Source organism: Vicia villosa, linkage group LG1, assembly GCF_029867415.1.
Source record: "Vicia villosa cultivar HV-30 ecotype Madison, WI linkage group LG1, Vvil1.0, whole genome shotgun sequence".
Classification (NCBI taxonomy): domain Eukaryota; kingdom Viridiplantae; phylum Streptophyta; class Magnoliopsida; order Fabales; family Fabaceae; genus Vicia; species Vicia villosa.
In genome coordinates this window covers 51,486,280-51,558,368 of record NC_081180.1, presented here as the reverse complement: position 1 = coordinate 51,558,368, position 72,089 = coordinate 51,486,280, and the positions used below count along the sequence as shown (strand labels likewise).

The window sequence follows — 72,089 nt, the reverse complement described above, 5'->3', positions numbered from 1 at the left end:
ATGGACTTAATTAAGTGATGGTGGTAGTAAAAGGTGGGGTGTGAATGTTAGGCCCAATAGATTTAATGAAATTAGGTTAAGATAAGGATTAGGCTAATTAGAAGAGAAAAAGTCTTGGGGAATTTGTTATGGGAAGTTGTAGAGAAGAGAGAAAATAGGAGAGAAATTCATTCCCGTTTTTCTTGCAGCAGTCTCACTAAATAGAAGATCCCCGATTCGTTAACCGTTGGATCGTCACCAAATTTTGTGGGTAGGTTCGCAACACCTATATCTAACTTTTGACCGTTGGGATCTTCAAAATAAGGTCTGAGTTGTGAGATATCATCATCGCACTGTAGCTGCATATTTGGGAAAATTTTCAGCTTTTGATTCTGATTAAAAGAGGCAATGGTTGGGAGCTAAGGCTAGATGGCTTCGATCGGTAGAATTGTAGAACGGACTCCGAATACAAGGTAAGGGGTGGGGTTCTAACTCTATAACCGGACTCATGATGAATGATATGTAGGGGTTAAATTCGTAGGAAATTATTCCTGATTATTTGTTGTGATTCTGTCGTGTTGATTCGATGAAATTAGTTGTTGTTGTGGTGATAATTGTTGTTGTTTTATGCGAAGTTGAAGGATGTTTCAGTGACGATGTATACCTCTATTTATTAGTATAGCGACGATATAGGCTTATGCCTTGTGACGATGATGTTGTTTGTTGTGTGTGTTTGTTGCATTCATATACATATGCATTTTTGGCGACGGCCTGGATTGGCAAATTAGTGACGAAGGCTTATGCCTTGATGCCTCTGTTTAACTGGCAATTGGCGATGGGGGCTGAAGCCCTGGGTACCACATGCATGTGCAGTTGTAGAGTCTCATTGTATGTGGCATGAGTGTGATTTAATTGTGATGTGATGTGGCTTGAGTTGTTGTTAAATTGTGATAATATGGAGTTGTAATTATAAATTGTTATACTAATGACGTGTTGTGACAGGTATTGTCTGGAAGATGAGAAATAGTTGTTATAACTATTAATATGTTGTTGTTATTTATTTTTGTTAATTATAACTGTTCAGATTAATTGTTATTATAAATGTAGTCTGAAAGCTGTAACGTGATAATTTCGTATGATTAAATTCTAATATATTGTTTATCATGCGTTTGTTTATATTGGTAGATATCTCACCCTTTCTGAATGATGTTTCCCTACCATGGGAAATTGACAGGTACTCAAGATAGCGGTGGAAGTTTGAAGTGATTTTATGGAGTCTTTAGTTGCTGTTAGTCGAGTTGGTGTATTGCTCTGATACGTAGCACTCGGGGGGATAAAACTATTGTTTTAGTAATTATTATGTTTGATGAATTTTTAGTGATGTTTTATTTTGGTTGTGACTCAAACTTGTTTTGTGAAGATGCTATGATTAAAATAAATCATTGTGAAGTTTTGTGAATTCCGCTGCGAGATAAAATAATTATTTTGATACAGTGATTTTGAGAATTAATTTTAATTGTCCGTTTATGTGCTATGTATCTATATGAAGGCGTGAATTACGTAAATGTTTTTGAGATGACGAATATGTGATACCTCAAATGAACTTGTTTGAAATTTATACTCTGATTTTCTGTATAATTTATCGGGTAGATTTGGGGTGTTACAATTAGTGGTATCAGAGCAGGTCGGTCCGTCTGGCCAAGTTGTCTAATGTTGTTTATTCCTCTGTACGCGACAAGTGCGTGAAACACTGTCGGTACTTGTTGCTTTCTGGTTGTTGCAGGAATTAGTTTGAGCGAAATGGGGGAGAAGCTTTGCTTCTCGGATGTGGTTCAGTTGCACGTTTGCAAAGAGGATTGTTGTCTTGGTGTTTCGAAAACTGAATTTCGACGAAAGAATGTGTCTCTCGAGTTATAAAAAGTTTGGGAGTGAGGAGATATGTTAAGAGTTGTTTGGAATATGTTTAAGTTGAAGAAAAATGAGTTTTTGAGTGGAAATTCCATAAGCAAAACGCAAGAAATTGCTGAATTTTTTGTGAAACTTCAAAAATTCATAACTTGAGTTCTGGACATCGATTTGAGTCCCGTTTGAAGCGTTGGAAAGCTAACGAAATGAAATTTATTTTTAAAAATGGTTTCAGAAGCTGTAATAGACTTATTTATAACAGGATGATGTTGGAAAGAGATGGAATTTGCGGTTACGCTTGTCCTTGGAACTGGACTTGTTTGTTGGTGCCGCACAGGACGTCACCGTCAAAGTTGAGTGAATTTAAGGAGTAATTAATAGGTTTGTTGAAAATAAATTTTAAGAATTAGTGTACCATTTGAGAAGTTTTGGAGATACCGTAAAGAGTGTCGCCGCATGGCGTCGATGTTCGCACTTTCGAATAGCGTTGGAATAGTTTACAAGTTAGTAACGGTTATGTTGAAGAAGTACCGGAATGGTCGACATATGTGTAATCGATTTGAGATGTGTTAATGGGTTGTTATGTTGGATGGTTGTACGTGGAGGTGAAGTTGATGATGGTTGTATCGGATAAATTTTCGAGGACGAAAATATTCTAAGTGGGGGAGAGTTATAACACCCGTATTTAGTTAATTATTTAATTATATACATTCAAATTACTTAGAATTTAATTATTGAATTTGTGGAGTGTTGAGAATTGTTGACATGGGTTTTTATGATTAATTAGTCGATTAATTAATTGATTAAGTTGTAGAAATAGTATTGAAGAAATACTAGATTTATTATATGGACTTAATTAAGTGATGGTGGTAGTAAAAGGTGGGGTGTGAATGTTAGGCCCAATAGATTTAATGAAATTAGGTTAAGATAAGGATTAGGCTAATTAGAAGAGAAAAAGTCTTGGGGAATTTGTTATGGGAAGTTGTAGAGAAGAGAGAAAATAGGAGAGAAATTCATTCCCGTTTTTCTTGCAGCAGTCTCACTAAATCGAAGATCCCCGATTCGTTAACCGTTGGATCGTCACCAAATTCTGTGGGTAGGTTCGCAACACCTATATCTAACTTTTGACCGTTGGGATCTTCAAAATAAGGTCTGAGTTGTGAGATATCATCATCGCACTGTAGCTGCATATTTGGGAAAATTTTCAGCTTTTGATTCTGATTAAAAGAGGCAATGGTTGGGAGCTAAGGCTAGATGGCTTCGATCGGTAGAATTGTAGAACGGACTCCGAATACAAGGTAAGGGGTGGGGTTCTAACTCTATAACCGGACTCATGATGAATGATATGTAGGGGTTAAATTCGTAGGAAATTATTCCTGATTATTTGTTGTGATTCTGTCGTGTTGATTCGATGAAATTAGTTGTTGTTGTGGTGATAATTGTTGTTGTTTTATGCGAAGTTGAAGGATGTTTCAGTGACGATGTATACCTCTATTTATTAGTATAGCGACGATATAGGCTTATGCCTTGTGACGATGATGTTGTTTGTTGTGTGTGTTTGTTGCATTCATATACATATGCATTTTTGGCGACGGCCTGGATTGGCAAATTAGTGACGAAGGCTTATGCCTTGATGCCTCTGTTTAACTGGCAATTGGCGATGGGGGCTGAAGCCCTGGGTACCACATGCATGTGCAGTTGTAGAGTCTCATTGTATGTGGCATGAGTGTGATTTAATTGTGATGTGATGTGGCTTGAGTTGTTGTTAAATTGTGATAATATGGAGTTGTAATTATAAATTGTTATACTAATGACGTGTTGTGACAGGTATTGTCTGGAAGATGAGAAATAGTTGTTATAACTATTAATATGTTGTTGTTATTTATTTTTGTTAATTATAACTGTTCAGATTAATTGTTATTATAAATGTAGTCTGAAAGCTGTAACGTGATAATTTCGTATGATTAAATTCTAATATATTGTTTATCATGCGTTTGTTTATATTGGTAGATATCTCACCCTTTCTGAATGATGTTTCCCTACCATGGGAAATTGACAGGTACTCAAGATAGCGGTGGAAGTTTGAAGTGATTTTATGGAGTCTTTAGTTGCTGTTAGTCGAGTTGGTGTATTGCTCTGATACGTAGCACTCGGGGGGATAAAACTATTGTTTTAGTAATTATTATGTTTGATGAATTTTTAGTGATGTTTTATTTTGGTTGTGACTCAAACTTGTTTTGTGAAGATGCTATGATTAAAATAAATCATTGTGAAGTTTTGTGAATTCCGCTGCGAGATAAAATAATTATTTTGATACAGTGATTTTGAGAATTAATTTTAATTGTCCGTTTATGTGCTATGTATCTATATGAAGGCGTGAATTACGTAAATGTTTTTGAGATGACGAATATGTGATACCTCAAATGAACTTGTTTGAAATTTATACTCTGATTTTCTGTATAATTTATCGGGTAGATTTGGGGTGTTACAATTAGTGGTATCAGAGCAGGTCGGTCCGTCTGGCCAAGTTGTCTAATGTTGTTTATTCCTCTGTACGCGACAAGTGCGTGAAACACTGTCGGTACTTGTTGCTTTCTGGTTGTTGCAGGAATTAGTTTGAGCGAAATGGGGGAGAAGCTTTGCTTCTCGGATGTGGTTCAGTTGCACGTTTGCAAAGAGGATTGTTGTCTTGGTGTTTCGAAAACTGAATTTCGACGAAAGAATGTGTCTCTCGAGTTATAAAAAGTTTGGGAGTGAGGAGATATGTTAAGAGTTGTTTGGAATATGTTTAAGTTGAAGAAAAATGAGTTTTTGAGTGGAAATTCCATAAGCAAAACGCAAGAAATTGCTGAATTTTTTGTGAAACTTCAAAAATTCATAACTTGAGTTCTGGACATCGATTTGAGTCCCGTTTGAAGCGTTGGAAAGCTAACGAAATGAAATTTATTTTTAAAAATGGTTTCAGAAGCTGTAATAGACTTATTTATAACAGGATGATGTTGGAAAGAGATGGAATTTGCGGTTACGCTTGTCCTTGGAACTGGACTTGTTTGTTGGTGCCGCACAGGACGTCACCGTCAAAGTTGAGTGAATTTAAGGAGTAATTAATAGGTTTGTTGAAAATAAATTTTAAGAATTAGTGTACCATTTGAGAAGTTTTGGAGATACCGTAAAGAGTGTCGCCGCATGGCGTCGATGTTCGCACTTTCGAATAGCGTTGGAATAGTTTACAAGTTAGTAACGGTTATGTTGAAGAAGTACCGGAATGGTCGACATATGTGTAATCGATTTGAGATGTGTTAATGGGTTGTTATGTTGGATGGTTGTACGTGGAGGTGAAGTTGATGATGGTTGTATCGGATAAATTTTCGAGGACGAAAATATTCTAAGTGGGGGAGAGTTATAACACCCGTATTTAGTTAATTATTTAATTATATACATTCAAATTACTTAGAATTTAATTATTGAATTTGTGGAGTGTTGAGAATTGTTGACATGGGTTTTTATGATTAATTAGTCGATTAATTAATTGATTAAGTTGTAGAAATAGTATTGAAGAAATACTAGATTTATTATATGGACTTAATTAAGTGATGGTGGTAGTAAAAGGTGGGGTGTGAATGTTAGGCCCAATAGATTTAATGAAATTAGGTTAAGATAAGGATTAGGCTAATTAGAAGAGAAAAAGTCTTGGGGAATTTGTTATGGGAAGTTGTAGAGAAGAGAGAAAATAGGAGAGAAATTCATTCCCGTTTTTCTTGCAGCAGTCTCACTAAATCGAAGATCCCCGATTCGTTAACCGTTGGATCGTCACCAAATTCTGTGGGTAGGTTCGCAACACCTATATCTAACTTTTGACCGTTGGGATCTTCAAAATAAGGTCTGAGTTGTGAGATATCATCATCGCACTGTAGCTGCATATTTGGGAAAATTTTCAGCTTTTGATTCTGATTAAAAGAGGCAATGGTTGGGAGCTAAGGCTAGATGGCTTCGATCGGTAGAATTGTAGAACGGACTCCGAATACAAGGTAAGGGGTGGGGTTCTAACTCTATAACCGGACTCATGATGAATGATATGTAGGGGTTAAATTCGTAGGAAATTATTCCTGATTATTTGTTGTGATTCTGTCGTGTTGATTCGATGAAATTAGTTGTTGTTGTGGTGATAATTGTTGTTGTTTTATGCGAAGTTGAAGGATGTTTCAGTGACGATGTATACCTCTATTTATTAGTATAGCGACGATATAGGCTTATGCCTTGTGACGATGATGTTGTTTGTTGTGTGTGTTTGTTGCATTCATATACATATGCATTTTTGGCGACGGCCTGGATTGGCAAATTAGTGACGAAGGCTTATGCCTTGATGCCTCTGTTTAACTGGCAATTGGCGATGGGGGCTGAAGCCCTGGGTACCACATGCATGTGCAGTTGTAGAGTCTCATTGTATGTGGCATGAGTGTGATTTAATTGTGATGTGATGTGGCTTGAGTTGTTGTTAAATTGTGATAATATGGAGTTGTAATTATAAATTGTTATACTAATGACGTGTTGTGACAGGTATTGTCTGGAAGATGAGAAATAGTTGTTATAACTATTAATATGTTGTTGTTATTTATTTTTGTTAATTATAACTGTTCAGATTAATTGTTATTATAAATGTAGTCTGAAAGCTGTAACGTGATAATTTCGTATGATTAAATTCTAATATATTGTTTATCATGCGTTTGTTTATATTGGTAGATATCTCACCCTTTCTGAATGATGTTTCCCTACCATGGGAAATTGACAGGTACTCAAGATAGCGGTGGAAGTTTGAAGTGATTTTATGGAGTCTTTAGTTGCTGTTAGTCGAGTTGGTGTATTGCTCTGATACGTAGCACTCGGGGGGATAAAACTATTGTTTTAGTAATTATTATGTTTGATGAATTTTTAGTGATGTTTTATTTTGGTTGTGACTCAAACTTGTTTTGTGAAGATGCTATGATTAAAATAAATCATTGTGAAGTTTTGTGAATTCCGCTGCGAGATAAAATAATTATTTTGATACAGTGATTTTGAGAATTAATTTTAATTGTCCGTTTATGTGCTATGTATCTATATGAAGGCGTGAATTACGTAAATGTTTTTGAGATGACGAATATGTGATACCTCAAATGAACTTGTTTGAAATTTATACTCTGATTTTCTGTATAATTTATCGGGTAGATTTGGGGTGTTACAATTAGTGGTATCAGAGCAGGTCGGTCCGTCTGGCCAAGTTGTCTAATGTTGTTTATTCCTCTGTACGCGACAAGTGCGTGAAACACTGTCGGTACTTGTTGCTTTCTGGTTGTTGCAGGAATTAGTTTGAGCGAAATGGGGGAGAAGCTTTGCTTCTCGGATGTGGTTCAGTTGCACGTTTGCAAAGAGGATTGTTGTCTTGGTGTTTCGAAAACTGAATTTCGACGAAAGAATGTGTCTCTCGAGTTATAAAAAGTTTGGGAGTGAGGAGATATGTTAAGAGTTGTTTGGAATATGTTTAAGTTGAAGAAAAATGAGTTTTTGAGTGGAAATTCCATAAGCAAAACGCAAGAAATTGCTGAATTTTTTGTGAAACTTCAAAAATTCATAACTTGAGTTCTGGACATCGATTTGAGTCCCGTTTGAAGCGTTGGAAAGCTAACGAAATGAAATTTATTTTTAAAAATGGTTTCAGAAGCTGTAATAGACTTATTTATAACAGGATGATGTTGGAAAGAGATGGAATTTGCGGTTACGCTTGTCCTTGGAACTGGACTTGTTTGTTGGTGCCGCACAGGACGTCACCGTCAAAGTTGAGTGAATTTAAGGAGTAATTAATAGGTTTGTTGAAAATAAATTTTAAGAATTAGTGTACCATTTGAGAAGTTTTGGAGATACCGTAAAGAGTGTCGCCGCATGGCGTCGATGTTCGCACTTTCGAATAGCGTTGGAATAGTTTACAAGTTAGTAACGGTTATGTTGAAGAAGTACCGGAATGGTCGACATATGTGTAATCGATTTGAGATGTGTTAATGGGTTGTTATGTTGGATGGTTGTACGTGGAGGTGAAGTTGATGATGGTTGTATCGGATAAATTTTCGAGGACGAAAATATTCTAAGTGGGGGAGAGTTATAACACCCGTATTTAGTTAATTATTTAATTATATACATTCAAATTACTTAGAATTTAATTATTGAATTTGTGGAGTGTTGAGAATTGTTGACATGGGTTTTTATGATTAATTAGTCGATTAATTAATTGATTAAGTTGTAGAAATAGTATTGAAGAAATACTAGATTTATTATATGGACTTAATTAAGTGATGGTGGTAGTAAAAGGTGGGGTGTGAATGTTAGGCCCAATAGATTTAATGAAATTAGGTTAAGATAAGGATTAGGCTAATTAGAAGAGAAAAAGTCTTGGGGAATTTGTTATGGGAAGTTGTAGAGAAGAGAGAAAATAGGAGAGAAATTCATTCCCGTTTTTCTTGCAGCAGTCTCACTAAATAGAAGATCCCCGATTCGTTAACCGTTGGATCGTCACCAAATTTTGTGGGTAGGTTCGCAACACCTATATCTAACTTTTGACCGTTGGGATCTTCAAAATAAGGTCTGAGTTGTGAGATATCATCATCGCACTGTAGCTGCATATTTGGGAAAATTTTCAGCTTTTGATTCTGATTAAAAGAGGCAATGGTTGGGAGCTAAGGCTAGATGGCTTCGATCGGTAGAATTGTAGAACGGACTCCGAATACAAGGTAAGGGGTGGGGTTCTAACTCTATAACCGGACTCATGATGAATGATATGTAGGGGTTAAATTCGTAGGAAATTATTCCTGATTATTTGTTGTGATTCTGTCGTGTTGATTCGATGAAATTAGTTGTTGTTGTGGTGATAATTGTTGTTGTTTTATGCGAAGTTGAAGGATGTTTCAGTGACGATGTATACCTCTATTTATTAGTATAGCGACGATATAGGCTTATGCCTTGTGACGATGATGTTGTTTGTTGTGTGTGTTTGTTGCATTCATATACATATGCATTTTTGGCGACGGCCTGGATTGGCAAATTAGTGACGAAGGCTTATGCCTTGATGCCTCTGTTTAACTGGCAATTGGCGATGGGGGCTGAAGCCCTGGGTACCACATGCATGTGCAGTTGTAGAGTCTCATTGTATGTGGCATGAGTGTGATTTAATTGTGATGTGATGTGGCTTGAGTTGTTGTTAAATTGTGATAATATGGAGTTGTAATTATAAATTGTTATACTAATGACGTGTTGTGACAGGTATTGTCTGGAAGATGAGAAATAGTTGTTATAACTATTAATATGTTGTTGTTATTTATTTTTGTTAATTATAACTGTTCAGATTAATTGTTATTATAAATGTAGTCTGAAAGCTGTAACGTGATAATTTCGTATGATTAAATTCTAATATATTGTTTATCATGCGTTTGTTTATATTGGTAGATATCTCACCCTTTCTGAATGATGTTTCCCTACCATGGGAAATTGACAGGTACTCAAGATAGCGGTGGAAGTTTGAAGTGATTTTATGGAGTCTTTAGTTGCTGTTAGTCGAGTTGGTGTATTGCTCTGATACGTAGCACTCGGGGGGATAAAACGATTGTTTTATTTATTAATTCTTTTGCTGAATTTTTATATGGTTTTGGTTTAAATTGTAACTTAAAGTTACCGTGCAATGATGCTACGACTTGATTTGAATAGTTATGAAGTTTGTTGATTCCGCTGCGAGTTAATTATTGAATTTAAACAAAGTGATTTTTAGTAATGATTTGATTATCGTTTTAAATTCTTGTGCTATGTATCTATATGAAGGCAAATAAGTCGTAATTGTTTTTGAAATGACGAATATGTGATACCTCAAATGAGCTTGTTTGAAATTTATACTCTGATTTTATTATATTTTTCGGGTAGAATTTGGGGTGTTACAGGTGTGATCTTCGGTGATGGTTGAGAAAAAAAAAGGTTGTAAGATGGATTATCAAGACTGACTTTTAAATATACGCCCTTGAATTATTAAGACTGACTTTTAAATCTAAAAAATAGTAAAAAAAATTGAAAGATTAAAGATATACTCCAACTAAGATAGATTAACTTTTGCAAATAATAACACATCATCAACATAAGCTAGTTACCATCATAAACCGTTTAATTAACCATGTTCCCTATCCTTTCTATACAAAGTACAAAAATATAAGGTCGGCTTTGGCTCATCAGCTTGATTACTTCCGGAGGTGGCTTTGACGTGTCGTACTGTTTTTTAGGTTAACATTTTGTAGGCTTTCTTCAATTCTAAAAAGTCTCTCTACTAGAGCTTGTGAATTTTGTTGCTGCACCATGTTGTAAACACTATTTAACACATTGTGTACTCAATGTATGCCAAGATTAACATGTAACAACTGAAAGCCGGGAAGTGTTTCCTGTCCAAATATCACAGATAGTGGTGTAGTCCAAAGTGAACGTTCGCCCTAGTGAAATTGTTGCGTATATTTGGGAAATAGAATAGCTTGAAACGCTTCTTAGTCTGTTCAAATTTGAAAGAGATCTTGCCGTGAAGGAATTGACTGAGAAGTTACTTAGATTAGATCATCTTCTTCTTGAGACGAAGGTGGTGGATATTCAATATCTTCAACAGCAACGACAATAACAATAGTAGTTTGCCGTTGAATGTCAAAAAGAGTAGCTTTGGATGCCACCATAGTCGATGTATCTAACATAGGGTCTGATAGAAGAAAGTCAGAATTTGATGAAGGTGATATGGAACAAGGATATATGCTTCGAATAGAGGAAATCTGAATTTTGTGAGGAGGAGATATTAATTAATCAAGAGAGATTTGATCAAATTAGGAGAGATATGATTATGAAAATCCGTAGGAATCAAAAGTCAATTCTCATAGGCGGCGCTAATGTTTTGTTGTGCAACCAGAATTGATCGATACACGAGGAGACGAAGCTTGTTGCGATAGTCCTATGCTTTCGATACGGTGGATGAGAAATTGACCTTTAAGGTTAAAATTTAACATTTAAGTCAATAAGAGACTGAAAAATGTTGTGTGAATGTATTTGAATACTTAGGAAATATTGTGCTTTTCCTCTTAAATAAAATAAGTGGTTGGTAACTGAAAATGTGGAGTGAGTCGTGAAATCTGGATGCCTAACAGATCCTTATACTCAAAATTGACTGCTTAGAGAGAGAAATAGCCTAATTTTAGCTTAACTTTTTGTTTGCTTTATTAGGCATTCATTTTTGGGCCTCATCCTTATTTGTATTTAGCTTTTCAATGCATTAATTTATGAAATAGTTAGAGTTTTAAGTACTCTTGTTTGGTCCAACTTTTTATCTACTTTTCTTCTCAGTATAAGAAGATGGAGGGCCAAACACATTTTTTTTATAAAGCTCTTATGAAAAAAAGTAGTTTTTTTAAGACAAAAAATTGAATAAAAGAAGCTTGTAAAAAAGTCGTTGAAACCAACTTTTTGGGAGCTTAAAACATGTGGTCGCGGTTCGAATCCCAACTAAAGCACTTTTCTTTAAAGAAAATGGCGCTAGTGTGGTAGACGACAATATTTCAATTTTTTCTACAGTTCATAACATCTAGAGTTATATTTTATTTATTCTTTTTTTCTTCTTCTATTTACATCATCATTTTTGTAAATACTAGTATTGTCCAATTTGTTATTCATTTTGTATATTATATCTTGTTTTATTGTATAATGATTTTCAATAATAATAATATAATTAATTTCTTATACTATATACTAAATTATTGATGTTAATACAACATTAATCAATACACATTATATATATATATATATATATATATATATATATATATATATATATATATATATATATATATATATATATATATATATATATATATATATATATATATATATATATATATATATATATATATATATTATAACTTTTATGAAAAAACTAAAATTAAAAAATAACTTTAAAGTTTAAAAAATAATTATAAAACTTTAACTTTGTTTTAAAAATTTTTATTTTTAACTTTTATTTTAAAATAATTTTTAAGACGTACAAAATTTGGGCCAAACGAGTTCAGTTTAAGTTGAGATGATGTAACATCTATTTACATCAATTGACATTCAACTTTATGTGATTTTTAATTTTTTAAAATAATTAAAATATTTAGTTCAAATCAATTTAAATTTAAAAACACCTCTAAATATTTAATCAAATTGAAAAACGAACTTACCTTAATTAAATCTAGCTAATTAGAGAGATCGTAGCAAAAAAAATTAGTTAGACCATAAATTATAAAATTCTAATCACACTCAGAGCAATGTTTTAAAGATCCAATTAAGGAGATATTAAGTTTAAAATAAAACTGAAAGATCCAATTGAAGGAGATATGGAGTTAAAAATAAAACTGAAGGTGAAATTTAACGGGAAGAGTTGAGAATTGGCATTGCATACAGTTTGGTTGTTCAAAGTTTTAAAGGGCCGTTTTTCATTCTCATTCAAACGGTTTAAAGTAAGTTTTTATTTAAAAAATTATTAGATATCCAATTATTTATCATTAGGCTTAAATAAATATTACAATATTGAAAATATTATTAATAAATTTTTATTCTAATCTTTGTATTTGATAAATAATTTTAGTCCTAAAAATATTTATAAAATATATTTAATTTAAACATTAAAATAAAAGATAAAAAATTTAAAAAAATATAAGTAAGAAGTTATTGATAATTATCTTCTTATTCTCATAAAAATATAAGACTCTCATCTAAATAAAAAATAAATAAATAAAAAATTTCAAGACATAATTTATAAATATTTCTCTTTCTCAAAAATAATTTTAAAATTAAAGTCTTAAAAACATACAATTACAAATTAATTCGAACTCAGGACCTTGAGAAGAATACACTCTCAAGACCCAAGCCTCTACTACTAGACTAATCCTTGAGGGTTATAAAACTACAATTAAAACGAAAATATCTAATTAAAATGAACTTAATTATCATCTCTTTCAAATATTTTTTATGTATGCAAAATAATCTTCTTAATTTATAAATTTAAATTTTTTACAACATTAATATAACATAATTATTTATAGGCACAATATTATAAATAATTATGCTAAAATTAAAATATTTTTAGAGATTAATAAATATATATATATTGAAAGTGTAAAATAATTTTACACTGTCATCAAATAAAAAATCTATAATCTATCGTATCATGAAAATAAATTTTAAAATAAAAAATTTGGTGTGACAGATTATATGATGGTTATTAGTTTACATTATCGATCCATCACTTGTTTTTTTTTTTCTTCGTATTTTTATCTTACTTATTTTTTTTCTTTATATTTTTATCACTTTTATCAAATATAATAAATGGTTGACTACCTTTTGGGAGGAAAAGGGAAAAAGTGTGGATAATGCAGACTGCCATAGGTGATATACATTACTGCTGGCAGATGAGAAATGCTGTTTGTTTTGAGAAACATACAAATAGTAAGAACATTGTTATTGTAAATAATTGACGTTGTTATCTATAATATAAGAAAGGAATATGTGCTGGTTAAGACATATTAACCCTGAGTTAATTATGTGACAAATCTCACTTATGGGGGCAATTTGGGTCCAAAGTAATCATTTGTCAGAACATTACATGCTTTTAGTTACATAATATCTATGCCTTACCATATTCACTCTCTGCAATCCATTCTTTATTATTATTCTTTTCATTATCAGTTGCATTTGAACTAAAGACTGCACAAAGGTGTCCACGGGCAGAACAGTTCTTCATCGATGGTCTTCCCAATGACCATACTGTTTGCAGGTTGTACACTTTCTGTCCTATTCTCTTTCTCCAATTTTCATATCTATCCTTTTCTCTCCAAAGACAAACCTACCACCAAGAACAATTGTCTTTTCACTATCTCTTCCTTTTACTTTCTTCATATCTAGCTTTTTTCTGGTTTTGTAGATCTTAATGGCTAGACCCTTTGAACTAAAGACCCTTTGTTTTCTCTCTCCCAAAGCTTCTCATGATGCTTCTTCTTACTTTTTTCCTTCTTCCTCTTTTACTTTGTATTTTGTTCAGCTTCTTTCTTCTTCCTCTTCACTTTTTTTCTCTTTCTGCTTTTGGGCAAGTGATGTAGATCTCAAAGCAAAGAATCATCATATGACATAAATCTATAATCCTGTTTACAAAATGTTGTTTCGATTTCAAGCAAAAATTATGGCGATTTGCTTTTGGGCTGTCGATTCGATTTCAAGCGAAGAAGATGGAGATCTGTTTGTGGGTTATGGTTTAGTTTCAAGCGAAGATTTGATGGCGATGGATCTGACTTTTTGGCGATTTCACGGTGGTGTGCGATTTGGCTGGTATATCTGTTTGTGTAAGTTATTTGATTTTACTACTAACTATTCTTCTTTATTTACTTGAATGTTTCATGTCTAACATGTTTGCAACTTTGTGACAGAATGATGGTGATGTAAAAATAGTTGGGAATAATTTTAATGAGATTGTCTTGGATGAATCAAAAGATGTTCTCCTTGAGGTACAACTTTGACCCTCTATGTGAAATTGTCTTTGCATCATCAATGGAAACTCATTTAGCCTTGATTGTTAGCATACTAACAAAGTCTTATTTGTTTCAGGTTCATTTGTGAAGAAACTAAGTGGTACGGGAAAGACGATTCTGATTTGCACCAGCCTGAATCTCAATAATTTTGGAGTCGGGTTGTGTTGAATGGGTAGTTGAATTTGAGCCTTCAGTATTCGTAGATTGTGAGCAGTGTGGGATATAATAAGATTTGCAGTTCTGCATTGTACCTTTATTTAGTTCTCTGTAGATATGTTTTGGTTGTTGTCTGATGTAGAAAACAGGCTGAGGCGGCATTATATGAAGCTGGGTCTGATGTTGTCTTTTGGTTGTTGATTTCTAATTTTTGGTTCCGTCGATATCTGTATTGAACAGCTCTTTATAGGTAGCTTGCATTCTATTTTTGATAATTCCAAAATACTTTTTGGTGTTCTGATGAATTCTAATCAAATCAATAAATTTTGTAGCTTGAAGATCACAAACGGCTATTGCTCCACTCAAGCGAATGAAAATTTTGCTACAGGTTAGTTTGTTTGTGAATGAATCTCTAAACCACCAGAAGCCCAAATATGTTCCTGCATCAAATAATATGCAATGATAAGGCATACTACCACCCTAACTGCCTTGCTTTTAAAGGTGTTTGCAAGTAGATCAGGAGCAACAACATTAAGAAGAATGAAAGCAGCAGGCAGTTCTAGCCAATCTGCGATATTAGAAATTATTCCGGGGAAAGTGTTTTGTGGTTTTCTTTCTTTTCTCATTATTTCATCAGTGGTAGTTATGTTGTGGGATGCATAATTGGAGGATGACTTATATTTGGATCCGGTAATTGGTAGTGGAGTGTTGTATCTGTTTTTCGGCGTAGTTGCGAATTGGATTTGAAGTCTGTTTTTTGTTTTGTTTCAGTATGTGTGTTAACAGGTTGGTATGATCTTTGTTTTTGTTTTGTTTTGTTTTATATTGGTTTGACCACTCTCTGCATGATGCATGAGATAAATGCAGTAGATGGGTGGCTCATTTCAAGTGAAAAATTGGCAAATGAGGATAAATTGGCTAACAGCAAACAAGTTCTTCATATCTCTCCTCTAATTGATAAATAAATTAGTTTCAAATTTAACATTTGAACAGGAATTTAAATTTGTTTCATTGTTCCAGATTAGTGTCAAATGAGGATATATCACAGCGTTATGAGTTATGAGTTGCAGCTTCCACTGATAATTTATTTGTGTGCATTATTGTGTTTTAAGACACAGCTTAGTCTTACGATTATTAGTGTTTTTATTGTGTTTTCTTCATTTTCAAATTTTACGTTGATTTGATGTTTTATATATTGAATCTTCTGAATTAGCATGGAGTTTATGTGAAAAATATGTTTCTACCTTCTTTTATCGTCTTTTCTTTTCTTTTCTTTTTTTTATCGTCATTGAATTTTGCTCAACATTACATTGAGGTTATGGGTAAAGTATATCTCTAACATCTTTCTTAACTTTATTTTCAAAAAATTTTATTATTAGATTTATCTTTTTAATTACAATAATATTAAAATTTACTTAAGTAAAAAGTAATTGAACAATTGAATATTTTAAAAAATAACAATCATTGAAAAACGTTTTAATTGGCCTTTTTTATTTATGATATTATTAATAGTACATAAAAGAATAATCAAATATTTGTATTCATAATTGTTCAATAATTATGGAAATACAACATACAATTAATACTCATACTTTATTAGGACACTACTTTAAACACATTTATTACTTTGTTCAATAATATTGACGATTTACATTTTTAAAAAAAAACTAGAATTAATGACATTTAATCATTTATCAACAAACCAATTACATTTCAACACCAAATTTCAATTTATATTTTATTATTAACAACAATAAATTTGTTACTTTATAATATCTACAATATATTTCATTTCTTATTTTAAAATTATAATATATTATTTTTAATTATAAATATTATTACATAATTAACTATATTGAAATTAAAATAATAATAAATAAAATAAACTCTGTTAATTTTCTCATTTATATTTTTTTAAATTAATTAGTTCATTTATTTATGTTCATTATTACAATTCATTTTCAATAAAATGTTAGACCTTAAAATGATTATTATAGATTTTTAACTTACTTTTAAAATAGTAATAAAATTTTAAAAATTAATTTCAATGTCCTTATTTATTCCACTTATAAAATATTTAGGACAAAAAAATATGAAATTATTTTTAATTGAATATAAATAAATTTTATAAAAAATAATAAAAATTTGTTAGTTTAAAAAACTCATAAATTCTCAATTAAAATAAATTAAAAAATACATGAAAATGTGTAATTTTTCTGTGACTTACCATTATAATATTATCTTAATTAATTATAATTAATTATGCTTAACATCAAGAAATATTATAGAATATATTAAAGCAAAATATTTTCTTAATTTTACTATATTAAAGCAAAATATTATCTTAATTTTATTATTGATCTAAATATTTTTATATATAAAAATTTATTATTGATCAAAATATTTTTGTAAATGATACCTAAACAAAAACAATATTTGTATACGGAAAAAATTTATTATTGATCTAAATATTTTTATATACGAGAAATGATATTTATGATCAAATATTTTTGATCCAAAAATAGTTTACGGGAAATAATTTATTATTGATCTAAATAATTTGATATGCGATTTTTTTTATCATTTATCTTAATATTTTTTCTTTTTTTAACATTCTATTTAAAATAAATATTTTATGTAAATAAATGCGCGTAACAGACCAGAACCCGTGCGTATGCACGGGTTTATTACTAGTTGTAAATAACATTATAACAGCCATCATACATACAAGTTGACATAGTAAAAGGTATAGAGAGTCAACTGCACAATTGATGATGAAGTGGTATAGTTAGGTTGAACCTTATTGATCACCTTGTACCCCAACTGTTTTTTTGAATTAATCAACATATTCAATCAAAAAATAATAATAATTTAATACTAATTGTAAACATTACTAACTTTTTATTTTGATAATTTAGTTAAAAACTGAATAAAAAAATGTAAGTTTATAAAAAAGAGACGAGTAAGATGATAAAATATTCCATCCAATTCTCCATGTGTCTGTCCATATCCGGATAAGTTCATAAAATGTTGACCCTCGACCGAATCCACGTGGCCATTCCCACTCAAACCCATGTGTCACCATTAATTTCGTAACGCAAAAGAAGTAAAATAAAAACGAAAGAAATTCAAACGAAACATATTCATATAAAAAACGCACAGAAACAAAAAGTTACTAGTATAATGTATAAATCTCTATAGAGAGGAAGAAATAAAGATTTAGTATTATGGCCAGTGGGTGGACAAAGTTATTACAATGCAAATCAAGAGCATTCGAAGATGTTTACAATCCATATCCAAAAATTCTCTTACCCAGTGCTAGTTGTAGAAAAAGCGTTCAAAATATCAATGATATCGTTGATATTCCAAAGCCCAAGTCCAAAAAACCCAAGCCCGTAACCACCGTTAAATCAGGAGCCGCCACCATGAACCGTTCCCGAAGCACCGTGGGAACTAGTTCATCTTCTCGTGCAATCACTGAACTTCCGGAGGGACATTCATCACGGAATGTTGTGGATATTATTTTCCAGACGAGCTGGGGTAAGGAGTTTCCGGGTCGGGTTGAAATGATATTCAAGGTGGAGAACGGAGGACGAGCAATGTCGCGGTTTGAAGAGTTTCGTGAGGCGGTGAAAGCAACTCGGGTATCTGAGGGAAAGAATTGGGAGGAAAATGCGAGGTGTGTTGCGGATGGGAATGAGGTGATGCAGTTTTATTGTTTGGGTCCGGCTGAAGACGGCGGATCCCACGGTGGTTGGTCTTTTCCGGAGAGGAAGGGGACGGCGATACGGACGTTTTCAGGGAGTGGTTGTGCGCATGAGAATGGCGGGGGAGGGGAGGGTAGATGGGCAATGCTGGTGTGTCGGGTTGTAGCGGGTCGGGTTTTGAAGCAACTCGGGTATTTGGACTCGTTGTTGGATAAGCGAGTGGGGTTTGACTCAGTGAGTGGGGATAATGGCGAGTTGCTGGTGTTTGATGCGCGTGCGGTGTTGCCGTGTTTTCTTATTATTTACAGGTTGTGAAAATAAAGAGAAATTATTTGCATGTCTCTTTATTAAATTTTTAATAAAAAAATTATATATATTTTCATTATTTGAGATTCTGAAATGCTTTTATGCACAATGGATTAATGGTCACATTTTTTGTTTGTTTTGGGTTCTGGCTAATATTTTGGTGTAATGTAATTAAGGAGAAATTGGTTTGATATGTGATCATTTGATATTATTCTTGCATCACGATGATGTATAGTTATTTCTTACTATTATTATGTTGTATGGCATTCCAAAATGAATACTAGAGCTTTTAGTTTATTGTATTTAGAAGAAATATATAAATAAAAGATGCGATGTAATTTTTAGTGAACCAAATGAAAGAGTGTAAAAGGAAAAGTAGAAGTGAGTATATTTTAAAGTAAGGAATAAGATTTAATGGAACTGAAAATTTGGTACTAATAGAGAGGAGGAAGTATAGCGTAAGCCACGCAATGTCCAAAATGTGATAATGAAATGAGATAGAAGTAACTATGAAGAGTCTTCGGATTTGATTTGATTTGACTAGAATGCACTCTTCACTTCTGCCAGCACGCATTTGCTACTTTGCAATGTTGTTTATTTTCCACCCTTTTTCATCGGTTTTCTATGTGGGCTTGCTTCTTACCTCGGATATATTTAGGGTGGCGATGTTTGATAGGTGTGAATTTCTCATTTAATTCCTATACATTCTTAAAGGCCTCTAACACAATTTTTTTTTTTATTTCTAAAATTCAAAGATGCATTTTCGAATGGAACACATTTTGTTTTTTGAAGTGTTTTTAAAGATGCTTTTCCGATTTTTTTTTTTTTTAAAATCAGGAGTGTTTCAGATATGCATCTTCAAATAATTTTTATTTTATTTTAATTTTGGGCTTTTCGGAGATGCATCCACGAGGTGACTAGACAGACAACACCGACAATTTTGAATGAGTGTGATTGCACTGACAGTTTTGAATGTGTGTGATTGTACCGACAATTTTATGTGGCTCATAATGAATCCTCAACACTATAAACAAAGGTCATATGTTGTTGAGAAAAACATCAAATTTTTGAAATGCCTCTTTATAATTTTTTGGTGGACGCAGTAGTGTACTTCACTGGAAAGAAAGATCTTGTGAAGTTTCTCATTTCGGATGGGTGTTGGAACCTTGAGGCATTGACATCCTGATTGGAAAAAAAGTTACCTGATACTGATAACAGAGTGGTGAGGAAGATCTCGTACCGTGCAGACTAGAGCACGAATGTTAATGGAAGGGTAAGTTACAACATTGTTGAGTTGAAGTGCGATGCTGATATGAAGGACATGTGGAAATCACACCGCCATAAAATAACTAAGGGGCCGGTCGAGTTCGAAGTGCAGATCACAAGATCTGTCGACGACGTCATGAAGATGCTTGAACGTCCAGAATCATCTGCTAGAGTCTAAGTTTTAATGTTTTAAAAGATGTTTGTTGCAATTATTCCAAAAATGTTATGCTTCAAAACTATGTTATAATAAAAGCACGTTGGTGATAACAAGTCTTAGTCAAAATAATACAAGTAATACAACAATAATAACTATTTATTTTGTTCATATTTTTATTATCCGTATCAAAAGTTAACTTTGATAATAATTATTTTTAGAAAATTTGAATTTTTTACTTAGCCCCGTAGGTGATTTTTTTAAATGTATATACAATTATTTAAATACTTATTTATTTACTTTTTTTTTTAACAAATATTAGGTTATTTCAGAAATACATCTTCGAAAAGTCCTAAGACCAAATATTGGGATATTTCGGAAATGCAATTCCGAAAACTCTTTAATTATGAGGTGCGTTCGGATATGCATTTTCGAAAGGGTATTTTGGAGTTTTCAGGAGTTTTTTCTCCACCACCAGGTGGAAAGAGAAATTTCCTTGATAGATTAAAATTATATTTATGAGAATATCATTCTTAGGAATATTATTATCAGGAATTTTATTCTTATCAATGTGTTTGACAAATGAATAAAGTTTTTAGAAATATTTTTAGGTTTTATTTTAATTAAATTTTATAAATTAAAAATTAAAAAATAAATGTGTTAAAATAATATGAGAGTAGGAAGTTATGATTGATCATTTTATATTCTCATAGGAACAAGAAGGATTTTTCATCTGTGACTCGAATCACAACTTTCACTTGATTCAAATCACGTAACACCGTGACTTAAATCATAAGTTGCACATGATTCAAATCACATAAGTTTCTGCTAGCCTCTATCCAATTTGATTCAAATCACCACTTACACATGACTCGAATCACACAGTTTCTCACTTTTTCCTGTTTGACTCTGTCCAAATAGATTTAAATGACACTTTATACATGACTTGAATCATGACCTTTCATGACTCGAATCATAGTTATAACTTGACTCAAATCATAGGAAATATGTCACTTCTTTTATGTTGATCTTGTTCCACTCTACTTGTTCATTTGATTCAAACCAACAAATATTCTTGACTCGAATCTAACAACCATTATTCACCTATTTTTGTGCTTACTCTCCAGCACATATAAATCCTTTTATCATCTCATATCTTTCATAACTAACTATGTATGTAGCTATGTAGCAACAACATCCATTTTTGAAAACTCAAATCTCTTGCAAAAGAAATTATTTCATCTTTATCCTCATGTTTTTAATTCAGATCTTGAATGAGAATATGTGTAATTGTTGAGGAAGACTTGTCTTAGAACTAAGTTTCTTTGAAGAGTGTGTAAAGATTTTCAGGAAGCTTGCAAGATTGTGGTAGTTATGATTGGTGGTGACAAATTCTAGTAAAAAGAAGGAGGTTCTTCTCTCCAGAATGATCTTAGTAGTGTTGTGTGGAAGCCTACAGATAAGTTAGGAGTTCTTCTTAATCTTCACATAGTTCATCACTCAAGAAATTGATGGAATCAAGGGGATTGCCACATACGAAGACATGAAGTAGATTGGTGAAGCTGGAAGATTCAAAAAGCGATAATCGAGTAAAGATTTTCTAGAGAGTTTGACATCAAAGTTGTATACAAGTCAAGATCCAGATAGGAGATTTATTTTCTTAGCATTATTCTGGATTTTGTGATTGTATGAACTCTTGTAATATTTGTCAAAACATATTAGAATAACTACTTTCAGTGGGAAATCAATGGATAGTGGAGTAGTCTCCCGCGAGGACGATAAAGCTGAACCCATATACATCCCTATGTACCGAGGTTACAAAATTGATGGTGGATCCGTTATAGAGCATGATTGATGGCAATTATGGTGATAACGGATGTGATCTCAAGCATTTAAGCATGAAAGACGAAGGGGTGACTCATTATGAACAGAGTGTTGAAACACAAGGTATATAAAGGATACCCAAGCAAATAGGAAGGTATTTGAAAAATAGAGGACAAAATACACTAATAACAAGCACGAAACAAACACACTTCCATACATTTGTGACCTCACCTGACTAGCATTAGGGAGGTTATCCAAAAAGTATTTTTAGCAAAAACAACACTATATAATAAATTTTAAATTATTATTAAATCTTTTTAAAATTATTACATTTTTGTGTGTCAATAACACATATGATACACATCCAATACATAGAGGTGAAATAAGCCCTACACACAGAGTTAGCTAGACCCATTACAAGTGAGGAAACAAAAGAACTTACATTGGGGCTTTGGGAAACACAAATTCAAGAAGTCAAAGTGGATGGATGATTATGTTTCCAAGTAAAAGATCTATAAGCTTAATGGCACCAACTAGTACCATCGTATCTACATGTTCTTTTTTCAACATTGTTATTTCTATTTTAGTTCCTAAAATTATGCAACATTACTATGAGATTTTATGCTACCTTTTTTCGTTTGATTCAATCAAGGGGAGGAGAGGAAATTTATTAAGGGGAGGGGAGAGGAAGGGAAGGGAAAGATTTTAATTCCATATATGTTTGGTTTAAAATATGAAGGGGGAGGAGAGGAGAAGAATTTTATTTACAAATATGATTGGTTCACAAAATGAGAGAAGCTATTTTAAAACTAATTTACTTTTTTATTCTTGTAATTTTACCATAAGATTCCTGATATTTACCATTTATAATTCAAATACAAATTCATTGATGAAATATAAGTATTCAATCATAGAACATCATGAAAAAATTTATAACGACGTAACGATTATAATATATAGTTTTTAAAAAATTATTGAAAACAATAAAATCTAACAAAAATATTAGAAAAAATATTACAATAATAAAAAAATTAACTTTAAAATATAAAAAATTAAATAAAAAATTTAAACACATATAATAATAATAATAAGATGAGGATATAAATTCACAAAAAAATATAAAAAAAATTAAAATTTGTTAAATTTATATTTAAATAAATAAGTAAGGGTAAATATGTAAATATTATTAGAATTAAAAAAAACATTTTCTTCCCGTCTACTTCCTCTCCGTCTTCTAACGCTATGGATGTCGCTACTCTCTTCCCGGAAGCCAATCTTCAAGCTCCTTTTACCAATGTTGTAGACTCAGGGAAAGCAGCTCTCTCTACCAATGATGTAAGTTCAGAAAATAATTTGAATGTGAAAAATCGGACCAAATCTTTTGCTTCGGTGGTGTCAAAATTGCGTTTGTGACATCCCTCTGAGTCAGCTCCCAACCCCCTGCATCAATGGGGATAGATTAGCCATCACAATTCCTGAGGATGAATACAAACTTGGTATGGAGGCTTGCAAACATCATCTTCATGGTCGGGTTATCTGGTCTAAAGGGGCTACACCTTTAACAATGTCAAACTTAAGAGTCAAACTGTTGGAGCTCTGGCCATCAATAGGGAAGTGGGGAGTTACGTCTCTTGGAAAGGGATTCTTTGAGTTTGCGTTTTCTTCTCTGGAAGATGTTCAGCGTGTGAGATCGGTAAGTGCTTGGTCCATACCTAAAAGGGTTATGAAATTATTTCCATGGACAAAGGATTTTGTTCCTTCAACCCTTAAGCAGACATCTGCTCAAGTTTGGATAAGATTACATGGTCTCTTCTTAGAATATTGGAGACCAAGAATTCTTTTTGCTATAGCAAGTAGCATTGGAACTCCGATATGCATAGATTCCGTTTCTTACATGTCAGCTTTCGAGAGACCTTTTAGGAATTTTGTCCGAGTGTTGGTGGATCTAGATCTAACTAAGGAACTCATGTATACAATTCTGGTTGAAAGAATAGTATTTGCCTTCTTCGTGGACATTGAATATTAAAAAATCCTAGATTTCTGCAATTTCTGCTCGTGCATAGGTCACACTTCTAACTCCTGCAAAAGAAAATGAAATAACAAAGCTAATGCAGAGGAAAAGAAGCATAACAAAGTTGATCCTAATTCTATAAACAAGAAGGCTATAGAAGTTGTGGAGGTGGATACAACTATGGGGAAAGGTATATATAAGGTTCCAGATCCTAAGCCTTTGTTCGCTCAGGAGGTTAACAATTTTACTGAGGGGGAAACATAAAAAACACAACAAATTCAAAATGCTATTGTGGACACCACTATGGATGTTAACTTTGTTACAGGTCCCTCATCCGAGGATGAAGGGAATTCAGAAAGCGAATACATAGATGCAACACAAATGGTTGAGGGGGTCCCTGAGACTCAAATTGATTAAGCTCATAAAAAACAAATTACTGATTTCCTTCATGAATCTTGGGCTAATATGGCTGAGGCAGACAAGAAGGATGACAATGGAGTAGATCTCTTTCAAGAGAAGGACTTCCAATTGGTGACTTCTAAAAGAAGAAAATGCAAGAAAATTCTGAATATTGGAAACACTAGACTAGTGTCTAGTCAACCTACCATGTATAAAAGAATTGCCTCTTCTGGAACATTAGAGGCATAGCTAACAATTCTTCTAGAGCTGCTCTCAAGAAGCTGATTAATAAGAATTCTCCAGTCTTTGTTTTCATAGCAGAGCCTTGGATGAATTTTGAAAACTTTCCTAAAGCTTGGCTATCCGGGTTGGATCTTAAACCCTTTTCTTTTAATAATAGGGACAATATTTTGCCTAATATTTGGTATTTTTGCAACATTAATCTTGATCCTGTTGTCATAGACTCTGATGATCAACATGTTTCATTTACCATTAATATTCATTGCACTGTTTTTGGATTTTCTGTCGTTTATGCTTCAACTAGTTACATTACTAGAAGAAACCTTTGGTTAAAGCTTAGCGATATTTTTCCTAGTATTTCTTGGTCCTTCATAGGAGATTTTAATGCTACTGTTAGTACTGATGAATACAAAGGTAATCATATACCTTCCAAGGATCCTATATCTAATTTCTTCAACTGGTCAGATGCTAATAATTATATCCATCTTCCTACTTTGGGAAATCCCTTTACTTGGTGCAATGGTAGGAAAGGTAAGCATAGAACTGAAAAAGAGACTTGATAGAGTTATCTGTAACTTGGATCTTTTGGATGTTTGTAGTTCTGCTAAGTGTCATACTTTGTCTAAAGTTAAATCTGACCACTATCCTCTTTTATACTCCATAAACTTAGATAAAGCTACTTTCAGGTCTCAATTTAAGTTTCTTAGCATGTGGACCAAAAATGATAATTGTTATAGAGTCATTGAGGATGTGTGGAAAACCAAAATCTATGGTTGTCCTATATATGTTTTGGATAGGAAATTGAAACTCCTTAAAGCAAGACTAAAAGAGTGGAATAAGAATAACTTTGGAGATGTTAACCTCAAAGTCAATAATGCAGAGAAAGAGCTCAAAGGCATTCAGGAGGACATAGGAAAATTTGGCTACTCTGACAGTTTGCAAGATAAAGAACTCAAAGCTCAAAATGAGCTTGAATTATCCTTAAATATAGAGGAGGATTTCTGGATAAAGAACTGCAAGGTGATAGAAACACTAGCTTTTTCCATACTTATGCTAAAATTAGAAGGAAAACAAGTCTTATTTCTTCCTTGGTTATTAACAATGAAGTAGTTACTGAGCAATCTATATTGGAAAATCACATTTTCAATCATTATAAACAGTTATTTAACACTAACTTTGTTTTGCAGGAGAATGATTTGATAAGAAATAGCATTCTTGTTCTAGTGAATGATCTAACAAATGATATGCTAACTATGCTTCCTAGTACTGAGGAGATTCATGAGGCAGTTTTAAATCTTAAAGAAGATTCTGCTCCAGGCCCTGATGGTTTTGGGGGAGTTTTCTATCACAAGTATTGGAGCATTATTAAGCATGATGTTATTAATGTTGTTACTCAATTTTTCACACATGGTTGGATTATGCCTAATTCAATGCTAATACCTTAGTTCTTATTCCTAAAGTCAAGGAGGCCGACAGTATAAGATAATATAGACCTATTGCATTGGCTAACTTCAAGTTCAAAATTATTTCAAAAATTTTAGCTGACAGATTATTCCACATCCTGCCTAATCTGATATCAGCTAAATAAAAAGGCTTTGTCATAGGTAGGAACATAAAAGATGGCATTTTTTTAACCTATGAAGCCATTAACATTCTCAATAAAAAAAGGCTTTAATGGCAATGTAGCTCTTAAAATCGACATAGCTAAAGCTTTTGACACTCTTAATTGGAAGTTTATCCTTCGAACTCTTAAGGGTTTTGGATTCAACAAAAAGTTTTATAATTGGATCCAAACTATCCTAAACTCTTCTACAATGTATATAGGGTTTAATGGGAAGCAAATTGGCTATTTCAAGTTCTCCAATGGTGTGAGACAATGAGACCCCTTATCTCCACTTCTCTTCTACATTTTTGAGAATGTGCTCAGCAGAGGCATTACAAATTTAATGTACAAGGACAAGATTAATCTCATTAAAGCTAACATATCCTGTTTTGTTCCATCTCACACTCTTTTTACAGATGACATAATGATTTTCTACAGGGGAGATTCTAAATCTCTTAAGGCTATCTCTGATCTCTTGAAGGATTATGGAAATTTCTCGGGCCAGTTTTGCAACTACACTAAATCTCTTATTCATGCTGGGGGAATGACTCTTGCTAGGCAATGCTGTTTGGAAGACATCATTGGTTTCACCAAGGCTTCTCCTCCCTTCACTTATCTTGGTGTTCCAATTTTTGTTGGTGTTATACCCCAAAATTTTCCCGCATCTTTTTTCAAGAAAACTTCAATCTAAAAATTAAGAGTTTCATATAATCCTGGATTTTCATATCCTAATTTATGAATACTTGGTTTTTAGAATTTTTCTTATACGGTATTTTGGCTCGCTGTTGGATTTATTCTTACGCAAACGCCAATTACTGTTTATTACTTCATACACGCTATTTATTTGATATTTATGTACAGATAAATAGTACTGACGCAATTGGTACAAAGTTAAATCTTTTGCAGGCGCAGAGTCCAGGGATTCAGACTGTACTGGTAACAAGAGAACAAGTTTTTGAGACCTCAAATGGATTTCATGGACCTCCATATATCTCAAAGTACCATCATACAAATTTTCAAACTTCAATTCGCTCAGACGCACAATCAGCAGCTCAAACAGTCAACAGACGACCCGTTTGACCAAAAAAGTCAACAGACAGTCAAAAATGAATTTTTTTGTCAAAGTCCATATTTTGTCAAAGGATTCATCATTTGATCATTGGATGATCATAATTCATCAAGGAAAGATCAAAAATCAACAAAACCCTAAGTTTCAAAATTAGGGTTTTCTCCTAAAAAGTCAACTGAACTTTGACTGGTCATAACTCTCTCATCCTTCATCCAAAAAATTCAAACCAAAGCTTATTTTGAAGGAAATTCAATTATCTTTCAAATGCAATTGGTCCCATGGTCATTTGATTTACCATTTGAAAAATATGAATCAAGACATTACAGGTCATTTTCAAAGTCAACAAAAAGACACTTTTTTCAAAAGGACACACAAGGAGCATGGAAAATCATTTTGACACGAGACCAAAGAAATTGGTTAGAGGACTCTTTGAGGTTTCCAAAAAGTGCAAGATCTCCCTCATGTGATGAATATTGAGGGATTTACACCTTGTTGAAGTTGGCTAAATTTTGGGAAAATGCATGAAACCAACATTGATCAAAAATGTATTTTTTCCAAATGGGGCCAAGTTTTCATGATCCAAACATGTCTACCATGATGTAAAGGGCCTCCCACGACCAAGACAAAGCCCACATCATTTTTGTTCCATTTTTGATTTAATTTTATCATATTTAAGATTAAATTGAAAAAGGAAAATGGAAGGATAATGCATAGCTTAAATCTTAAGCATGACTCATCAAGGAATCTTCAATTTTCTGCAGCAAAATGAAGTACAAGGCAAGAGAAGTGAAGAAGAGCAAGACTTAGTCAAATATTCAAAGATTTTTAATATTTAAAAATCAAAGTTTCAACAAAGCAATCAATGCTTCTAGCTTAGATTTTAAGTACCTCTTAGCTTATAAATTAGGCAGCATACTTCCACAAAGGGAGACACGAAAATATAGCCAAGGCATAGCAAGAAACTTCACAAAATTTCTCAAAAATTCCATAAACTTTGTAATTTTCAATTTCTATATTCCAACCATTATCAATACAAACCAATTGTTCTAATCATCTCCTGGAACTTAATATAGTAAGTTAGGGTCAATAATCATGGCTACATGCTCATAAAACTCTTGTTTCAAAAGTAACATATTCATGCATATTATCAACTTTTAATATCTCTACTATAAGCACGTTTAAACAAAATCTAAGGCCTTTGCTATCTTTTTGAGATCATATGGGGTAGATTTAACGTCTAACATGTGAGCTTAAAGCCCTGAGTCATGGGATGCCATGGTTGAAGCTCAAAGCTTCAACCTTTTCGTTTTCATACTTAACGTGGTCAAATGAGAAAACTAACCTCACCATTGGATTCAGGAGGTCGTATTTAGTAGATCTGGGCCATTGTGGTTTTTATTTTCATGCGTTTTTGTAGGTTTCAAAAATCCAGAAATTCGAAGGTGGAATCCGCAGGTAAAGTTGCAGGTAAGTGCGTGGCAAAATCCGCAGGTATCGTTGAGGAAGATGATGAATAGTGATGCTGACTCCCTTGACCATGCGTGGACGCTTTTGATTCGCTGGTCTCATCTTCATCCTCTCTCCGCTCACGTGGCTGCTTACCATTAGCCAGTCAAAGAGTCCTCCCCTCCACGCGTGCACTTGTGGGTCCCAGTCAGAAGTTTGAATCCTCCTTGGATTCAGCACATGTCCCCCACTATCATATCATGTTCCCTCACAATCTAAGCCATTGGATCATGATCTCAGCACATCCTACGCATCAGAATGAGCCTTCATATCATGGACCTTATTTAAATACCACGCCTGATTATTTTATTTTCTATTTTCTATTTTCATTTTAATTTCTTTGCAAAATTAATTTAAATAATTCTAAAAATCCAAAAAATACACAAAAAATATTTTTAAGTTTATAAAATAATATTTTATTTTCTGATATAAAAATATTTTATTTTTCTTCATAATTTAAATATTTTGCATAATTAATTAGTATATATTTATATATTTGCTTTTTAATTATTTCAACCAATCAAAAAATCATTAAAAAAATTGTTCTCTCTATTAAATATAGTTTATATATTATAGGATAAATTTGTACATATTTAGAATAATTTTCTCTTTAAGTTTTACTTATTTGTGTAATTATTTGTATAATTATATGATTATTTGACTTAATAATTTCAAAACAATTTCAAAAAATTCCAAAAAAATTAGTTTTGTTTTAAAATTAATTGACAAGTATTTTGAACATATTTTAAACTTTTTTTTTTAGGTTTAAATTTTATTTCCATCTTTTTCTCATTTTAATTAAATTAATCATGCATTAATTATAATTAAAATCAATCATAAAAAACCCAAAAACACTTCTTTTATTTTCTTGCAACTTAAATTCCTAGATAAATGTATAGGTTGTCAAACTCATGTAAATAGCGTAGTTTACATTTCCTGCACAATCGATGTAATAGCGTAGATTTACTTTCCGCATTTTACATTTCCGCATTTAAATTCCAGCACATATAAAACTGCGTGTATGCCAAAGTTAAAAATTGAATCGTTAGATCACTAACTTCAAAGATAAAATATCTGAATCAGAACACAATCACACTTGCACCTCTTAGGGTAATCCCTCTTCTACTCTTTTCAAAATCAAAGTCAAACTCTACTGTTTTAAATGCAAAATCGAACTTTCGTTTACATCCGGTAAAAAGATAGTTTTTTAAAGGAAATAGGAAAAGACCTTATAACTTAGGGTAGACCTCCTAATTTGCTTGCTCGAATCAAAACAAACAAATTTCTCATACACCATTGTTTTTCAAAAATAAAATTTTCAAAAAGACAATACTTTGTATATATCCAAACAAGGATCATTACGAGGTTAACGTTCTTTTTTCAAAAACATCTTTTGAAAGATAAAAACACTTTGTATACATCCGCACAAGGATCATTACAAATTCAATTTACAAAGGTATTTGAAACCACATACGAGCATTTCAAGGCAATAAAAAAGTAATTGAAAACAAGTGAGCTAAGCAAATTAAAGAGCCCATGGATAACCATGGATACAAAGGGTGCTAACACCTTCCTTTTGTATAACCTACCCCCTTACCCAGAATTTCTTAAAGGTCTTTTTCTGTTTCTTTTATAAACCTTTCCTTAATTGGATAAAATAAAAGTCGGTGGCGACTCTCTGATTTTCAAAAACACAAAAGCAGAAAGAAAAAAAGAGTCAGTTCGCGTATCTCTCCGCGAGAGGTATGGTAAAAAACCGAGGGCGACAGTTGGTAAACCTAAATCCTGCCATTTTCTTTCTATTGCAGATAACATTAGACTAAAGCTTGTAGCTTGGAAAGCAAAGACTCTTACTATGGTAGGAAGAGCTCAGCTGGTAAAATCTGTCATCCTTAGCATAATGGTTCACTATATCTCAGTCTATAATTGGCCTGGTAGTATTATCAAGAAGGTGGAGCGCTGGATGAGGAACTTCATATGGAGTGGGAGTGTAGATAAGAAGAAAATTGTCACCGTGGCTTGGAAAACATGTTGCAAAAAGCTCAATGAAGGAGGTTTGGGAATTGTTTCTCTTAAGGCCTACAACTCTGCTACCAATCTTCACCTTTGCTGGAAATTCTCTAATAACAACCAAAACTGGTCCAACCTCCTTAATGCTCGGGTGAAAAGAAATGGAAGACTAATTAAGTACTCTATCAAATCTTTCATTTGGAATGGGATCAAGGAACACTATGAAATTGTTTTAAACAATTGTATCTGGAGCATTGACAATGGTAGAAGGGTGAACTTCTGGTTAGACAACTGGGTGGGTGAATCTCTTGCAAGCAAGTTTCATGTTCCAGAAAAATTCCATAATTCTTTAACATCTATTGTTAGATATTGGCGGAAAAATGATTCTTGGTACATAAGTAGCAACATTCAAGCAGCTATTCCAAATTTGCTTAACACGATCTCTGATGTTTCTGTTCCAAAAATTGATATCCAAGACTCCTTTGTTTGGAAGAATGCTACTAATGGCATGTTAACATTAAAAGGACCTTACAACTTTTTCATTAAACCTTGCCCCCATACTAGTTGGAAATCATTTCCTTGGAACACAGATTCTTCACCTGCTCATTCCATGCTTGTTTGGAGATTCTTGCACCATAAGCTTCCAACTGATGATAATCTGATCATAAGAGGCTTCTCCTTCCCTTCTGCTTGCAATCTATGCTTCTCCAATTGTGAAAGTGTTACTCATCTTTTCTTTGATTGTTCTTTTGCAAGAAATATCTGGAACTGGTTCATCAACATCCTGAATCTGAATCTTATAATCTCTAGCATTGAAGATTGTAGGAAAATTTTGAGCTATAATTGGTCTCCTCAAGCTACTGCTGTCATCCAGGCCTGCATTGTTTGTATTTTTTACCAAATCTGGACAACTCGAAACAAGTCTAGATTTGAGGATAAAAACTACCATTGGAAGACTTGTGTGGCTTTAATCTCTGCTCATGCTAAGGTGGTGGGAAACAACACTAGTCGGGTTTCCAACTCTTTAATTTCCAGCTTCTGTTTCCTCAAGAAGTTCGACATTAACATCAAGCATAATAAGCCTCTGTCAACATTAGAGGTGCTATGGACCCCTCCTATCTACGGTTGAATAAAATGTAATATTGATGGTGGCCGTTGGCAATCCGCGTACATCTGCTTGTGGGGGCATTTTCTGTGATCATGCTGCCAATCATATTCTTAGTTTTTTTGCTTTCTTAGGATGTGAAACGCTGGAGAATGCTGAATTTTTAGTTGCGATTATGGCGTTGGTAAATTGTGGATAAAATCAGATTGCATTTACGTAGTGAAGGCTTTTACAAATCATGCTTTAGTGCCTTGGAAACTTTGGTCTCATTGGCTTTTGTGTTTGGACTACATGACACATGTAGATTTCATGATCACACACATATTTAGGGAAGCCAATTTTTGTGCGGATTCTTTGGCTAGCATTGACTTAAAATGAAAAATGTTTGTTGGTTTAATTATGTTCATCAGGATATCATTAGGGATTACTTGTTAGACAAGAAGGGTACTCCTAGACTTAGACTTTGTCATTGAGGGGTCTTGGCTTGGTCCTCTTGTGTATTTTGTTTCTCTCCCTCTTTTTTGGTTTAATGATATCTTTTCTTTGGTTAAAAAAAATCCCCTTAAATTGGAGGGAAGCAAAAAGTGATTCAGGAGGGATTTTGGTCCCTTCCATCTACCTTTCATCTCCCTCTTAAATTTGAATCAAACACATAAAATGTTGAATATTCTCTCCCCTCCCCTCTCCTCCACTCCATTTACCCCAGCCAAATGTTAAAATGATTTGTAACTGTGATAATAATAAGCAAATTCTCTTTTTCCTTGAAATTTATCTTCTTTGCTTATCGTCTAGGAGCTTACACCCGCTCGAAGAGTGCAACTTTCGATCACCTAGATTACAAGGTGATTGGTACTTTCATCGATCGTGGACCATATGATATCATGAACTCCACTCAATATAAATTTGATGTGCAGTTGGCCATGTTCTAAGAACTCATCCGGGACTCTCTCGATAACCACTCTAATTTGATTTGAGACAATGTTACGTTAGCATCTTCAGGAGCTTGATTGAAAGGTTGTCAGTAGTCACAACGTTCAACATTAATGATCGAATTCTGCAACTCGCACACTCAAGTAGAATGTCCCTCTCTTTTATGCTACAAACGTTACACACTAGAGTTTTCAGACTGAAGCATTCTTCAATTTTCATGACACACTGATGGATGCACGCTTACAGATCAAGTTCTTCCACATGGATGGTCGTGTTGCAGCTTGGTTCTAGTGGGCGATACATAACAGCCTATTGACATCATGACTTCATGGCAGTTTTTTTGAGAGCTTGTAACCGTTTTGGTCCCACGGCTTATGAGGATGTTGAAAGTGACCTCTCCAAGTTGTCTTAGAAGAAATATCTTGCAGAATTCCAAACCCAATTTAAGGACCTCACGAATAAGGTTTACGGCATCTCTTTAACCTTGCTTATCAGTTTTTTAATCACGAGTTTGAAACGCTCATTATGTATGGAGCTCCAATTTTATCGTCTCGCTTCTTTGATGGAGGTATTTCCCATGGCACGTGCATATGAAGCGCGCCTGAATGATACATTAGACCAAAAAAAGGACTTGGATTAATCCTCAAGCCACTAGTCCACAGAATATGAATCAAACCTCGACAAACCAATCCTCAAGTGAAAGGTGTTTTTGGTGACATTTCAATCCTGCATGCACTTTTGAGCCAATTGTTGGGTTGCTCACGGCATGTTTTTGGTTTTTACGATACACATCAGTTTCATATTCTCAAATATAGTGGTAGTACTCATAATTTTACTAACTTGGCGTTGGTGGAACGTTTAGGATTGGAGATGACACCATGTCCACACTTTCGAGTCATTATCAGTTGTGGTGCATCACTCTTGTGCCAATTTTAATGCGTGGTTGCTCTTTTACAATTGCAAGGTATCACTTTTTTTAGGACTTATTCATGCTGTCAATTGAAGGTATGGACGTGGTTTTGGATTTCCCTTGGTTGCAGCTATTGGGAAAGGTTTCCCATGATTACTCCGCACTCACAATGGAGTTTATGTGGCAAGGTAAACCAATTAAGTTGCTAGGTGAATCCTTTCCTATTTCTCGTTCAGTTTATTTACTTCAGTTCCAAGCTCTGTTGCATAGTGATGAAATCACATGCCTGTTTACCATCACCTTGTCCACACCCACACCTTGAAAACAACTAGCCATAATTTCCACCCAACCTACCCCTTTATATCGTTGTTGTCCTACAATGTTTTAACCGCATTTTCATGCCTCTATCCAGACTACCCCCTTACCAATACTCGACCATCATATCCACTTGGTAGAAGGCACCAATTTCATTAACCTTCACCCTAAACGTTATCCTTAATTTCACAAAATGGAAATGGAAAAATTGATTAGCGAGATGCTTGACTAATGTCCCCTCCACATTCCAAACCACTATGAATCGCTTATCCTTGTCGCTTCTTCGTCGTTTTATCATCCTATTCTTAAATGATACTCCCTCTGTCTCAAATTATAAGAGAAATTCACTTTTTAAATTCATTGAATATTTAATGTATCTAGTCTATATATAGACCAAATACATTAATTATTTAATGAATCTAAAAATGAAATTTCTCTTATAATTTGGGACGGAGGGAGTATATTGATTTATAGCTCATCCCTGGAGGATCATTTGGTGCATTTGGAATTGGTGTTGGAATATTTATTAAAACAATTATTTTTATGTTAAGCTGTCTAAATGTTTCTTTTGTCTGGAATCAATTGATTACCTCAGCCACATTGTCTCTTCTCAAGGATTCCATGTCGACCCGACAAAGTTGGGACTGATCGGATACTACCGACAATTTATTTTTAATTATGTAACTATGTAAGTATTCCAGCCCCCTTGACCAACTTATTGCGTCACCATTCATCTGTTTGGTCTAATTCTGTAAAAACAACATTCTGAGCGATAAAAAATAATGTGATGGATGCTCTTATTCTTCGCCTCTCTGATTTTTCTAAAGAGTTTATTATTGAGACAAACACTTCAAATTTCGGTATCGCTGCTATGCAGATGCGAGAGGGTCTCCTAATTGCATTCTTTAGTAAGAAATTGGATCCAAAATTACAAGCAGCCTTGGTGTACATCATTGAATTATATTTTATCATTGAACTTGGTCTCAAGTACAAACAATACTTGCTCGGACATTTTTTCGTGATCCAAACCAATCACAAGAGCATTCGCGAACTCTTACAACAAGTGATACAAACACCAGATCAGCAAGTATTCGTACGGAAACTGTTGTGTTTTTCAATTTCTAATTGAAAACAAACAGGGTAATTTTAACAAGGTTGCATACACGTTACCTTGTTTTCCAGCTGAATGGCATGATGAATTCGAGACTCCTCCAGCCGCGTTTCAAGCACTAGTGTCTCAGCCTACATTCTTTATTATTCAGCAGCTTTAACATGACAATATCAGACATATTCCTTATTATAGTCACTACCTATTCAAGAGTGCATAATTGTTTGTCTCAATGGTAGTTTGTCTCTATGGTTTTCTCTACTCAATTGTTTCAAATATGGTCCAATGTTCTTAAGTGCTTTTGGACGAAAGCTCTTTGAGTTAAGCGGTACTAAACTGGCTATGAGTAGCGGAGTCTACATGCTTTGAACAATATCTTCATGCTTTTACGCAAGACAAACCAACTTCTTGGGTCACTTTCATTACCATGGGCAGAGTTTCTCTACAACACTATTTATCACAGTAGTACGAAGATGTCACCGTTTCAGGCACTATACATTCATCTTCCTCCTTCAATCCCTACATTACTCATGGGTCATGGCAGTACTACAATTCAAATATTGGACGGAGCATCGCTGGAGCGTGACGAATTGTTGCCTGTTCTCAAGCGCAGTTTGCAGGCTGCACATAACCGTATGGTTCAACAAGCGAATGCTCACCGCTGTGACATCACCTTTTATGTTGGATATTTGGTTTTAGTGTCTTTACAACTATATTGTCAAATCTCAATCACCCAACATCGCCAACACTAGTTGTCAAAAAAATAATTCTATGGCCCATTCTTGATCTTGGAGCATATTGGTTCAGTAGCTTATCGTTTACAATTGTCAAAGGATAGTCGTATCCACCCAGTTTTTTATGCCTCCACTCTAAAACCATTTAAGTGTACCGATATCCCTCCACATCATGCTTTACCACCTTATAGTATTTTTAACAATCCTGTTAAAACACCCCTTGCCATTGGAGCTACTCGGTCTACGTTGATGCACAGATTCCAATACAACAGGTACTTGTTCAATGGCCTGGTTGTCCTCTTGATGAAGCTTTATGAGAATATTTTTTTCACTTCAAAGTTATCATTCCATCCTTCCACCTTAAGGACACGGTGGTATTTGAAGAGGAGAGAATGATACACATCCAATATAGGGAGGTGAAATAAGTCCTACACATGAAGAGTTAGCTAGGCCCATTCTAAGTGAGGAAATAGAAGAACTTACCTTGGGCTTTTGCAAAAGCAAGTCCATGAAGCCAAAGTGGATGGATGGTTGTGTTTTCAAGTTAGAGATTTAGATGTTTAATGGCACCAACCATCATATCTGTTTGGTCTTTTTTTCAACATTGTTATTTCTATTTTGGTTCCTAAAATTAATAATAATTTCTCCTTATTGTCTTAAAACTTACACTCTCTCAAAGAGTGCAATTTTCGATCACCCAGATTACCAGATGTATCATCACATTTCTAATAAATGTCACACATATTTTTTTTCAATAGGCAATGGGACACATAATAAATGTCACACATATTAAATAGAGGGTTACACAAAAAAATATTACACCCTATAAAATACAACATTGACATGTGTGTCTTTGTATCAAAATGAATAAAAAAAATAATGATAAAATATTTTAGAAAATCACAACCGTATAAAAATCCGGTGTAGATGTTACTTTTAGTGTAAAAGTAACATTCCTCTATTAAATATTTTGAGATTTTATACACACAAAATTATAGTAATGAAATTTATTTTTTCTATAAAAAAAATGAAGATTCATACTCATTATCAACTATCCAATTTTTTTAATCAACTAGAGACTAAATAATCATCTAATTCATGTTTTTTCCCTTCTTTTCATTATCCTTTCTTTCAAATAATCTGTCTGATATATATTTGTCCACTTCTTAGCAGCACTAAGTGTGTGGGGGCGCATGTTTAAAACAAGTTGTTTTATGTTCCTCAAGAATTATATTGGTCTAACAACTTTTTTGGAATTAGATTTGGTCTTGTTTGAAAAAAAATGTATAATAAATAAACTTTTGGTTTTGGGTCAAAAAATAAGCTTTTTATATGATACAAGAACATGTCGTTTCTGTTTTTTAGTAATACAACTAAGTAAGGACGTGGATCCATGTTGCCAAAAAATAGTTTAAACTTTTTAGCCGACTAATGCCAGCTCTGAATAAAAGCGACATGACCAAACTGACACATCGCCACATCATACTCGTAATTGTTGTTACTTGAGAACCAAACAATCATTCTTCAACTTCATAATCAAAAATTAAAAGCATATATGAGCTGCGGCCCTTCTCTAACTTGCCAAAACTGAGAATATAAAGCTATATGTGATGTGAGTGACAACATTTATTGACCATACCTAATTTTTTTTTTTTTTTACTTCAGTGTATATACTTACAAGAAAAGTGTTGCTAGGATGATATAAACATTATTTTCAACAATTTTTCTATTACTCACTCTATTATCAAATGAAGTTTATATAGATTTTGTAATTTTAAAAAGTCAAACATGGAGTGGTGGGACTCACATAAATAATAATATCTGAAAGAGGTAAATTCGTTTAGTATTTCTATCATTTCTCTTCCTTGCAATTAAAATAGGTATAAAACAAGATATAATAATAGAATACCATCTAATGAAAGATTAAATTCATAGAGTATTTCTATCACTTCCCTTCCTTGCAATCAAAATAGATATAAAACAATATATAATAATCGAACACATGTAGATTTCTTTTATAGACAATAGCACATAGCTAAGATATATTATCTCCATCCTTAAATAATGTTCAAGTCGAAGAATAAATACTACAATCAAGACCTGCCTAAGAAATGGAATAAGAAGAGATCATCTAATCTATAACAATATAACATGATGGTAGGTATATTTAAGGGGATAACCACTTGACTCTCCCTTAACTAGGTAAGTAATTGTAAGGTTTTTATTTTAAAACGTGTCTCAAAGGACGTCAATGAATCTCTCATTGATGAACATTGGTCTTTTGCTATACAGGAAAAGTTAAATCAATTTGAGAGAAACAATGTTTAGGAATCTATTTCCAGACTTAGGATTAATTCGAAGATTAGAACTAAATGAATTTTTTTTTTTGCAATAAATTTGATGAAAATGACATTATTTTAATAAATAAAGTAAGACTTGTTGCGAAAGAGTACAATCAACAAAAAGACATAAATTTTGATGAAACTTATGCTCATGTAGCTAGATTAGAAGCCATAAGAATGTTTTTAACTTTTTCATGCATTTATAAATTTCAAACTCTTCCAAATAAAAATAAAGAATGTGTTCTTGAACGGTTACATCCAAGAGAAAGTGTATGTTGATCAACCTCCGAAATTTCAAAATTTCTCTTCTCCTAATTGTATCTTCAAGTGGAAAAAGAATCTTTTTGGTTTAAAACGAGCCCCTCAAGATTGGTATGACCATTTGAGTTAATCTTGAAAACCATTTGCAAGAATTTTTTTAAAATGATGCAAAAAAATTTTGTAATGTTTATGATGAAGGAGCTTCATTAGTTTCATAGTTTTTAAATTTATCAATCAAAAGAAGGCACATTCATCAATACAGCTAATTATTTTAAGGGTTAAATACCTTTTACCCCCTGCCAAATAAGCGAGCTTTGATTTTGCCCCCTTTAATAAAAAAATTTGTTGCGCAGCCCTTACCAAATGCAGATTCCAACCATTTAAACCTTTTACCATATTTTTACCTAGAACACCAGGTTACCATCCTACGTGTTTGTAACTAATGCCACGTAAGCCAGAGTATATAAGTCATTGTTTTACTATTCTCATTTTACCCCCCTGAAAAAAATTAGGGCAAACACTTCTGAAAAAAGCAAGGTGACAATGGCGAAGATTTCAGAAAAGACGAAGAAGGTGCGGCAGACAAGCAAGACGGAGAAGACGAACCAGTCAAAGAAGACGACGCGGTCAAGCAAGACGACGCAGTCAAGCTAGAGTAAGAAGACGATGCAGTCAAGCCAGTCATCCAAGAACACCAAGGTCGTGAACCGGGACGAACCTGTAGAAGAAGAAGTTATTGAAGATGGAAAGGTACGAATTTTAGGGTTTAACAAATTTTAGGGTTTAACAAATTTTTCATTTCCTTTAAAAATTTCAGAATATGCATTTAATCAGTGTTGTTTTCCATCATGGAGGGGAATTTGTGAGCATGAGTGATGGGGTTATGATATACAGGGGAGGGGTAACGACACATGTTACTGACATTCATATTGACAACTTTACTATGGTTTGCGTTAAGAAGCTGTTGAATCAGTGGGGTTACAATGAAGGCACATTTAGGGTATGGACAAAGGTTGTTGAAATTGATCCCAACTTTTTCCAAATTAAGAAAGATGATGACCGTTATGATGTAGCTGCATTTTCTTATGCCAATGAAGTTGAGGGTGTCATGTATGTAGAGCATGATGTAGTAGATGTTTCATTTTCAGTTGTTAGTCCTAGATGTGTTAATGAAACAGATGTTCAGGATCAAAGTGATGAAGAAGGAGTGGAAGGATTAGGAGATAGTGAGGATGAACGTGCCACTGGTTTGGAGGATGGGTTTGAAGACATAGATGTTTCTGTACCTATGAAGGAAGCTCCTTCCCTATCAGATGTTATGAGGGGTTCAAAAAAGAAAGAAATGGAAGATGAAGATGAATATGTAACTGACGAGTTGGACAACTCAGACCCTGATTTATCAGATTAGGACAAAGTTCACAAGTTTGAAAAGTTTAAAAAGGAGCATTTCAACAAGATTTTTAAATTTGAGTGGGGTATGGAATTTAATTCTCTTGATGAGTTTAGAGAAGCTATACGTGAGTGGTCAGTATTAAATGGTAGGGAAATAAAGTTTGTGAAAAACGAGAGCTACAGGGTTAGGATGGAATGTAGGGCCAAGTGTGGGTTTTGAATACTTTGTTCAAAAGTGGACCACAAACATACTTTTGCTATAAAAACAATATTTGATAAGCACACATGTGCTAGGGTTCTAGACAACAGATCTGCAAGCTCAAGGTGGGTGGCTAAGGCTGTCGTAAAAAAGATGCAAACATCACAAAGTGTTAGGATTACTGACATAATTCAAGACTTGAGGCAGAATTTTTCTGTGGGCATCACTGTTGCAAGGGCATGGAAGGCAAAGCTCATAGCCAAGAGGATTCTTGAGGGAGATGCAGATAGGCAATATGCTAATTTGAGGAGGTATGCAGCTGAGTTACATAGAGTTAACCCTGGTAATACTGTGAGTATCACTGTCAACAGACCTAGCCCACATCCATACAACCAAGATTTGGGTCCTTTTACTTTTGTTTTGATGGTTGCAAAAAGGGGTTCACTAATGGCTGCAGACCTTTTGTTGGGGTAGATGGGTGTCACTTGAAAACCAAATATGGGGGTCAATTGCTAATTGTTGTGGGTAGGGACCCCAATGACCAGTATTTCCCTTTAGCATTTGGAGTAGTTGAAACAGAGACAAAGGAAACTTGGAAATGGTTTATTGATTTGTTGATGGGTGACAATGAGCAGGACAGCAGATATGTATTTATATCTGACCAACAAAAGGTTAGTGTTGTAATTATATGTCTTGTGAAAATTTGTTGTTCTTTGTGTTATTTGTTCTTTGTGAAAATTTATATGTCTTTGAGTTTGTGATTGCAGGGACTAGTTTCAGTATTTGAAGATATGAGTGAAAGGGTTGAACACAAAGATCAAACAAGAAAGCCAATAAATAGATCTTGTCTCTTTATGATTGGTCTCATGTTTTGTGTAATCTTTATGACAATGTTATATTGTTTTATGTTCTTTTGGATGTTTTGATCTAGTGACTTTGTAAGTTGACTAATGTTTTGTGTAAGTTAATATTTATGACAATATAAGACTTAAGGTCTTAATTAATATGAACTACATTTTGTGCCAAAATTCTGTTTACATTTTATTTTCTGGTGCACATGTAATTCATTACACCTTATAAACAAAACAATGAGACAATTTAATACATCTAATGCCATAAATTGTAAACAAAAATTTCCATTAAGTCATTTGAAGTTTACATAATTTTCTTCATGACTGTTTTTAACCAAACCCATCACAAGCATACTACAACAACTTAACACAAGCATACTATAACAACTTAACACAATCCTACTACAATATTCTTGTTACAATAGTACTCTAATGTCTAATTCTTGAACTTCAAAACCACTGCAAACATAACCAAACACAACATGAAGGCCAGTTTCATCTGATAAATCTTCTTCTGCATGATGGAAACTTTCAACTTTGTTTTTTCAAGCTTTTTCAGTGTTATTTCCAACTTCACCAATGCAACATTACATTTCTTGCAGTCACGATTTTCACTCTTTGTACTTTCACTCATGGCTGTGGCAAATTCATCGTCCCATAAAAACAAGTCACAAGAATTAAGACCCTGCAAACATCAACAGAAATTGGCAGAATTAAGACCCTGGAAACATCAACAGAAATTAAGACCCTGCAAACATCTACAAAAACATTACATTTAGAGTTGGAAACAATGGAATTAAAATCATATTTAACATTCCAACCTCAACCAACTCATTTCATTGATCGAGATGTCAAGACATTGAAGAATGGCACAAGAAGGCTGCTAAACGATTGGAGCTTGAAGAATTTACATTTTTTTTTTCAATTACGCGTATATCTTGTTAATTATGTTTAAGATTATATTTTGGTTTAATTTCATGTTATGTAATTTCATATAACTGAAAGTTCACATCGTTATGATACAATATAAAAACAGTATATTTTTATGTATAAAAAATAAATTTAATTTGTAATTTTAAAAATATTTGGTATCGACTATGTTTATATTAGTTAAAATTTTGATAAATTTATTGGAGATATTGTAAATGTCTCAAGTGTGAGTTTAAAGTCATATAATTTTTTGAAAACTGGAGGTCGAATATTTTATAAATAGGAAAACTCATATATTCAATGTCTTAAAATTTTAAAGTCATTATAAATGTTTTATCTTGTGATGATCCATCAATTACCAACAGGGGCGGATGTAGAGGGGTACAGGGTATTCCCTGGAATACCCTTTATTTTTTAATTCTTTTACTAATATACCCTCCCTTTTAAACCTTTTTGTTACATTAGGATTAGGTTTAATAAAAAAAACAACAAATCCACTTCCTAGCACTAGCAGCAGCCGCAACTCTCTCTCTCTCTCTCTCACAGTAAGTTTTCATTTTTTTTCTTTTTCAATTTAGCTTATGTAAATAAAAACCTCCATAGTTCTACTCTTGATTCTTGATTCTCTATTATAGTATTATGTAAATAACAAACTTTTCAAGTTTCTCTATTATGTTAATAATAACTACCATTCTTGATTCTTTTTAGCAAAACAGCATTATTTTCCTCAAACTAAAAGAACATTATTGTTGGGTTTCATTAGCCCAATCTTGAAAAGTTTCATGAAAAGAAAGATAAAGAAAAAAGTAGTAAAAAGTTTAGTTTTTTAGATGAAAAGTTAAAAACCCATTTGAGGAATGAAATAAAGGAAAGATTTTGAATGAGGAAAATGGAAGAAAATTAAGTGGACTATGAATTAAATTCAATTAAAATTTTAACTTGATATTTTCATCAAAATTTCAAAGAGGCACATGTTATTAGTAACACAATCTTAAGTTTTTTTTAAGGGATTTTTTAGGGTTAAATATGTTTAATTTTTTTTTCTAAAGTAAGACAATTTTACTTTTCGTCTTTTTTAATAATTTCGTTAAAGGATGGTCTTATAAAATTAATTGGATTTTGATTGTGATTTTAGAATGTTGCTCAAATACTTTACACCCGAACCGAGATTTCCAGAGCCAAAGAAGCTTGCTCCTTCAAATGGGCATCCCGAAGAACCTTCGTTAGTCCCTTCTTCAAATGACGTACAACCAGAACCTCATTCTTCATATAAGGTGTTTAAAAAAGGAGCTTATTTGGAGACGGATCCTGGAAAAAGAAGTCAAATTCTTGAGTATCATCCAAATGATCAAGATGAGGTAAGAAGAGCTTACCTTGTGAATGGGCCATGTAAAATTAAATTAACTGAATATGAATCCACAAATATTGGGGGAAGGGAACGTTCTTTTCAATATAGTTGGCATGAAGAGTATGACTGGTTGGAATATAGTGTAGAAAAAGATGCTGTTTTTTGTTTGCCTTGTTATGTGTGTTACAATGGTACTAGTAATTCTGCATTTGTGGTGACTGGTTTTAAAGGTTGGAATCTAAAACATAAGTTGGATAAACATGTTGGTGAGAAACCAAATAGTCATCATAAAAGTGTGTGAAAGCATGTGAGGATCTTATGAAGAAAAAGCAGAGTATTGAGTTTTCGTATGCAAAATGTAGTTCAAAAGAAGAAGTAGATTATCTTGTTCGTTTAAAAGCATCACTTGAGGCTGTCAAATATCTTGTTAGAGGCGGATTGGCATTTAGGGCACATAATGAGGGTGAAAATTCTATTTATAAGGGTCATTTCCTAGAATTTGTAGAAGCCTTGGGAAGAAATAGTGAGAAAATAGCTGCAGCAATAACAAGTGGTGGGGGAAATTGTAAGATGACTTCTCCTATTATTCAAAAAGAACTTGCAAATGCATGTGCGGTTGAAACTATTAAGAAGATAGTTGGAGAAATTGGAGATGGTTTCTTTTGTGTTCTTGTTGATGAATCTGGTGATTGCTCTGGTAAAGAACAAATGGCTGTTGTAGTGCGGTTTGTTGATGTTAGAGGTTTTGTTGTAGAAAGATTTATCGGCATTGTTCATGTTGAGGATACAAGTGCGATATCGCTTAAAGGGGCTCTTGAATGTTTGTTGTCGGGGTTTGGGTTATGTATATCTAAAATTCGAGGTCAAGGGTATGATGGAGCAAGTAATATGCGTGGTCAATTTGGAGGTTTGAAGACTTTGATTCAAAAGCAAAATCCGCAAGCCTATTATGTCCATTGTTTTGCTCATCAACTTCAATTGGCTCTTGTTTCAATGGCGAGAAAGCATGAAGATGTTGATTGGTTTTTTTGTGAAGTGTCTCGTATTGTCACTTTCTTACGGTCATCTAACAAAAGACAAGCTCTACTTCGGAATAAACAAGTTGCTCATTTTGCAAATCTAATTGAAAAAGAATTGGTGGAAACTGGTACTGGTTTAAATCAAGAGTTGTCCATTGCAAGAGCGGGTGATACACGTTGGGGATCTCACTTTCGAACTCTTAACAGGTTAGTTGATTTGTTTACTCCTATTGTTGAAGTGTTCGAAGATTTGAAAAGTGATAGTCATTCTAAGGGTGAACCAAAAAGTTTGTTACTTGTTATGCAAACTTTTAGTTTTGTGTTTATGTTGCACTTAATGGTTGAGATTTTATCTTTGACAAATAATTTGTCACAATCATTGCAAAAGGGGGATCAAGATATTGTGCATGCCATGGAACTTGTCCAAATATGCAAGAAAAAGTTGCAAGAATTTAGAGATGATGGATGGGAAACACTTTATGAGCAAGTTGTGGCTTCTTGTGGTAATGTTGAAATTGATGTGCCTGACATGGAGTCTCGGTATGTGAAAGATAAGAAATCCAAACGACTTGATCCTTTTGTTACAAATTTTCATTATTTCAAGAATGATTGCTTCTTACATGTCATAGATGTGGTATTGAAAGAGTTGAATGATCGGTTTACACCTGAAAATATTGAGTTGATCAATTGTGTTGCTTGCTTGAGTCCTTGTTATTCATTTGAATCATTTGACGTTAAATCACTTGTGAGATTGGCAAGATTGTACCCAAATGACTTTGAGGATCTTACTGATAAGGAATTGTCTAGTGAATTGGAGACTTATATTGAGAGTGTCAAGATGGACGATCACTTTTCCAATTTGACTGGCATCTTGGAACTTTGTAGGACTCTGGTTCGAACAAAGAAGCATAAGACATTTAGGTTTGTGTACACACTTGTCAAACTAGCTTTGTCCTTACCGGTTGCCACTGCAAGTGTTGAGCGAGTATTCTCGGGGATGAAATATGTTAAGAATGAGTTGCGAAGTAGAATGGCTAATCCATGGCTAAATGATTGCTTAGTGACATTTGTGGAGAAAGAGGTGTTTAATACAATCGATGATATGGATATCATCAAACGTTTCCAAGGAATGAACAAGAGAAGAATGCATTTACGATTAGACTAGAATGTTTTCTATTTTTGAGTTGTAATTGAAATACTAATACATTTTTATTAAGTAATATTATTATATTTTATGTCATTAATTTTTTTCGTATTTTTTTGTATATTTTATTTTCATTATGGGAATCCCCTGGAATTTGATCCTGGCTCCGCCCCTGATTACCAACCACATTCACCACTTCTAATTTCTCAAAGAAAAACAAATTGAAGACATGCATATCCCTCCCTCTAAGACTGCCTTCCTCTTAAGACAGGTCACATCCAATACGTAACCCAACCTATCTTATTTTCTCCCTTAGGTATGTAGACAAATTCTTTTTAAAAGGCCATTAAAAATAATATTTTTTGTAAAGACTATTACCGTAAATATTTCTCATATCAAAAGATATTTTCTAATTCTCTGGGATTCTTTAAAATGAATTTAAAGATAGTACAGACAATATAAAATAATCTTATAAATATAATTAATAAAAAAAATTATTATGTCATATTAATATTTTAAAATTATAAATGTAATTTGTGGGATACACGTCATTTATTGATTGATACTGTAAAAAAAATTTATACCTATATAAACTATTTTCACTTTTAAAATATTTTTAAATTCATTTACTTTAAAAATAAACTAAGAACTAATAAAAAACTTAAAAAATTATTTATTACGTTGATTAAAAAAGGACCTATTTATCATTTTGATGTAATGAGGATCACGAGAGATCAATACATTAATGGTTGATTCTATTTTAAAAACATATCCATCAAACTAATTAGGAATAGAATCAACAAAAAAAACAAAGTAAAGATTTTCTAATCGGTTACTAAACTTAATTCAATTACCTTCCGTAAAATGAATATAAAGATTCCACGAATTAAATTCACAAATAAAAGATTCTAGACAAAAAAAAATTATAAATAGAAGATTAATATTTCATGGTTGATTGAGCATTTAATTAAACCCAACTAAAAAAATAAAAAAATAACCCACCGTCCAAAAAAGATCAAAAAGTAATTAAAAATAAAATCAATAATAACCAAAAATGAATAATAAATAATTAAGCGAGAATCATGTTAATTATAGAACGTGAATCAACGAACTTGATACACAAGTCTTCTTATAAACATTCGAACATATAAATAGCTAAAGCCTCTTCTCATTTTCTTCTCTTCCTCTTTCTTTCTCTCATTCATTCAATTTCAAGGTCTCAATTTCTTTCCAATTTTCTTCCTTTTACGTCGCTTTTTTACGCTTTTGCACAATTTTTCATTCGCCTTTCCTTCCTTTTTGTTTCAGCTTCGTTTTCTGCGGTTTTGAAAGAAACAACTGTAGCTGAAAATTCAGGTGCGATTGATTTTCTATCTTTCTTTATGTGTATCAAGAATCTGAATTTTGATGTCATTGTGTATTGGCGTGTTTCAATGTGATAATTATCAAGAAAATGTGAAATTAATTGTGTGTGAAAAACAATAATTCATTTTATAAGCATTATGAATCATCACTATATGCACGATCGGTTGTTTTTTTTTCTTTCTTTTCTTCAGAGCTTTTTTTTCAATGTTGATATCTGTTTTTGGGATATAGAACATGGAAAAATTCAATCTTTTTGATGAATTTACTAGAAATGGTTACTATCATAGGTTGTTGACATATCTTGATTTTTTGGTGCTAATTAGATTTTATACGCTGCAAGAATTTATTTTATTGAAACTGTTTAGCTTTTTAATCTTACATTGAAACAAGAAATTATTTGTGGAAACTTATATGCATTGAGATTATACAACAATTAGAGAACGATTTCGCTACTCATTTGTTAAATAAAGTTGTCCGACGGAGATCTAAGCGGTTATGGTAAGGTTTTTCGACGTTATTGATGTTAGTGCGGCCGAGACTTTAAGTTGAGGTTGTATCGGTCACGTTTGGTTGTGATTCTTTGTAATATAAAAATTGGTGAGGTTACTGTGATTTAAAATCTTGCTTTTGATTTACTTTTAATGTGTCAATTAAGTAAAAACATGATGTGTATGATTTTCTTGTTTATAGTACTTTATATGATGTTGAATTTTGATGTTTGCATAGGGAGAGAAAAGAACTAGATAATTAATGGTGGTGGGGCTTCATGCCTGATTTAGGTTAAAAGTTTTCTATTGGTTATTGCTTTATGTCAACATTGACCTTAGAACAAAGACAGATTGCTGCCAACCATGTACCATCTTGTAAAAGTGACTTTTGATGGCAACCTTACACATGTTTTCCATAATCTCTTTTTTGTTTTTGCCCCTGTTTAGTCTCTTTGTTTTTTTGTGGTGGAGAGTAATTGAGTTTGGTTTATGCATTTAATTTATGCTCATGTTGGTGTTTAGTGTCAAACCTGTTGAAGGATATTTTTTATTGTTGTGAATATATTAATTTATACATGAATGTGAAGATCGTGGGTTGGATCTACAACTACATGTGACAGGCTGATATGTTTATTTTTTCTCCATTTTAATTTTAAAACTTAGATAGGTCCATTCATAGCTATAAGGATACAATGCAATACTTTTGATCCGCAGTTACGAATCTCGATCGTTGGAAACGGTTTATGTTCTAAGTTGTATTTTAAGGTTCATTTAGAAAGGTTAGAATACAAGCTGTCAGGTCTTTGTTTAATGGTTGAAAGCTCTTGGCGGCGCAACTCTCCTAATTATAGAAAAACCAGGACCACATTGAACCTGTGTTTTTAACTCAACACTTGGATTATTTTATTTGTGTTTCATTTCTTTATCATATGTTATACCATAAACAATTAAATGATTAATATATTTTCTCATTTTGTGCATTTGCTCTTGACTTATGCAGTAATGAATACACTATAATGTTCTTTTGCATTTTGTTGATAAGCTCGAATAGTTGATAGTGTTACTAGGTGAAAGTATTTTATTCATTTGGTTACTTATTTGAATCAGATCTTCTGAAACAATATAAAATGATCCACTGCATATATTTGGAGAAATTTTGATTCATTACTGTAGGAGAATCACGAATTCAGACAGTATATAAGTTGGAAACTTGGAATGAATATCAAATGGATTGTATTTTTGAGGCCTAACATTTGCACTCATCAACATTTAAGATTAGCAAAAATTTTAATTATGCCTAGATCTATAATTTGTCTTTATTTTGGTTAATGCTGATGTTGCAGGTGGTGTAATTAATACTCTAAACTCAGAAGAACTAGACCATTAATATTATCCATTGGCACAAAATGCAATGCGATATCTAAATAGGTATTTGTTGATTTTGGTTTTTGTTTGTTGCATATTTATTTGACTTTCGTAACAAAAATCAATTTTCTTTCTTTGTTAAGTTTCAGGGTAACTTGTGCTTGATGGACATCACACACAATAGCAGTGACAATAAAACATTAAAGCGTTGGTTTTTCATCGACAAAAGAGTTGGTTAAGCCAAAGATACATCATAATATTGCGCACAAACTTTTTTTCATACTTCTGTTCATACATAGTTACATACCCTTTAGGTAGTCTAATTAGGTGAAATGGATTTGAAGCCTTCTCATGCTTCTCCAATTCGTAGCGATCCTGTTCCTACCAACAAGTCAAGGCTTGGAATCCATTCTAGTTTGTTAGCTTGTTCACAGCAAGATTCACCACCACTCTCTCCAGGGAAGTACTCGAAATCCAATTCAAAGAAAAATATGGGAAGTCTTGATGATGTTAGGTCTAACGGTTGGTTGGATGCAATGAAAGCATCTTCACCTCCAAGGAAAAAGTCTATACTTAAAGGTTCGAGTGCTCAAGTTGCTTCATTTGACTACGACGTTGAGGATTATAATTTATGGATGGTATGATTAATTGCTACTAATTAATTTCTATGTTTTATTTCAATTAATTTCTCTCTATAATTCTATAGCGTGTCATAATTAACTTACAATATTCGATTTTTCCAGCAAGGATATCCTTCAGCACTAGAAGCTTTTGAGAAAATCATCGACTGTGCAAAGGATAAGAAGATTGCAATGTTTCTTGATTATGATGGCACACTTTCACCTATAGTAGAGGATCCAGATAGTGCTTTCATGTCTGAACCTGTAAGTAATGCATCACTATAACTCCTTTGTTCATTAATTTTGAGTGTTATGTACATTATTTTACTCTCTCAAAATAATGTTTAGATGCGAAAAACTGTGAGAAAAGTGGCAAAGTATTTCCCAACAGCAATCATTAGTGGAAGAAGTCGTGATAAGGTATTTCAAAGTTGTTCAATCTGATTTAGTACTGAGTTAAAATATTTTTTTTATCAGATTTATTAAGTGTAGAAGGTTTGGCTACTGCATTTTCAGGTTTTTGATTTAGTTAAACTAACAGAACTCTACTACGCCGGTAGTCATGGGATGGACATTATTGGCCCTGTTAGTGACACTCTGTCCATAAACCATCCAAATTGTGTTAAGTCTACTGACCATGAGGTAATTGTTGAAAGTATATGAGGGTTATTAAGAATCCGTATAAGATACATGTCGGTTAACGATACCTTTCCATTATTTAGGATGTGATCTTTCATAGGTTAAGTTTCATTGACTTCACAAGTTGACATAGTCTTTGCATTTGAATGTGACAGGGAAAGGAGATAACTCTCTTTCAGCCGGCAAGAGAATTCCTTCCTATGATCGATGAGGTGAAAATTCTATCTCCAAACCTATAATTGATGACTTATGTTCATTCTTTGACGAGCGTAACAGAAATTAATGATGAAATGTTTTCATGCAGGTTTTTAAAACCCTCATTGAGATTACTAAAGATATTGAAGGCGCAAAAGTTGAAAATCACAAGTTTTGCGCTTCTGTACATTACCGTAACGTAGAAGAGAATGTAAGAATTAACGATTACCCCAACCATGATGACTTGATCATTGATCTCTTTATAATTTTCAATCCCATTTGATGTTTTGATTATTTACCCTATTTTGAATTGATTGTAGAATTGGACAATGATCGGGCAACGTGTCCATGATATGTTAAAAAATTACCCTCGTTTACGTTCAACTCATGGACGGAAGGTATAATATTATGTACACTTTTTTTAACAATATATATAAAATCTGTTCTATTCATAATTTTTTAACTTTCCAATTTTTAGTAACTTGTAACTCAAGTCTGTCCATGCTCTTATAGTGTACTTCAACTTGCTAACATCATAAACATTTTACCTATGCTGTGATAGGTTTTAGAAATTCGTCCTGTAATTGACTGGAACAAAGGAAAAGCTGTTGAATTTTTACTTGAATCACTAGGTAAGAATCCCTCTCTTTTCCTCTTAATATGCATTGTATTTATATACCTTGCATTACAAGGTGTTTAATGATGTTAAAAATTGTAATGTGCAGGCTTAACTGATAGAAATGATGTACTTCCCATATACATTGGAGATGATAAAACTGATGAAGATGCATTTAAGGTACTGAGGGAGAGCAATATAGGTTATGGGATATTGGTTTCATCAGTGGGAAAAGAAAGCAATGCTTTTTACTCTCTCAGAGACACCAATGAGGTATAAATGCCAATACTATTTCAATGTCTTCTTCTAATTTTAATAATTGTCTTGTGGGTCTTATAAAAGTGGACTAAGAAAAAGTGTGATTATAATAATAAATTATAATTTCATTCATGCAGGTTATGAAATTTCTCCAACTCTTGGTGAATTGGAAGAGGGAGGAAGAAAGAGAGCATGGGAAGAAATAAATCTCATATAGTTGCTATATATTATGCATATTGGATTTTTTGTAATTGATTATTTCCTTCAGTTTCATTTATTCTAAAACGTTTTTTTAACAACTTTCTAATAAAGTAATCATAAATGAAAGCAATTGGGTTCTAGTATATCATGATAGTGTTAATATTGGATGTTTGAATTAGGGGTATCGAACAAGTTACATTTTAAAGTTGATGTTTAATTCAGTGTTTCAACAATTGATTTAGTTTGATTGATTGTTCAATGACCAAATCGTGTTTTAAAATTCAGATGCATTGAATTAATAAATAAGTTTTTGAAATGGAGTTTTAAGGCATAAAAAGAGTGACAAAGCAATAAAAATTGGAAGGGGGATAATATCTAATCTAATCTAAAACAATGTAAGATGATAGTAGGTATATTTAAGGGGGTACTTTTTTTTTTTTAATTTTTTTTTTTTTTTTTTTATGTTAAGACAGATTTCATTAACTGGAAAACGAGGGAAAAAGGACACAATGAATCTCTCATGGATGGATTTTTTTGCTATATAAGAAGAGTTAAATCAATTTAAGAGAAACAATGTTTAGGAATCCATTTTTAGACTTAGGATTAATTTGAAGATTAGAATCAAATAAGTTTCTTTGCAATAAATTTGATGAAAATAAAGTAAAACTTATTGCGAAAAGGTACAATCAATAAAAAGACATAAATTTTGATGAAACTTATGCTCATGTAGTTAAGTCATAAGAAAGTTTTTAACTATTTCATGGATTTATAAATTTCAAAGTCTTCAATATAAAATATAAAAATATAAAGAATGCGTTCTTGAACGGTTACATCCAAGAAAAAGTGTATGTTGATCGATTTCTGAAATTTCAAATTTTCTTTTCTCCTAATTGTATCTTCAATTTGTAATTGATTTGAAAATATAACATAATATTCCATAGATATTTTCAAAACCCTGCATGGATAATTAATTTGGGATTTTGGGACTTTTCCAAGTTTTACTATGTTTTAAGTTTTCAAAAAAAATCAATTTTTAAAAAAAAAAATACTTCCAAAAATACATTTACGAAAACAAATAAACAATTTTAACGGCATAGGGAAAATTCTCATTTATAAATAGCTTTTAGAGTATTAAGAAAATGGTAAATTCTTTGATACCTATGAATTTAAGTTGGATACCAGTATCTTTAGTGCAAATTATATTTTAATGTTAATTTATTTAAAAAAATATAAAATAAGTAAGTGATATGGTATTGAATTTCATTATTTGATATGTTAATTTATTTAAAAATAAAATAAAATAAATAAGTGATATTTAACCAAATTCAAGGAGACGGCAGTGCTCAACTAAGAAGATTAGTTGACAAAAATTGACTATTTATTACTAATCATTAATTCAAGCTCTGAAATTGAAACCAGCTCTTAAGTGTGTGAGAGTTAGCACCGTGTTTATCTCTAAAACTCCAGAAATGGCAGCTACCTTGCAAACTCCGCTTTACGCATCTCTCTCCTCCTCCTCTCCCGCATCCTCATCTTCCATTCACACAACAACATCCCTCTCCTTCCTCCGCCCCACACCGCCACAAACTCTTCTCTTCAACTTCAAAAACTCCTTCCCTCGAATTCGCGCTTCCTCCGCCGACACTGTTATCACTGAATTGGACGCTGTTTCCGCCTTCAGCGAGATCGTTCCGGATACCGTTATCTTCGATGATTTCCAAAAGTAACATTTTTTTTATTTTGAATTTGTTTGTGTTTAATTACACGGAATTTGAATGAAGGCTTGATTTTGATCTGATTTGTGAACTGTGAACTACTATACATTACACTCTACAGGTTTCCTCCAACTGCTGCTACTGTCAGTTCGTCGCTTATTTTGGGGATATGCGGTCTTCCAGATACTATTTTCAGGGTCAGTTCCGTTCCTGCCTTTCATGATCGCACTCAATATAACAACCTAATAGTGTAAGCGAGTTACTTTATTTTAATAATTCTTCTTGTAGAATGCTGTGGAAATGGCTTTGGCTGATTCTGAATGTTACGGGCTTGAAATTCCTAATGCAAGACTATCTTGTTTCGCCACCAAGGTTCATTACTGGAGAATACCTAATTTTCTTTTAATTATCATATAAATTTTTTGGTGGCAATTAACTAGTTACAGTTTCTGTTTCATGAATTCGATGTTTAAATAAGTAGGCTTTGGTGAATGTTGGTAGTGACATGGCAAAGCTTGTCCCTGGCCGTGTTTCAACAGAAGTGGATGCGCGTCTTGCTTATGACACACAAGGCATTATCAGGAAGGTACTTCATGTTAAATTTCCATTTTGCTACACTTCTTGAAAACGAGGTTATAATGTTGAGGTCTTTTGGTGGTTCAATGCCTTATTTCTTATGAGTTGTCAAATCAAATTTCGTCTAATGTTTCAGATTTACAAAGTTCATATAAAGTTGTCTACCTCAGTCGTGAGTAAGTGTCATGGCACCTCCCTAATATTTATGCAAACAGTTATGACTTTGGTACCAGATTTAGGGCAAGTGTGCTTTTCAGTTTATTGTGTCTCGTTATCATGTGAATAATCCTCAAATTAAGAAAATAAGTATCTGTATATGAGTTTGCATAAACTCTGAAATGTTTACACAATTTGAAGTTCTTGACACCATGTAGTTGTTAATCTGTTTAGTAACAAACTTCACAGTTTTTGAATCCTCAATGCTTAACAAACTACACGTCTTGTGCTCATAAATTTTACAGGTGCATGACCTGTTGAAGTTGTACAATGATAGTAATGTCCCTCATGAACGTCTGCTATTTAAAATTCCTTCAACATGGCAAGTGAGTAATTTGGAAAAGAGGAATGGCAGTCCCGGATGAATTCAAAGTCTTTGGTGCTATACTTTGTACGCTCATGACTTGTTTGTCATTTAATTTAGGGAATAGAGGCTGCAAGATTGCTGGAATCCGAGGGCATACAGACACATTTGACTTTCGTTTACAGGTTGTTTTTCTTAACATTTGAAAGAAGATTTATACAAGGATGTCATATCTGCTGTGTACGTTGCTATATATCCAGTGTGCAAATTGCTTAATGGCTCTGGTCTATCATTTTTTACAAAACAATTTCTCTCAGGAATGCTTCTCAAACTTTGCATACATTATTTCTAAATGCCATGAATTATACGAGAAGTAAATAATGTGTACAAGTTATCATTTGCTTTTTTTGACCCCAATTGGACGACCATTTCGGATATATTCTCTAGTCTGGTATCTATATTCTATTGTAATGATAATCTCCAGTTAGATATCTTTATTCTATTGCATTGACAATTCTAAACTAGTTTATAATTGGTTGAGGCTGTACATATAAGCTTGGGAAATTTTATGCAGAGATACAAAACTTGTGATAATGTCGCTGAAAATTTACCTTGAGAGAAACCATCCCCATTATATCCACTACTACTCATTTTATGGACTTATTTTGTTCTACAGCTTTGCCCAAGCTGCAGCTGCTGCTCAAGCCGGTGCATCTGTGATTCAAATTTTTGTTGGTCGCGTTAGGGTAATTTCTATTTATATTTGATTCATGTGTGTCAAATAACATTTTTTTAGGAATCTTATCTAAACTGTCATTTTTTAGGACTGGGCACGTACTCATTCTGATGACGAAGAGATAGAAGCTGCCAAGCTGAGGGGAGAAGATCCCGGGTTGGCATTGGTCTGTTGTTCCGAACAGCTCATCCATTCTTGTTCTTAGTCTGTGACTTGAATTTAGATTTAGTTTTGTGAAATGAAACTAATAAAGTTCTTGGTCAAAACTTCAAAATAGATATATGCTACATTTTTTGGTCTAATTTAAGTGAGCAATGTTTGGTGTGCGAATGTGCAGTCCATCTTGCTTCAGACAAGAATAAAAACCTATGATAGAAAAAGTTATGTTAAGTACTGATAAAGCTTATACCTGAAATTATTATTAATATTGTTATTATTTCAGGTCACAAAGGCTTACAATTATATTCACAAATATGGACACAAGTCAAAGTTGATGGCAGCAGCAGTTCGCAACAAGCAGGACTTATTTAGTCTTCTGGGGTATGAAAATGACTTGCCTGCAGTCATATCCAACCTAATTCCTTATCTAACTTTAATTTATACAATATTGATTTTTTGTTTATGTTGTGCCTTGTGTAGGGTTGATTACATCATAGCTCCGTTAAAGGTGTTGCAGTCTCTCAAAGAATCTGTTGCTTCTCCTGAAGAAAAGTATTCTTTTGTTAGGAGGCTATCACCTCAGTCTGCTAGCAGATACACATTTAGTGATGAAGAGGTATGATTTCAGCCTTTAATATCACTTGCGATTCCTCAATATACAGTAGAAATTTCTTATTTGATCCTGCAAAACACGATTTCTATTTTCTACCATTGTTCCTTTTTTGTTGTTAACCTTGGATAGTCTTTAGTCAGAGAACTCTTTAATAGAATATCATTCTTGTTTGCTAAGTTATAGTAATGCTTTACTTATATTCAGCTTATTAAATGGGACCAAATGAGGCTCGCAAGTGCCATGGGACCAGCAGCTGTGCAGCTTCTGACTTCTGGGCTGGAAGGTTATGCCGATCAAGCAAAGCGGGTGGAAGATTTATTTGGGAAAATTTGGCCACCACCAAATGTGTAACTTTACCTCTTTATGTTGCTCATTAGATGTTTAGCTTGATGAAATAAACTGAACATACAACAGTTGAATGGAATCTTCTGTTTGTTTTTTCATTTCTCCCATGAACTTTTGATCATTTTCAGTTCCCTTCCGCGTAAAGCACCCGGTTCCTTAAAAGCATATTTATTACCTTTACATACATTATTTTGTTGCAGTTTTTATTGTCTTGATCTTGTTTTTGGAGAGATTATGGTTTTTTCTTTGGGGAGTACTTAGGTTTTAATGCTAGCTAGAAATGCATAGCAGTATGAGGCCGAATTTGACTAAACTTGAACAGCAGTTAGAGATGAAATCAATAAGAACGAGTTGAATCAGGAATTGCCCACAGGATGGAGTGCTGCCAGGATGATAGATGCAGGAGCGGATATTCTTGTCCATGCAATAAGATATGAGTAGCAGCAAAGGCCATGTGATCATGGCACTAGGACTTATACAGGGCGGCAGAGGCTTTTGCCTGGTGTGACTGTAGGCTGTTTGCATGGATATTCTTGTCCATGCAATAAGATATGAGTAGCAGCAAAGGCCATGTGATCATGGCACTAGGACTTATACAGGGCGGCAGAGGCTTTTGCCTGGTGTGACTGTAGGCTGTTTGCATGGCAATGGCCACACGGTGTCGGCTGGTGGGCAAGGAGGTGTGGATATAAGACAGGAACAATCTATCTTTCTCTCATTATCTTGTTTTCCATTGGGTAAAAGCCCTCAATTCCTCAATGGGAATTTCTCTTTCCATCCCTATACATTCTCAGGCCTTTGGCGCAATTCCTTTTTTACCTTTAGAATTTGGAGATGCATTTTCGAACGCACCACATTTCATTTTTTAAAGGTATTTTCAGATATGCATCTCCGAACGCATCAATATTTATTTTTTTAGGAGTGTTTTCGAAGATGCATCTCTGAAAACAGCCATTGATGAATTTCGGAGTTACATCTCCGAAATAATAATTTCCAAAAAGAAAACAAAAAAATCAGAAACACTTGACAAAATTTAAGATAGATTTTCCAAATTACATAGATATTGAAACAAAAATTTAACATTACATATTGTTATAAACGGGTAACTGAGGACGTTGCAACAATTTAATGACATCTTCTTAAGATCTCTGGATCTCTGAATCTTCGCATCGACTTTAATCGAAACCTTATAGGAGTATCGACGAAAAGTACTCCACATAACCTTTAAATCGTCATCCCTCTTTAGCACAAATTGAGTGAACTGCACCTTTCCTTCAATATCGAGTGAATGTGAACGATACTTGAGCTTGACTACCTTCTGATTTTCTAGATATTGCAGGAGAGAATTGAGTATCGTAATCAGCTCGGCGAGCGGGGTATCCTCGAAGAACCTAAATTGAAGTGATGGTTTCACACCATTGAAGTAAACAAAAGCAAGGTGATGATACGTTTAGGTTAGAGACATATCTCTAATTAGTGGTTTGTGATGTTGAAGAATTGGTGAGAGACCTTATTTATAGAAGGTATGGAGCAATTTGGTCCCAAGATTTCTCTAACACGACACTAGATTTGACCATGTTTCCTTCTTCATCCTTGATTTCTTTTGTGACAACCGTAGGTTTGAATTTGGATCTCACATTTTTTTGTTATATGATATCGACAGAGTAATGCATAGGATGTATGAAAGACACTACCAACTACATTCATAAGGGCGTTATCTCAGTCGGTTACAATAACACTAGGCATATTTTGTGGATCCTTCAACAAACTCTTGCATATGTCAAACGCCCATGTAACGCTGTCTTCTTTATCACATTCGAGAAATGCAAATCCAACCGAAATTGTCTTCTCCGTAGAAGTGACACCAATAATTTTTAGAAGAGGAAGCCTATACTTGTTTATCTAGTACGTTGAATCAATTATAAAGACTGTTGGAAATGTGTTAAACAACTTGATAATTTTTGAATGAGTCCAAAAGATTCACGTACACTTACTTTATTATCACATACTCTGTACCTTGAAACATAGTGGTTATCGTCCAAAAGTTTCAAAAATTGTTGCTTTTCAGATCTCGGACCTCTGCTCGCAATGTACTATCTAAGGAGACACTTTTAAGCGCAAAGCAAATACAACCTGAAGCCTCAAGAAAGAGCAATGTTCAAATACCTCGGGTCATGTATGGCTTCTCTGATGTTACCATTGGGGATATCTACCGCAACCGTTATTTATTTATTTGTAAAAATTTAATTTAATATTAGCGTAAAATATATATATATATATATATATATATATATATATATATATATATATATATAAAAGAAAATATATCTTTCTCTCTTTGTTGTGTGCTTCTCTGTTTCTTTTTTCTATAAATCCAAAAATATGGAAACAAGGAAAAATTGTATGAACACATTTCTAATATAGAGTTAATGCTCTTCTGTGATTCTGCTACAACTTTATACTCCGAGCTCGCTACGTATCAGATACAGACTTAACACATTTTTTGGAATATTTGCACAACTTATAATGTACCATCTACATGAATGCGTATGTGATACAGAGTTAATACATTTATGTATTTTTGATACCGCTTAAGCACATTCCATGTTCAACTGTACATCCGATACAGACTTAATGCATATATGCAATTTTGATACTGCTTAAGACACACACATTTTACATTATATATATATATATATATATATATATATATCACCTCGGCATAGCATAACCAATAATTCATGGAGCTTGTGGACGCATCTAGATTTTAAAGGTGCTTCAGGAGGTTTTATCATTCCGTCGATGAATAATTCCATGGATCCTATTGAGAGCTTTAAGTGCCTTGGTTATGTTGGCATTAAAGACGCTTGCAAAGGTGTGAGTATTAACTTTGTTAATATCTAGGCTTCCTGCAATTCCGTTATTAGAAGAGAAATGTGGAGCAGTATTCTTAGCAGGAGAGTTTCTTACACGGGGGAGGTGTGGTGCATTGGTGGTGACTTCAATACAACTGCAAACGATGAGGAAAGGATAGGGAAGATCAAAGGGTTAGAGATATGGCAAACTTTTGTAACATTGTGGATGAGATGGAGCTTGTTGACCTTTCTTCTGTAGGAGGTAAGTTTACTTTGTTCAGTGGGAATGGCTTGGCAATGAGCAGGTTGGATAGATTTTTGTTAACTGATAAATTAGTGACCGATTGGAAGCTAGTTAATCATTTTTTGGGAAGAGAATTATGTCTGACCACTGCCCCGTTTGGTTGAAAGTCGATGTTGTTGATTGGGGCCAAAACCCTTTAGATTTAACAATGGCTAGTTTAATCATGAGGAATTCACTAGTTTCGTCAATAAGAAATGGAGTTTGATGGTGACTAAGGGGAGAGGAGATCATAGTTTGTACGAAAAACTGAAGAACCTCAAAACTAGGTTGAAGGTGTGGAACAAAGATATCTTTGGATGGATCGATTTGAAAGTTGAAGAGAACATTAAAAAGCAATATTAATTGGATCAATATTTGATAACAATTGCAGGAGGAGACATGGCTGGGAGTGTAGAAGAAAGAAGGCGTATTAGAGAGCAAATATGGAAGCTTCTGGAACTAAAAGAGAGCAGTCTTAGATTGAAAATCGAACCAGATTTGGTTAAGGGAAGGTGACCTTGATACAAGGTTCTTCTATAATTTGATGAAGAGCAGACAGTGCAGGAATTTTATTAGCAGCGTAAACTCGAGTGATGGTTTGGTGGAGAGTGTTTTGGAGGTGAAATTAAATATAGGGAAGCATTTTGTGAATTTCTTCAAAGAACCCTGTAGGCAAAGACCAGTTCCGGAGGGAGTGAGCTTCAAGAGGTTGGAAGACGGGGTTGCGGATTTTATGGAGCGTCCTTTCACTGAAGCTGAAGTCAATCAGGCGGTTTGGGACTGCGATGGGAGCAAAACTCCAGGACTAGACGGCTACACGTTGGATTTCTTCAAATTCTTTTGGGAGTTGGTGAAGGAAGACGTGATGCTGTTCTTTTCAGACTTTCATTCGAAGCAGAAATTGATCAAAGCTTGTACTTCTTATTTTATATCTTTGATCCCGAAAGTGCTCAATTCACAATCTCTTTCAGAGTACAGACTTATATATCTTGTAGGTAGCCTTCATAAAATCCTGTCCAAGCTTCTTGCTAGTAGGCTTAAAGACGTAATTGAGGATTTGGTCTCGCGTAAGCAGTCAGCTTTCAATAAGAACAGAAATATCTTGGATGGTGTTTTGGTTGTCAATGAGTTAATTGACTTGGCAAATGGGATGGTAGGAGATGTTTGATTCTGAAGGTAGACTACAAGAAAGCTTATGATTGCGTAAGTTGGGATTACTTGAGGTATGTGCTGAATCATATGGGCTTCGGTAAGACTTGGTTAAAGTGGATGGAGGCTAGCGTCTTTGTGAGTTTAATGTAAATTATGGTAAACGATAGCTGTACGGATGATTTCAAGGTGGAGCGTGGTTTACGACAAGGTGATCCGCTTTCCCCTCTTTTGTTTGTAATTGTCATGGAGGGATTAATTTGCCTTATGGAGAAAGCGGTAGCGATAGGGGAATATATGTTAGAACATAGTTTGGTTCTAATCTTATCTTAGTGTTTTGATGATAACAATTAAGTAAAATTTTGTATAAGTGAATATGATACTATAATTATGTATCTCTTATTTCAGAAGAAGTTCTAATCGTACGCTGAAGATCAAACAAAATTAGTACCATCAGAAGTTGAATTACATACAAATACTGAAAGACAATCACGTTGAAGAAGTTCTAATGAAGAAGCCTTGTTTAGCACCAACCGCTGAAGCATAAATCTGATAGACATTATCTCTACAAGTCAGAAAAAAAGTTTTCTTGAAGGAATACAAAGATAAAATACTCTGACAGAAAAAAGATTACCTTTGGAGACATAATGATTATAAACGGCTAAAAGCAAATTTAGTTACAAGTCTCAAGAAGCATGGGAAGCAAGTTTATCCAAGATAACTCGCAAACATGAAAGGATACGGTAGCCTATTATCCAGCATCGGACGAAATCTTATAAAATCTATAAATAGAAGATCATTTCAACAAACAAAAAAGATATATACAATAACGCAACATAAGAGAGCTGAAACAAAAAAGCAAGAACACCGGCTCATATTCAAAGAACTCTTACGCTGAAGAACTTTATCTTTATTCTGAGCTCACAGTTTCTGTACTAAATACTTAATGAAATATCACAGTTGTGATTAAAGCTTTATAGAAGCAAATCTTAAACAATATTCTTAACTTGTAATAGTTTCTTGAGAGACCAGTCAGGTCAGATTTCTCAATAGTTCTAAAACTAGTTTAGTCTTAGAAGTTGTTAGTCACAAGCAGTTGGTTTATGCAAGGTTGTCAGTCACAAGCAGTTGGTTTGTGCATTGTATTGTTAGTCACGACAGTTGGTTGTGCAGTTGTAATCAGTGTTGATTATAGTGGATTAAGTCCTCGATTGAGATAGGCGAAATCACCTTGGCGGGTGGACTGGAGTAGTTGAGTTATAACGAACCTGGATAAAATTACTGTGTCAACTTTTATTTTATTAAACAGATAAAGAACCCACTTATTCACCCCCCCCCCCCCTTTATGAGTGTTTTCATAACCTTCGTTTGGCATCAGAGCTCTTGGTTTTGGGTGCAAACACTTAACCGTGTCAGAAAAAGATCCAGAAGGAAAACACTATGGCAAATGAATTAAACAACAATGGTTACACAAGACCCCTTGTGTTTGATGGAGAAAATTTTGAATATTGGAAAGATAGAATAGAAAGTTTCTTTCTAGGACAAGATCCTGATTTATGGGATATTGTGGTAGATGGCTACAATCATCCTGAAGATGCGGGTAAAAAGATAGACAGAAAAAACATGACTAATAAACAGAAGAAAGAATTCAAAAGTCATCACAAAGCCAGAACTATCTTACTAAGTGTTATCTCACATGCAGAATACGAGAAAATCACAAACAGAGATACGACACATGATATATTTGAGTCACTCAAAATGATTCATGAAGGTAATGCTTAAGTCAAAGCGACAAAAGCTCTGGCCCTTATCCAGAAGTATGAAGCCTTCAAAATGGAATATGACGAATCTATTGAAGCCATGATTTCAAGATTTCAAACTCTGACTACTGGCTTGAGAGTTTTAAACAAAGGATATACAAAAGCTGGTCATGTCAAGAAAATAATCAGAAGTCTACCAAGAAGATGGGGACCGATGGTTACAACGTTCAAAGTCTCAAAGAATCTTGATGACGTATCCCTTGAAGAACTCATCAGTGCTTTAAGGAGTCATGAGATTGAACTCAATGGAATGAGCATTAAAAGAAAGGTAAGACTATCACCCTTAAATTTGTTAAAAAATTTAAAACTAACGCTTTGCAGGCTGAAGAAGAATGCTCGAGTGAATCTGGATCGAAAGAAGAAGAAGATGAGTTATCTATTCTCTCCAGAATAGTCAACCAACTCTGGAGGCATAAGCAAGGGAAGTTCAGAAACTTCAGAAGACCATAATTCAAAGGAGAATCCTCTAGATACAAGAGGACAGGCAGAAAAGGAATTTTATTCTATGAATGCAATGAACCAGGACATTTCAAGAATGAATGTCCCAAACTGCAAAGAGAAAGGCCAAAGAAAAGATTTGAAAAGAAGAAAAGTTTGATGGCCACGTGGGATAATTCTGATGAAGAATCCAACTCAGAAGATGAACATGCCAACATAGCATTCATGGCCACCACAAAAGATGACTCAGACTCAGAATCAAAAACTAACAAGGTATTTTCTGAACTTACTAGAAATGAACTTGCAGAAAGTTTGTCAGAACTTCTGAAAAATCATAGTAAATTAAGAATCAAATACAAGAAACTTAAAAACATTTTTGCAGCTGAAACACAAAAACTAAAGGCAGAAAATTTTGAACTGAAAGAAAAAAATCAGAGCCTCATAGAGGAATTGAAAAGTAAAAAAACTTCTAAATCAGATAGTGCTTCAAATTCCAAAGATATTTTGAAAGAGTATGATGTCAGTTTTCAAAAATTCCTGGCTAAAAGTATAAACAGAAGCAAGATAGCTTCTATGATTTATGGTGTAAGTAGAAACAATAGAACTGGAATTAGCTATGATACACCCAAAGGAAAGGAACCATATCAACCTAAACTGGTTGATGAAATGAAAATCACATATAAACCCTTGCACACAATTTAATTTTGGACACACTCATGACATCAAATATACATCATATTCTGATAGTTCTCATACTAGACCTAAAGTCAAACAGAACTTTAGGCACGCTAACACAAAAGGACCCAAAAAGATATGGGTACATAAGAAGAAAATAATCTATGTTGTCGATGTCCTTAGTAGTGAAGTTAAAACACCAATCATGATACCTGGACTCTGGATGCTCGCGTCACATGACAGGAAGAAAGTCTATGTTCCAAAGCTTGGAACTTAAATCTGGCGGGGACGTTAGATTTGGAGGGAACCAAAAAGGAAAGATTATTGGTTCAGGAACTACCGTTAACGGTAACTCTCCCTCTATAACTAATGTTTTACTAGTAGACGAATTAGCTCATAACTTATTGTCTATAAGTCAATTAAGTGACAACGGCTATGACATAATCTTTAATAAAGAGTCTTGTAAGGCTGTTAGTCAGAAAGATTGATCAATCCTTTTTACTGGTAAGAGAAGGAACAACATTTATAAAATTGATCTTTCTGAACTTAAAACTCAGAAAGTAACTTGTCTTCTATCTGTTAAGGATGAGCAATGGGTTTGGCACAGAAGATTGGGGCATGTTATCTTGAGAAGATTATCTCAACTCAACAAACTCAATTTGGTAAGAGGTCTCCCAAATCTGAAGTTCAACTCATATGCTCTTTGTGAAGCATGTCAGAAGGGAAAGTTTTCGAAAACCTCTTTTAAATCTGAAAATGTTGTTTCCTCCTCGAGACCATTATAACTTCTGCATATTGATTTATTTGGTCCAGTTAAAACTGCATCAATCAGAGGCAAAAAGTACGAATTAGTTATTGTTGATGACTATAGCAGATGGACATGGGTAAAATTCTTAAAACACAAAAATGAGTCACATACTGTGTTCTTTGACTTCTGTAATCAAGTTCAAAATGAAAAAGAGCTTAGAATCACAAAGGTTAAAAGTGATCATGGAGTAGAATTTGAGAACCATCTCTTTGAGAAGTTCTTTAAAGATAATGGAATCTCTCATAATTTCTCTTGTTCTATAACTCCTCAATAGAATGGAGTTGTAGAACGTAAGAACAGAACATTACAAGAAATGGCTAATACTATGATTAACGAAACTAATATGGCTAAACATTTCTGGGCTGAAGCAGTAAACACAACATGCTATATTCAAAATAGAATTTCCATAAGACCAATATCACGTTGGCATAACATAAGCAATGATTCATATATATATATATATATATATATATATATATATATATATATATATCATGTTAGCATAACATAAGCAATGAATCATATATACATAAGCAACTATTCCTTTTAAAACAACAAGAATAAACCGGTCGATGAAACGTGCGGGAAAATCTAAAATTATTTTTAGGATATGATTATTATTATTAAAATTGCTGTCTTTCTTTATTAAACGTTTAGAAATTACTTATCATCATTTTAGGAAAAAAGTTGGTTACATCACATAGTTCGAGAATAAGAAATTTTATGTACGTTTTTTCCTCCACTTCTTTCATAAATACCTTAACTTTTTTATTTAGGTGTTTGGTGTTATTCTTATTGATAAATAAATCATGTTATCTTAATTTATTTGTTTTGTAGGCAATGACTGATTAGGCATTCAACCCTTCAGAAGGACTCACCGCTTCAGACATAAAAATGATATGTTTTAGTTTTCTAGATATTTTAGTTTGCTAGACAACAAACTGGTTGATGAAACGTGCGAAAAAATCTAAAATTATTTTCAGGGAATCAATATTATTATTAAAATGACAGTCTTTCTTTTTTAAAAGTTTGGAAATTACTTATAAGCAATGATTCACTTATATATATATATATATATATATATATATATATATATATATATATATATATATATATATATATATATATATATATATATATATATATATATATATATATATATATCATGTTGGCATAACATAAGCAATGACTCATATATACATAAGCAGCAATTCATTTTAGAACAACAAGAACAAATTGGTCGACGAAACGTGCGTGCGGGGAGAACTGGTCGACGAAATGTGCGTGCGGGGAAAATCTTAAATTATTTTTAGGGAATCAATATTATTATTAAAATGGCAGTCTTTCTTTTTTAAAGTTTGGAAATTACTTATAAGAACAAACCGGTCGATGAAACGTGCGGGAAAATCTAAAATTATTTTCATGGAATCAATATTATTATTAAAATTGCAGTCTTTCTTTTTTAAACGTTTGGAAATTACTTATCATCATTTTAGGAAAAAGGTTGGTAATTGATTAATATATACAGAATTTATGGTAAGCATCGTTTGCAGGATTGCTACTACACATAGTTCGAGAATAAGAAATTTTATGTACGTTTTTTTCCTACAATTCTTTCATAAATACGTTATTCTTTTTTATTTAGGTGTTTGGTGTTATTCTTATTGATAAATTAATCATGTTACCTTAATTTATTTGTTTTGTAGTCAATGGCTGATTAGGCTTCAACCCTTCAGAAGGAGTCACCGCTTCAGACATCAAAATGATATGTTTTATATATATATATATATATATATATATATATATATATATATATATATATATATATATATATATATATAAAAGCATAACATAAGCAGTGATTTATACATACATAAGCAACTATTTATTTTAGAGCAACAAGAACAAACTGGTTGATGAAACGTGCGGGAAAATCTAAAATTATTATCAAGGAATCAATATTAATATTAAAATGGCAGTCTTTGTTTTTTAAAAGTTTGGAAATTAATTAACTATAAGCAATGATTCATATCACGTTGGCATAACATAAGCAATGATTTATATATACATAAGTAACTATTCCTTTTAGAACAACAAGAACAAACTGGTCGATGAAATGTGCGTGCGGGGAAAACCTAAAATTATTTTTAGGGAATCAATATTGGTTTCTTACCTAAGCAACAAACAAATTGGTTTCTTAACGTGCTGGAAAATTTTTGGGAATCAATATTTATATGAAAATGGTTGTATTTGTTTTTTAAAAGTTTGGATAATATTTATGACTCATATTACATCAGCAACAAACAAACGGGTTGATTTTTCATTATTTGTAGGGAATCTGGATTATTATGATAATGGTAGTGTTTATTTTTTTAAAGTTTGGTTACTTATCATCTTTTAGGAAAAACTTTGTTTACAGAAAAACTTTGTTTACAGAAAAACTTTGATTAATATATAAAGGAAACTCATTTGCAAGCTAAATCGCAAACTGATTAATATTTTTAAGGAAACATCATTTGCAACCTTCACAGAAATTGCAAATTAGAAATTTTATGTACCTTTTTCTTTTTTTTCTTTTTCTTTTTTTAATATTAATGTTATTCTTAATTTTAAAAAAAAAACTTATTCATATTGATAAATAAATCGTTACTTTAACTTATTTATTTTGTAGGCAATGGGGGATCAGGCATTTAACCCTGCTGAAGGGCTCACCACTTCGGACATGAAAATAGTAGGTTTAGGTGTACTTGGTGTTTTAATATTAGTGCTGATTTACATAGGTGTTAAGAAGTGGCTTAAAGATATGTCCCATCCTCGATCTGTTGCGCCAAAATAAAGTGCTTCTCTTATTAAAATTATTATCTTTTTAAAACAAATTAATTTTCATTGTTCTTTTGTTTAATATTATTTAACTATATATCTAAATTAACTACTAATTCCTAATTTTCTTTATTTAAGGAAATTGAATTTTCTAAATAATAATTAAATATGAATAAAAAATATTAATTTAATAATTTAGGGTAGGAATACAATTTTACAACAGAATTACTAATAGATCGTTTGTTAGTAAATATTGTGGAATTGATTATCCGAAAACATGATAAACATAATAATTAATATATAATTTTATTTTTAGTACGTTACTTTAATTACTAAAATTACATTTTTTTTAGTTTAGGTATTTTCAAAATTAGAACAAGGCCTCCGATTTGATTGGGACGACCCTGATTGATTCATATATACATAAGCAACTAGAGGTCAACCAGAGGTCAATTGGTCAACCAGAGGTCAATTGTTTTTGTTGATGAAGACAGTGGGGAGTCATGTAATGCCAGAATTAAGTGTTCTAAGAGAAAAGGAAAGGTCATGAAGTGGGAGAATTTTATTGGTCCAGTTTGGTATGCATATGCGGAGAAGAAGAATATCAGAAGGCGTGACATTGTGCGATTTAGGATTACACCATCTGCTGATCATTTTTATGTGAAATTGTTTAAGAATTCTGCTTAGGCTTTGGGTGTTGTTGGCGACGAACTCTTTTATTTTGGACATGTTTAAATATTTAGAACAAAATGTATGGTAGTATTCTGTTTTGGAACAATTCTGGAATTTGGTAGTTTAAGGATGATGTTATTATGAAGTTGTTATGAAGTAAGGTGAATTTATTTTGAGGGTAATTTAGAGCCTTCCTGGTTGATATTAGTACACGTTAATTTGAAAGAATGTTAGCAACAGCAAATATAAAACGAATAATTTATGAAGAAAGAAAATTGAGAAATAGCAACCACAGGGGAAAAAGTTGAATGATTATTAGAAATTTTATATGGTTAGATAAAAGGAGGATAAGTGGATAAGTTTGTTTAGTTTGGTAATAATTTCAAATAGAAACGTTAATCTATGTTTTGATAATTGATATAATAATGGTATTGTTTTATTTTTTTTAAAGTTTGGTGACTTCTATTATCTTTTATGAAAAACTTTATTTACAAGAAAAACTTTGCTTACAAGAAAAACTTTTATTATTAATATATAAATGGGTTCATTTGCAAGCTTCACATCGCAAACTGAAAGCAAACATCATTTGCAGCAAGCTTCTTACAAATCGCAAGTTTGAAATTGTATGTATCTTTTTTATTTTCTCTTTTTTTTAATATTATTGTTATTCTTAATTTTTTTAAAAAAAACTTATTCATATTGATAAATAAATCGTTACTTTAATTTATTTTTTGCAGGAATGGCGGATCAAGAATTTAACCCTGCTGAAGGGCTCACGAGTTCTGATATTAAGTTGGCTTGTTTATTAAGTTGGCTTGTGTAATGGGTCTTGCTAATAAAAGCCCATTAGTTAGTATGTTAGGTTTTATTATAAATAGCATACTAGTCTCTCATCATTGCTAAGCTGCAAACCCTAATTTAGGGTGAGAAAGGTTATTTGTTATTCTTGTAAACTTGTAATCTTGTTTTAAGAGAAAGTAAAAGAATAGCAGTTATAACCAATCCTTGTTCTTTATTCTTCCTTTGCATAATACTTTGTTCTTGGTATTGAATTCACGACAGGAATATATATATATATATATATATATATATATATATATATATATATATATATATATATATATATATCACGTTAGCATAACATAAGCAATGATTCATATATACATAAGCAACTATTCCTTTTAGAACAAAAAGAACAACCCGGTCGATGAAACGTGTGGGAAAATCTTAAACTATTTTCATGGAATTATTATTATTATTATTATTATTATTATTATTAAAATTGCAGTCTTTCTTTTTAAACGTTTGGAAATTACTTATCATCATTTTAGGAAAAAGGTTGGTTACTGATTAATATATAAAGGATTTATGATAACCTTGTTACTTCACATAGTTCGAGAATAAGAAATTTTATGTACGTTTTTTTCCTACAATTCTTTCATAAATACATTATTCTTTTTTATTTAGGTGCTTGGTGTTATTCTTATTGATAAATAAATCATGTTACCTTAATTTATTTGTTTTGTAGGCAATGGCTGATTAGGCATTCGACCCTTCCGAAGGACTCACCGCTTCAGACATCAAAATGATATGTTTTAGTTTGCTAGGTATTTTATTATTACGGCTCATATATATATATATAAGGAGGGTTATATTTACTCCAAGAGTAAGTGTTCAACACTTACTCCAAATCATAACCATTGATTTTCATTAATCTAACGGTTTTAATTGATCATTTAATCTAATTATTTTATATAAAACTTTAATTAAAACCGTTGGATTAATGATAATCAATGGTTAAGATTTGGAGTAACGGTTGAACACTTACTCTTGGAGTCAATATAACCCTCCTCTCTCTCTCTCTCTCTCTCTATATATATATATATATATATATATATATATATATATATATATATATATATATATATATATATATATATATATATATATATATATATAAGCATAACATAAGCAATGATTCATATATACATAAGAAACTATTTCTTTTAGAGCAACAAGAACAAACTGGTTGATGAAATGTGCGGGAAAATATAAAATTATGTCCAGGGAATCAATATTAATATTAAAATGGTAGTCTTTCTTTTTTAAAAGTTTGGAAATTACTTATAAGCAATGATATATATATATATATATATATATATATATATATATATATATATATATATATATATATATATATATATATATATATATATATATATATATATATATATATATATATATATATATATATATATATATATATCACGTTGGCCTAACATAAGCAATGATTTATATATACATAAGCAACTATTCCTTTTAGAACAACAAGAACAAACTGGTCGATGAAATGTGCGTGCGGGGAAAATCTAAAATTATTTTCAGGGAATCAATATTATTATTAAAATGACAGTCTTTCTTTTTTAAAAGTTTGGAAATTACTTATAAGAACAAACCGGTCGATGAAACGTGCAGTAAAATCTAAAATTATTTTCATGGAATCAGTATTATTATTAAAATGACAGTCTTTCTTTTTTAAACGTTTGGAAATTACTTGTCATCATTTTAGAAAAAAAGTTGGTTACTGATTAATATATAAAGGATTTATAGTAAGCATGGTTTGCAGGATTGTAACTTCACATAGTTCGCCAATAAGAAATTTTATGTACGTTTTTTTATAGAAATACCTATTATCCCTTTAATTAAATACGATTTTACTCTCTATCACCAGCCACTGAATTTGGCCCAACAGATCGAGGATGGTACATATCTTTAAGCCACTTCTTAACACCTATGTAAATCAGCACTAATATTAAAACACCAAGAACACCAAAACCTACTATTTTCATGTCCGAAGTGGTGAGCCCTTCAGCAGGGTTAAATGCCTGATCCCCCATTGCCTGCAAAACAAATAAGTTCAAGTAACGATTTATTTATCAATATGAATAAGATTTTTTTGAAAATTAAGAATAACATTAATATTAAAAAAAGAAAAAGAAAAAGGTACATACAATTTCTAATTTGCGATTTCTGTGAAGCTTGCAAATGATATTTCCTTAAAAATATTAATCAGTTTGCAATTTAGATTGCAAATGAGTTTCCTTTATATATTAATCAAAGTTTTTCGGTAAACAAAGTTTTTCCTTAAAGATGATATAAGTAACCAAACTTTAAAAAAATAAACACTACCATTATCATAATAATCCAGATTCCCTACAAATAATGAAAAATCAACCTGTTTGTTTGTTGCTGATGTAATATAAGTCATAAATATTATCCAAACTTTTAAAAATCAAATACTACCATTTTCATATACATAATGATTCCCAAAAAATTTCCAGCACGTTAAGAAACCAAACAACCAATTTGTTTGTTGCTTAGGTAAGAAACCAATATTAATGCTGTGAAAAAAATGTAGATTTTCGCCGCACGCACATTTCATCGACCAGTTTGTTATTGTTATTCTAAAAGGAATAGGTTCTTATATATATATAAATCATTGCTTATGTTATGCCAACGTGATATATATATATATATATATATATATATATATATATATATATATATATATATATATATATATATATATATATATATATATATATATATATATATATATATATATATATATATATATGGGGACGACTCAAGTGAGAACACTTGGTTATTATGAGAAATGAGAACAATGAATCACGACCATTAAATTTGATTTTAATGGACTGGATTGATTTCTCTTTCTAAGATCTTTAATATTTAATGGACTGGATCTTAGAAAGATAAACCAATCCAGTCCATTAAAATCAAATTTAATGGTCGTGATTCATTGTTCTCATTTCTCATAATAACCAAGTGTTCTCACTTGAGTCGTCCCCATATATATATATATATATATATATATATATATATATATATATATATATATATATATATATATATATATATATATATATATATATATATATATATATATATATATATATATATATATGGGACGACTCAAGTCAGAACACTTGGTTATTATGAGAAATGTGAACAATGAATCACGACCATTAAATTCTCTTTCTATGTTAATTTAAAATAAATATTAAGGATCTTTGAAAGAGAAACCAATCTAGTTCATTAAATTAACAAATCAAAATTTAATGGTCGTTATTCAATTTAATGGGGACGACTCAAGTGAGAACACTTGGTTAATGTGAGAAATGAGAACAATTAATCTTAACAATTAAATTTTGATTCATTGAAATTAATGAACAAGATTGATTTCTCTTTCCATAATCCTTTTTATTAGTAATGTATATAATCTTCAAGAAAATTAATTCACATTTATATTTTAAGAAATAAAATATTTAATTTATTGCTTTTTGGAAATAATGAAAATTGATAGAAAATACTTTTTTAAAAATGATATATTTTATTTAATAATTAACCTTGGAATAAATATTATCATACTATCACAAATTTAAAAATAATAATTATAATATATTCATCTAACAAATTATTTATTGCTAATATAATTATAAATATATAATTTATTTATATTTTAAAAATAACAATTAATATAATTATGAATGAATAAAAATAAAAATATTTTTATATATTAATTTGCATATTAATATTATTGTTATATATTTATTATAATCCTTAGTATATTTATATGAATTGTTTTTTATAGAAATACTAAATATTAATATCACAGCTTCATAAAAGTTCTCTAGTTTAAATACATATCACATTAAAGCAAATATTATGGTAAGCATCGTTTGCAGGATTGTAACTTCACATCGTTTTGCAGAATTTTAAATCACGGAATCAATATTGGTTTCTTACCTAAGCAAC

At 32.5% G+C, this 72,089-nt stretch overlaps 4 protein-coding genes and 1 long non-coding RNA gene across 6 annotated transcripts; all 5 read left to right on the top strand.

Annotated features, from left to right (window-relative positions):
- The first annotated feature begins 13,602 nt into the window (after positions 1-13,602).
- LOC131606013 (uncharacterized) lies at positions 13,603-15,778 on the top strand. Its single transcript, XR_009284710.1, has 4 exons — positions 13,603-14,294; positions 14,379-14,456; positions 14,557-14,886; positions 14,969-15,778. It is a non-coding gene; the product is annotated as an uncharacterized LOC131606013 (long non-coding RNA).
- Positions 15,779-17,798: 2,020 nt separating this feature from the next.
- Positions 17,799-18,822, top strand: LOC131606004 (uncharacterized). The gene has a single exon (XM_058878295.1). It carries the CDS (start codon positions 17,864-17,866, stop codon positions 18,656-18,658), a length of 795 nt encoding a protein of 264 aa, XP_058734278.1. The 5' UTR covers positions 17,799-17,863; the 3' UTR covers positions 18,659-18,822.
- Positions 18,823-43,474: 24,652 nt separating this feature from the next.
- LOC131634493 (uncharacterized) lies at positions 43,475-45,340 on the top strand. Its single transcript, XM_058905191.1, has one exon. It carries the CDS (start codon positions 43,475-43,477, stop codon positions 45,338-45,340), a length of 1,866 nt encoding a protein of 621 aa, XP_058761174.1.
- A 1,086-nt stretch (positions 45,341-46,426) lies between these two features.
- LOC131605989 (probable trehalose-phosphate phosphatase F) lies at positions 46,427-51,209 on the top strand. 2 transcript variants are annotated; one of them, XM_058878280.1, is made up of 13 exons: positions 46,427-46,535; positions 46,628-46,675; positions 48,516-48,600; positions 48,687-49,175; positions 49,281-49,421; positions 49,506-49,577; positions 49,674-49,799; positions 49,952-50,008; positions 50,101-50,202; positions 50,312-50,389; positions 50,554-50,623; positions 50,717-50,880; positions 51,003-51,209. In XM_058878280.1, the coding sequence occupies exons 4-13, from the start codon at positions 48,870-48,872 to the stop codon at positions 51,069-51,071; spliced, it is 1,185 nt and encodes a 394-aa protein (XP_058734263.1). In that variant the 5' UTR covers positions 46,427-46,535; positions 46,628-46,675; positions 48,516-48,600; positions 48,687-48,869; the 3' UTR covers positions 51,072-51,209. The 2 variants fall into 2 exon arrangements, with proteins under 2 accessions (XP_058734263.1, XP_058734270.1); XM_058878287.1 differs by having other exon boundaries at positions 48,681-49,175.
- A 1,223-nt stretch (positions 51,210-52,432) lies between these two features.
- Positions 52,433-55,828, top strand: LOC131637706 (uncharacterized). The gene is made up of 11 exons (XM_058908313.1): positions 52,433-52,789; positions 52,903-52,978; positions 53,070-53,153; positions 53,263-53,367; positions 53,819-53,899; positions 53,998-54,062; positions 54,554-54,623; positions 54,702-54,779; positions 55,056-55,153; positions 55,253-55,388; positions 55,590-55,828. The coding sequence occupies exons 1-11, from the start codon at positions 52,536-52,538 to the stop codon at positions 55,734-55,736; spliced, it is 1,194 nt and encodes a 397-aa protein (XP_058764296.1). The 5' UTR covers positions 52,433-52,535; the 3' UTR covers positions 55,737-55,828.
- The last annotated feature ends 16,261 nt before the right edge of the window (positions 55,829-72,089 follow it).

Excerpts from the sequence above, each read along its gene's own strand:
- LOC131637706 (XM_058908313.1), top strand. The coding sequence starts at position 52,536 with ATGGCAGCTACCTTGCAAACTCCGCTTTACGCATCTCTCTCCTCCTCC. Across the intron at positions 54,780-55,055 it reads AAGATCCCGGGTTGGCATTG|GTCACAAAGGCTTACAATTA; the intron begins GTCTGTTGTTCC and ends TTATTATTTCAG. Across the intron at positions 55,389-55,589 it reads ACACATTTAGTGATGAAGAG|CTTATTAAATGGGACCAAAT; the intron begins GTATGATTTCAG and ends ACTTATATTCAG.
- LOC131606004 (XM_058878295.1), top strand. The coding sequence starts at position 17,864 with ATGGCCAGTGGGTGGACAAAGTTATTACAATGCAAATCAAGAGCATTC.
- LOC131605989 (XM_058878280.1), top strand. The coding sequence starts at position 48,870 with ATGGATTTGAAGCCTTCTCATGCTTCTCCAATTCGTAGCGATCCTGTT. Across the intron at positions 49,176-49,280 it reads AGGATTATAATTTATGGATG|CAAGGATATCCTTCAGCACT; the intron begins GTATGATTAATT and ends CGATTTTTCCAG. Across the intron at positions 49,800-49,951 it reads TTAAGTCTACTGACCATGAG|GGAAAGGAGATAACTCTCTT; the intron begins GTAATTGTTGAA and ends TGAATGTGACAG.
- LOC131634493 (XM_058905191.1), top strand. The coding sequence starts at position 43,475 with ATGAAGAAAAAGCAGAGTATTGAGTTTTCGTATGCAAAATGTAGTTCA.